Source organism: Parasteatoda tepidariorum, chromosome 5 (genome assembly GCF_982258835.1).
Source record: "Parasteatoda tepidariorum strain Cologne lab strain chromosome 5, Ptep-v5.0, whole genome shotgun sequence".
Classification (NCBI taxonomy): Eukaryota; Metazoa; Arthropoda; class Arachnida; order Araneae; family Theridiidae; genus Parasteatoda; species Parasteatoda tepidariorum.
Genome location: NC_141759.1, coordinates 106,637,534 through 106,709,622, shown reverse-complemented (window position 1 = coordinate 106,709,622; position 72,089 = coordinate 106,637,534). Strand labels below are relative to the sequence as shown.

The window sequence follows — 72,089 nt, the reverse complement described above, 5'->3', positions numbered from 1 at the left end:
TTAAACAAATAAAAGTTTATACTTTCAGATTTAATGAAGCCTTCAGATTTTATGAATATATTCAAATATATTTATAAAATCAAAAAACAAAAACATTTGACGAGTATTTTAAAGTTTTACAAAAATGAAAATTAGTAAAATTCAACAAAATTTTTCTGCTGAATCTTATCAATAAGTTAAAAATAAATATTTGAACTTTCAAAACTTGAAACTTTTTTGGGGGAAAAACGATAACTTCCACTTTTAAAAGGTTAAGTACTCAAAATTTTTAAGACAAAACTCAATTATAAAAGTTGAAACTTTCCTAACAGTTGAACTAGTATATTTACTTTAACTAGCCATTTAGATGCATTTCACCAGTTAACTAAAAATCTGATTAGCTAACAATAAATGTTGAAAAATTAAACTGATTCAAAGATCAATCATTTCATAAATTTATTTTTGGTATAAAAATATTTTATTCTAATATTTACTTGAATTATCGGTCAGATAGTAGCATATCTTAGTTTTTTTTTTTTATCAAATCAGCATCTTATTCTGAATAGAGTTGGGCAAAACAAATCATCTAAGTAATTCGAATCTGTTCACCTTGGGGATCATTAATAAAAAATCAAAAGAGCAGCTGTTTTGTTCTATCTGCGACATCTTAAACTTAGAAACTTAAAATTTTGAAAATTGTGTAGAAAAGCTATTTGCTGGAATAAAAAAACTACTTTGATAGTTAAAAAAACAAAAGGGGTACATATATAAAACATTAAAACCTACAGTTTATTCTTTTGTGCTGAGAACATATTTAAAAATGAAAAATGTTTTTAAAAAAAAGAAGCTCAAATTAAAGATAGAATGTACTCACGTATAGAACTATAAACGAATAGTTTTTCAAATATTATAATAAATATATAATATTTTAAAATCTAATAATATCTAAAGATATAATAATTAATAATAATTTATAAAAGATCTAATAATTAATAATTTATAATAATTTGTAAAATCTAAATCGCTTTATTTTAAACTAATTAGTCGCATTCGATAATCGAATAGAACGATTTCAATTTTGCAAATTGTGAAAGCAATAAAAGGGTTGCCAGATTAAGTTCGAAAGACGCCAAATCTCAAAACACATCGCGCCAAATCACAAGTTATGTTTGTACATTTATACCAGCGAAATCTGAAGAACAAAAAATGCTTTTTACAAAACTTTTGAGATACTAAATTAAGGACAAACATTTCAAATTTCTTTTAAAAAATGCATTCTTTCAACTGATTTTGTATAGTGTTGTGGTGAAAAACTTTTTAGAAGGGGAGCCTTAAAAATTCGAAACTTTCATCCAGACTTTTTTCTTTCTTTTTTTTTAAAAGTGTTTTAGAAACTTACCTTATTATTTGCATTTGGGTGAAACTGTTTACCAAATTACAACCGTTTTAAAGTAAGCTTCTTTTTCAACTTAATCTAAATACTATTTTAAAGTTAAATAAAAAAATAAAAAAATAAATTATTACAAAATGCAAGCCTCTTATACGTTGTAAAAATGATAAAACATATTTAAAATAATTATCGGAACTAATATATTTTTTTTTCTTTTTTAATTTTGTGTTTTATGGCTCAGATAGTTGTATCGAAGAGGGAAAAAAAAAGTCGTTATCAAACTTAATTTGAAATTATGGTTTAAGTGTTTCGTGTCAAATATCCAATTTTTGACTAATAGCATTACGTCTGAGGGCTTTTCATTTAGGACGCGTTTAAGAAAGCTCGTTTAAGAAAAAAACAAAAAACGCGTGTAAAAAACGCGTTTAAGAAAGCGGCCAAAAAAAAAAAAGCTTTTTCAAGTAAACGAGTAATTCCGTATTTATACTTTTTTATTGATTGATTTGTTCATTTACGTCGCACTAGAGCTGCACAATGGGCTATTGGAGACGGTCTGGGAAACATCCCGGAGGATTAAGATCCGGAGATCACAATTTTGATCCTCTGCGGAGGGGATGGCACCCCCGCTTCGGTAGCCCGACGACCTGCGCGCGAAGTCGAGCACTTTACGGTAGCACAGTTTAACGAGGACCAATACCGCGCACCCTCGGTGCCTACGCAGACTGATCCAAGTGGTCACCCACCCACTTTCTGACCGCAGCCAGTGATGCTTGACTTCGGTGATCTGCTGGGAACAGTGTCTTAACGATCAGTCCACTGCGGGACTATACTTGTCAGTGTGCGGATGCGTGACCACTTGGATCAGTCTGCGTAGGGACCGAGGGTGCGCGTTATCGTATCTCATTAAACTGTTCTACCGTAAAGTGCTCGACTTCGCACGCAAGTCGTTGGCCTACCAAAGCAGAGGAGACATTCCCTCTACATAGGATCAAAATTGGCATGACATGACTTCGGATCACCCTCAGGCAGGTCCGTAGCCAAGGGGGGGGGGCGTCGGGACAAATCCCCCCCCGAAGTTACGACTATCAACTCCGCAGTCTTATAATTTTGAACCCAACTACGAAGACACGGCATCAAGTATTGGGCGAGACTAGCCTTCGTGGAAGACTAAGTTGGAACTAAGCCGCATTTTCATTACATGGAGTGGGAAACCACGAAAACATACTACGGTTAGCAAGACGGCAAGGGGATTCTAACCCAATATATTCTCAATTAATAATTTCTATCATAGTCTAATTAACTATATAAATTAAAATATTTGATTATCCTTATTTACTTTCTCCAAATATAACAAAACTACTAGTACTCTAAACATGATGTATATGGATGTAGTTTAGTAGAAACATGATGTATATTTTATGGTAACTAAAACCCATTACCAAAAATATGAATTTCTTAAAGTGAATGGCAGGTAAAAATAACTAGAGCAGATTATAATTGGAGAATCTAGTATAAGCACATGATAAGCGAGCATGAAAATCAAGTTTAAAATGTATAGAAACACGAAGAAACCATTTTTTTTCTTCAAATAAATTTTAAAGAATATCATCTCATTCTACTTCCATAAGTTACTATACAATTTAATTTGGGTCAAAAAAATCCTAAATATTTTACGTAGGCTCATTGCCAATCTAAGCTGTGCAATCCGCAAAAAAAAAAAAAAAAAACGAATCACCCTGAATAACGTCGTTCTAATGATTGGATTTTCACAAACTAAGTGTCTATCTTAATGGTTCCAGGGGGTGACCTCAAATATGCTAATTATCTAGTGCTAACTATTAATTAAGTTACGAAATCAGACACAAAAACGTACTTTCTCTGAACAAACATGTATTTTTTCGTACATAATTGGAATCCTGACAATTAAAATATAGGGAGTAGCCGCAATCTGGGAAATATGGTCCCCATAGTTTGGTCAGGAGAGCGATCCAGAGTTCGTACCCCTTAATGTTAATTTAACTTTTTACGTTTTTAGTCATATTTTTAAAACTAATAAAGCAATTCAAAGAAAATTTCACCCAGTCATAAAACTCATTTACCCAAAGATAATTTCATGAAAAAAATAATTTTTAATAATTGTTAATTATTTTTTATTATTTAATTAAATTGAGGATGAAAAAATTTTGAATTATAAGGTATGAATTTTTTTATACCATATTAATCTACATATTTTTCAATTGAAAAATCTAAAGTTTCAACTGTTTTCATTTATTAGAAGCTGAGAAAAATTAAAATTAATTATTTTTAAAAAAATTATTTGGCAACAATAAATGATCAAATGGGGCGATTAATATTAAAATGTGATAAACTTGCGAGGTACTTGACTTCCCGCGCGTAGAAAAAAATTTCATTCGTATTTCGCTAATAATCGTTTGCTAATCTTTTTACTTTTTATTTCCTTCTAACAATAAAATACGACGTTTCTTTTTTAGTACTCTAATAATTAATTTGAAATTTAGAACAGAAATTTGAATAAAACATTCTGAACAAAAAACACTTTATTGAACGGATGTCTAGTTTTATAAAAGCGTGCTTCTGATAGAATATGATTATACACCAGATTATGCTTATTTAATGTGATTGTTTTTTGATTTTGTTTTTCAATAACTGATACAATTTCAATAATATACATACGTATCCTAGATTTGGAATAATATATTTATCAATTTCCTGAACATATATTTTATAAATATTAATAAAAATACGAAGTCAGCATTTTTAATGATCTTAAAACTTTTTTACATCTTATTATATCGTCTTAATCTTAAAATAAATTTGTAAATTATATGTCTCCGCTTGTTTCGCAGAATTATTTTTCTAACTTTTTAATTAAATTTTAACGCAAAATCTTATTTTTTATGCAACTATCTACATTATTTTCTAATAATATACTAATCAATCGTTTTAGTACTTTAATTTATGTTTTCCTTTAAAATAAAATTACTTTTTAAATGATTGAAAAGTTCTTATTGAAAGAAAACTTAGAATTATTGTCAGCTATCTGAGAATTAAATCTTGTTACGGAATTAAAAGTATGCTACTGATCACATACAATATCATTCGATGCAGAACAGCTGACTGCTTACTAAGAGTACTATTGTTTACGAAAAGTGAAGAAAAATTAGTAATTTTCCTTTTTTTATTGTTTCTTATTTATTCGAGTAAAGAAAAGTAAATGCGTATGTGTGCTCAGCGAAAAAATACAACATATTGTTTTGTTTTTTAAATGAACAAAAAAGTATGGACATACAATTTTATTTTAACATTAACAGTTATTCTTGTGCGCTAACTTAAAGAAAGTTACTCGTTTGTTTTAAAAAGTTGAAAATATTTGCTTAAAAAGGTTTTTATATGACTTCTCAACTTTTGCACAGTTCAAAAAAATATTGCTATGTCAGGAAAATGTTCGATATGCCTTGTTTTGTTAAACAACACAACTACTAAAATGAAAAAGTGTAAAAAGATTCGAAAAACGTGTTATTTTTAGAATCATCTCAAAAATTGATCTTTTCCTCCATTTGACTTTTTTCTACTTAATTAACTTATAATAATAGTTTTAACACACGTTTTGATGAAATTATGAATACAAATTTCTCCTAATATTTCGTAATAAATATTAATGATTCATTTATAATTGTTTCATTGATCCGGAGTAGTTAATTGTTTTCGAAATAATCGGCCTTGCAACTATTTAACTTAGATTCTTTGGACTAGGGGTCACTTCATACATGCTTTTCGACATTGAAATTTCAAATATAAAAATTACAAGAATGCGTAAGCTTGTTTTAACTAACAAAAAAAGGGACAAAATGGTTGACAAAAGAAGTTATCTCATGAAAAGATTGTCAGAGTTAAAAAAGTATTGTAAAAACTGTAACAATTGTTACTCTTGTTTAATTATGGGTAATATAAACCTAATTTTCATTTAATTTTTTTTAAATTATATTTTTTAAAGAACTAACGAAAGGTGTGTGTAAATAACATCAACTCTTTTTACTGCAAACTAAGTTTACTTAATATCATTTGCAAATCTTATGAAGTGCAAATTCTTGACCTGCTCCTTAAAATAAAGTTTTATTTTGATCGTAGTTGAAGAAGTACGGATACGTAGTTAAAGGAGGTATGTGACATTCGGAAATAAAAGTCGTGTGATAGAGATAGTTTTAAACAGAACGAATTAGTTCTTTTGGTTGAAATGCTGTCAATATTATTGCAGCACCTTGGTTAACAAGTGTCACGAAAGAAGGTTCTGAATTTAAATATGCATTTTAATATATTTTCCTATTTACATACCTCCTTGATCTCCGCACCGTTTTAATATTCTGCAAAGCATAAAATGAAATAATGTTGAATAAGATAAGAGATTTCGAATGAAATATTTTATTTTCCTTAATACAAGGTAGGGTATCTGCTACATTTTAGATTTTCAAATTCATGCGACTTTTCATGTCTAATTCCAAGAACTTTTCATGACTTAACGAAGTTACTATTTTCTCCAACAAAAACAGAATAATAAATTTAAAAAGCATTAAAACAGCTTAAAAAGCATTAAAGCATTATGCAAATGACGTTAAAACAGCTTTAAAATAATAAATAATGTCAGATAGAAAGTTCAACGTCAAGATTCTAAAATCTTGGAGAATCAAAAATAATTTATTAATTGATTTAAATTTCCTTTTCAAAGGAGATTAAAAAAAAAAAACAATAACAATCTGTTTCCTTTAACCAGAAAGCAACTCGAATTTTTTTTTTTGGTTGTTTAGCAACGAGAAGCACTATGTTTTCCCGTCTTGTCGTTCATTCAGTTTCTTTATGGTTGTTAATAGTTATTTCCCCTTCTATGGCGAGGTAATTTGGCATATTTTTAAACTTTCGCCATATATATAAATCTTTATTGCCATCCAATTTACGACCCAACTTTTTCGAAATTCTGTCTGCACCCCCCCCCCTATTTTAAGTGTTAGGATTCCAAATATGTAAAAAAATATATATATATCTATATGTTTATTCAGAGAAAGTACGTTTTTGTGTCTGATTTCGCAACTTAACTAATAGTTAGCACTAATTAATTAGCATATTTGAGGTCACCCCTCTGAACCATTAAGATTGACACTTAGTTCGTGAAAATCCGATCATTAGAACGAAAGTTATTCAGAGTGACTGTACATGATTTTATAACTGTATGAGCTTAAAACTAGAAATTTCATTGTTTTGAAAATATTGCTTAACCTACTTTTTTCATTGAACTAAAAATGTGAACTGTCACGCTGTCAGACTTAGCATTTTGGTATAAAATACTTAGCACTTCAGCTCTTTTACAGTTCAGAATTTTAAAAAATATTTACAGACAAATACTTGAGTCACATTCATCTTAAAATGATTTTAATTTTGCTATGTTCAAGCAAAAAGTATCATAAACGTCAATTATTTATGAAGGAATAAAAGGTTCAGAGTTTTCATTTTGTTCTCTATTTGAAGATTGTTCAGAATTCAAATTTAATAAAGGCACGGAAGTTATTTGCACATTATTTTTCGTCGCTTGAAGACATGTCAGGTTCTGTAACTGATAAAGGCTTTTAGATTTTCTTGTATAGGTTTTATTCGATTTCATGTCTTTAGATTTCCCAGAATCTAACAAAAGCACAGAAATATTATGTGGATTATTTGATATTCTGCGGATTCATCTTCTATTGGTTTGTCGGATTCAATGAAGGCAATGCAAAACTGAGACGCGAATAGGACCAATTGCACTTTTTTAACAGTTTAATGGATTCATTCATATTTAAATGTATTTCCTGCAAAACCTAATGAATATTGAAAAGTATTAATGATACAAAAATATATATGATTTAAAAATTTTTTCAAAATTTACGAGACCAATTATACGCATTCACAAATATAATTTTCTTCCAATGCGAACTGTTTACTTTTTTCATTCATAATCATTATTATTTTGTAATTACAAATAGTATAGGGCAAAAATAAGTAATTTAAGCAAAGAGTTAATCATTTTTAGAAAACTAATGACTCTTACACTAACCTGTTATTTAAAAGGTGAAAAAATTTCAGACCCGATATAACTTGAATATCACTAGCAACCAAGAAAAAAATATGTGCTGTTGCAAAAGTGGCAGGCTACTGTTTTAAATAAAAAATTAAAATTTCCAAATCATAATTTTTCTTCTTTAATTAATCACTGAGTGAAGATGAATGTTTTTGAACAATTAATTTTTGAAATAAAATTCCCTGACATCTAGTCATTGCAATTTTCCATCAAAAAAGGCCATTTTCTTTTCCTTTTCTTAAAATTTAATAATTCAAATATAATATTTTTAAGAGGAATAAAATTATTGAATGGAGATACATATGGGGCAATCCATACAAAATTTATACCTATTATACAAAAATGATATAATTTATTTTTTTCATTGTTCTTTATTGAAAATAAATCAACACGTATTTTTGCGTTTTTGTTTAAATTGTATATTTTTGACTATACTAATTTTTGAAAATTTCGCTTTTTCGAGCACGCGACTTGGCAAGTTATTTTCTAACGTATTGCCATCCAACAACAAAAGTATTTAAATACACTTTCTTGAAGTGATTTTTCTCAAACTTTAAGAAAATCAGCATTAAAATATAAAATTTTTTGTTTTTGACATAAAAAAATTCATTTTTTAAAAAAAACAACTTATTTTTGCAATTTGGACATCTTTGATTTTTTTTATATTTCGACAGTGTGAAGTATAATCAATAATGATATTAATTCCAAATTTTTGGAATGGTAAGACACTTTGTTCGAAAGATATAAGCGAAACAGTGACGGTGCGCACGCCGCGCTCTAGTTTAGTAGGTAGCGGATGAGTTCGAGAACAGTTGAGCCATATTCTACATACATACGCGGAGTGCGCACCGTCACTGTTTCGCTTATATCTTTCGAACAAAGTGTCTTACCATTCCAAAAATTTGGAATTAATATCATTATTGATTATACTTCACACTGTCGAAATATAAAAAAAATCAAAGATGTCCAAATTGCAAAAATAAGTTTTTTTTTTTAAAAAATGAATTTTTTTATGTCAAAAACAAAAAATTTTATATTTTAATGTTGATTTTCTTAAAGTTTGAGAAAAATCACTTCAAGAAAGTGTATTTAAATACTTTTGTTGTTGGATGGCAATACGTTAGAAAATAACTTGCCAAGTCGTGTGCTCGAAAAAGCGAAATTTTCAAAAATTCGTATAGTTAAAAATATGCAATTTAAGCAAAAACGCAAAAATACGTGTCGATTTATTTTCAATAAAGAACAATGAAAAAAATAAATTATATCATTTTTGTATCATAGGTGTAAATTTTGTATGGATTGCCCCATATATTATTAGCTAGATAGTTATTTTTTTTTTGTGCAAAAGCCAAAGGTTATACCTCGTTTAACATCTGGTCAAAAGTAAAAATCTGTTTAAAAGTTTTGGAAGAATGCAGAGTCTTTAAGATATTCAACAAGGTTTTCATGTGGATTGTCTCCAATTAAAGTCGATAATTCAGGATATTCACTGTTAAAATATCGTTTTCTCTTCATTTTAGAATTGGAACACTGATTCAAGATGTGCTTTAAGGTTCTCTACAACTGATGCAAATAGGTACGTTAAGTAAAAGGTGTGTTAATTTAGTGTGGCCAAGACATACATGGTTTACTGCTTATTCTTACTTATCTTAATAACTAGTTAACCATTCCATGATATGTTATTCTCGACGGAATTTAAGTCTCCATTTAATAAAAAGAAAAACATTTTCCTTGAATTTAAGTGGTGCCGAAATCAAATGTATCCAGACTTACCGGACTCATTGAAGAACAATATTAAAGTTTAGAGACGGTTGCGTATCGATAGGCTTCAATAGTATGATTATTTCCTCGAGAAATGCATCTGGCAATCCAAAAAAGTTCTGTAGTGTAGGGAATGGAGAATTAAAGCTAGTTTTTTAACTCTTATAACTCTGTTTTAAATGTATTTTTTGCATAACTGAACTTTAATCTCGCAAGTGAAAAGTCTGTGATTTAAGATAATATCTGAGACTTTCATTAGAAAACTGTACTATTAGTACTATTAAGCTACTCCTGAACATATACTTCAATGCCTAAATATCTCTAAAGTGGACCTCTTTTCAGATCCACTTTTTGTTACAGACTTGCTCAGAGTCTCTGGAGTCATGGACTTGGTTTAGCTCCGGTAACCGTGTGGGCCAGCAACAACAACAACACTATTAATACAATAATTCGAAATAAGCCTACTTCGAAATTTCGCCTGGATATAACTAAGGAAAACAATGATGCAAGTAACTTGTTAGCTTTGAAAAAAAGCGGGTATACATCATGTATTTATTACTGCTTCTAATCAATTTGCGAAGTTACTAGAAAATTGAAAGTAAGGAAATCCACACTGCTAATAATAAAACAGTTATTTCGACTAGGTTGCTCGACTTGGATTTTCAAATAAGTTTTGTTCAACTTAGATTCTTAAATAAGTTTGTTAACAGTATAATTATTTCCTTTGAAACGACAGTATAGTATGTTATAATACAATATCTGGCCTAGTTTGAAAATTTTAGGTCAATATTAAGGAAGATATGGGGCCATTCATATATATATACAGTATATCAGTGACAGTTTAGGGCTTTAACATTTTCTTTATATTACATACTTATAAAAGTAAAAAATAATTAGTTTAGTAAAGGAATATTTTATTTACGTTACAGTATTGTTAAATAAATAAAAAAAATTTTTTAAATATTATTTTTAAATATTGACTAACTTTCGAGGTTCGAACCTTGGAGCCTCGGGACTAGCAATTTGTTGCTTTCTAGCACTTTAACCATTTGGACACACAAAGTATCAGACCTATAACAAACTTTTTTATGTAAAAGAACGTATAACTTATGGTAGAGTTTTAGATTAGCTTCAAAAATATGCGACTGAAAAAAGAAATACTTCTTTAGGAGCACATCTTTTAGTTTAATCAGTCATGTTTAAATCTTAAATAACGATTAAAACTTATTGGATTTCGAAGGACAGTTCATTTAAAAGTATGTGATGTGTAGCGAACAAAATAGAAAAGTTAACACACTGAAAATTTTTTGACTTAATGATAAGATTTTCACGTACTAGAACTCAATCTTAATGGTACTTAGTAGCTTAACATTAAAAGCACTATTTGATATGCGTAAACGATATAGATTTACGTATTATTTTCTGATACAGTAAGGAAGTAACGAATGCAAATCTTAAAAATTCAATTGAGGCTTACGACCCTATTTGGAGAAATTTCTCATAAAAAACCATTAATAAACTTTTATTTCATTATTATGGAACTTTATTGTCTCTATCTTGTATTTTTTTTATAAGATACAAAAGTTTACTTTTTAAGAAGAAACAATTTTTTTTCTCATTTTTGTGATTTTTGATCTGCAAAATATATTTCCAAGACTATCCTTTCTTAATCAACTTTCAGAGTTTTAAATTTTTTTTTCATACTTCAAAACCTTCTTATAGAATATAGCAATCAGCTGTTTTTCTTTATTTATTTTTTACGTTTTAGTTAAGGAAGTTTGAAAAAGTTCTTTTTAATTTACTTATTAGGCAAATAAAAATCTAAAAATAGCATAGATACTATGTGAAAGACGCGAAAATTTTTTTTATTATAAAAGATTAACGAATAAAATATATAGTTGTTGCTGCAAATATACATTCACTTAATTTTGAGCGTGACTGCAAAATTCTGTCTTTGGATTCAAATTATCGTTCATACCTTTTCTCCACTGAACTTTCCTGTAAATAAGTTTTCCAGATAGGAGTGTCAATATGCAGAGAAACCTCATTACTTTCTAATGATGATGACGGTTAAAATTTGCGATAAAAATGTTTTACAATCATGATATATTATGTATGTTATCGGCAAAGTATGAAATCCGGCATTGTATAGAATGCCTAAAATTAGCTGGCAAAGTATGAAATGATTTATATTTCACACATTGCCTAGGCATTCTATAGAATGCCAAATGAGAAACCGGCAAAGTATAAAATACAACTCCGATTCGTCAAAATGTTAATCAAAAATGACAAATTCAAAATGTCATCTGATTTGATATGAATTTATTCGTGGATATAATTACATTTATTCGATATTTTAATACTTACTGACGATAGATTAGAAGAAACATCAGTGTTTGCAGTATCCTTGACCTTAAAAAAATATCAGTGTAGGGTAAACAGGGCAAATGTATACCGGGCAATGGCACTAGACCTAGTATATATTTCGGACATTTACCAAAGGTCCAGTCATACTAGGTCTAGTTAAGTGCCACTGCCCGGTATACATTTGCCCGGTATATCCTACACAGATGATTTTTTTAAAGTCAAGTGCCTCTGCCCGGTATACCCTACACCAGGGGAGGCGAACTTTTATGCACCAACGTGCCATTTTTTCTAAAACAATTTTTAATGAGGTCATAGACGTGCCGACAAATAGTTCTGACTTCGTGATTATAGGGTAAATAATAATACTAAATACTATCAACTCAAAATTCTTTATTTACTACAAAAAAAAAAACATAAAACATTTCGCAATGTCTCAGTTATACGCGTAATTCAACTTAAAGTAATATCAGTGTGACTTCTGTTGTTGCAGATTAGATGACAAATAACTTATATTAGGGTTATAAGACGTTAGTTTAAGCAGAACTGTTATTTTTTTTTTGCTAGTTATTTATTATTAGCTTGTTTTTTTGTGGTTATTAATTGCTTTTTTGGCATTCATTGTTAATTTTTTTGTTAATTTTTAGTGCATTTTAATTTAATTGTTAATATGCTTCATAGTGAACTTTGTGATCTGTGGCGTGCCCAAAATATTGTGTCGAGTGCCATAAATGGCACGCGTGCCATTGGTTCGCCATCCCTGCCCTACACTGATGTTCCTTCTACTCTATCGTCAGTTAGTATTAAAATATCGAATAAATGTAATTATATTCACGAAATTAATATCAAATCGGATGTAATAAATATTTCGGACATTCACCAAAGCGACTATGTGATTGTCAACATTCACCGGTGAAAGTCAACAACCACCGATTTCAGTCATTCACAGTAACATGCACATCATTTACATAATAACCTCATCAGGACATTTATTTGATACTTTGCCTAAAAAGCATTTGGCATTCTATAGAATGCCTAGGCATTTTATACAATGCCTAGGGAAAGTATGTAATACTTCTCACCTTTCATACTTTGCCTAAAAACATCCGGCATTCTATACAATGCCGGCGCTTCATACTTTGCCGGTAACATGTATATCATATCCAACGAAGGTTTTCAGCATTCGATAATAATCAGTTACTATAATGATCTGCATCGCTATAAATTGAAGATCACGTCTAATTCACTCTGTAAGCAGCACATAAAGAATATCTTTTCTTCGTCCACAACCTGTTTAAGGATATTGGCGAGTAATTTATAATTAGCATATAGCTCATTCACTTGAGGGTGATTAATTTATGTGTTAGAGCGATTATATTCGTGCGAAAACAACCATTGCAGGGTGTTAAGAATTGTCAAATTAAGCCATATCAAGTCAATATCAGTTGCTATTCAGAATTCAGTTGCCATTCAACCCTGTCACTTTAAAATGATCTTGTCAATTATTATATCAATAATTCTGTAAATAAATTATTATGTGTGTTACAGTCCACTGATCAATAAATACATCACGAACACTAAACACAGGGGAAGAAGAAAAATATTGCCTCAACAATACTTGATTGTTAGTTCTACAACTTTCCACGCTCGTGTTATGAATAAAATGTTGGATTTTTTAATTTTTTTTTTTACAGTTTGTTTTATGTATGTGGACGAAATATTGATGAAATTATTAAAATCAGTATTTCTAAATGGACATTTTCAAAAAAAAAATTAGTCCCGTCGAATGTGCAGTGGAATGATCGTAAAGACACAGTTCGTAGCGGAACACCGAAATCAAGATAACTGCTGTGAGTAAGTGGATGGGTGACCACTCTGATCAGCCTGCGTAGACACCAAGGGTGCTCGTTATCGGTCCTCATTAAACAATTTTATCATAAAGTGTTCGTCTTCGCACAGATTATCGGGCTATCAAATCAGGGGAGGGGGGCCAGACCCTCTGCAGAGGATCAAAATTGTGATGGCATGTCTCTGGGATCAACCTCAAGGATATTTTCCAGACCATGGCAAATAGTCCATTGTATAGATCTAGTGCGACGTAAATGAAGTACCTACCAATGTAGAATAAATTCCAAATACAATATCTAGGTGTTACGAAACTAATAACTTTCAAATTGACAAACGAATTGTTACCTTTAGAAACATTTATTGGGACGTAACACAAACATATACATATTAACACAGACACTCAAGACATAATGCGTTTCATATAGCAATTACATAGGGGCGCTGCTCGAGCACTTCTGGATACGAATATTCTTCACACACCCCACCTGTACTCTGTTAAGAGTACATTTACTAAGCTATTAAATGCAAATACAAATTAAATTATATTAAATCATATGCAAATACAAAACAACGAAAAGAAAGCATTGTAATGACACAAGCATAAAATTGGCAATGATACATGTAACTACTTAATCTGCTAGAATGATCGTCGTTTCTTCAAAGCTAAGAAAAGATTTACCGAGAATTTTTCTTAAAGGTTCTTTACTCTTCATGAGTCTTTCATAAAATCCTCCCACCAAGGAACATGAGGGGGGATAAACTGTTATGTCATGCAAAGCCACAAATTTTTTAACTCTGAATCATCTAAAATTTTAGAAAAACTTTTAAAAATGTTTTCTGCATTTTTAAAACTCTTAGCGTTATTCGAAATGATGACCTTACAATTTCCTCTTCTTCCCAAAAATCGTCTTAAAGACAAATAAAGTTTTTTGTTGTCATATCTGTGACTAACTCAATATGAACAACCCTTGTAACAGCAAGTGTAAACAAGGTTATATAAGATTTCGACGAGACTAGTAAAGACAGTGACTGGACAGTAAAATCAATTCCAGTAACAGCATAAGGGGGGTTTTCAAGAACTCTAGTCTTTGGTAATTGTGCAGTAATTTGTTCTGCAGGATTTCAAAGAGTACCTTTTACAACTGAGACAAGTTTTTAAAACTGTTTTCACTATTTGTCTACCCTGCTGATTCGGAATCCAAAATGCACTGCGAATTTTTGCGAGGGTAGCGGACACCCCACCGTGACAAACCCTTTTATGTTCTCTCGAAATTAGTAATTCAGCAAAATTCGACTTTTTAGGTAAAAGAATTGGATGAATCTCGCTATCTGAAAATTCAATTTCTTCTAACCTTCCCTTTACCTGCAAAACATTATTTTTATCTAAAAATGGGGCGAAATAATAAAGAGATTACTTTTTAGATACCTGTTTACCATTTTTAATGCATTCCAATTCAGAAGAGTAGACAAGACTTTGCTCATACCTTATCCAGTCCATCTCAGCTTCTGAGAGCTCAGTTGCTGTGTAAGATCCCAACTCAACTGGTAATTTTTTGAGCATGTTGACGAATCTTTTAACCAGTACTGTAATTTTTAACACTCTATCTAAGTTACTAATTTAAATCTAACACAAATTCTGAATCAAACACTGTACAATTACATTGGGAGATTATTTCACATTCTTTTCTTAATTTTAAATCTCCAATGGGTTTCTCATTTTTAATTTTACAAGGCCAAAACTCACTAGGTAGACTCAACCAAGGTGGTCCATACCACCACAACGAATTTTTGACAAAGTCCGAAACAGAAAATAGTAAAAAAATTGCATATTTCAATCTGACTCTGTTTACACTTAAAAATTTTTTTAAATAATTTAAAATGCTTCCATATAGCCTTAAAAAATTCTCAAATTAAGCTGTGTTTTAGACTTTTCATTGACCATAACCTTTAATTATTTGTGATCAATGACAAGCATATACAGTTTTTAAATGGTGAACATTCTGATAACGAAAAGAAAACGTTTTGATTATATCACATTAGCACAATCATTAGTTTGTATTTGAAATACAAACTAATGAATAAAAGGAAACTCAAATCAAAAATTATAAAAATATGGGAAAAATATTTTTGTGCTTTAACTACTATAAAGTTAATCTAACACATTATGAGATCAACTCAGATTTTATGTTACATAAAACAAAATTTAAAGATATATAATATGCCTTTAAATATAAAATCATATATGGCATTGAATTCTATTCATTTGAAGAAATTAATTGCATTCCTATTTATTGATTTTTAAAATACCATGAAAGTTTATTTCGGTTACAGGCAAAACAAAAGATAGGTTTTGAAAAAAAAAATTCATTTTGGGCTTCTTCAAAGCACGAAGGGTCTAATTTTTATATTTTTTAAGCTTCCTGTTATAACATTAATCAAAAAGGTACTTTATGTATTTTGATTTGTGAAATATTAATTTCCAGTAATGTACAGCATATAAATTTATAATTGTTTTATTAGAGTACCCATCTAATTTTATTCTTTCATTGTTAGTAATTACTAACTTATGGGCAATTCTATGATACAAAGGACAACATAATTAAAAGAAAAACATTTAACAGCAACCCTCCATTAACGAATTTCTTAGCTTTTATTTATTTAAGATATGAAATTAAAAACTTTTGTAGTAATAATAATCAAAATTATAATGTACTAATAATTTGACTTATAATAATAACTTATAATGAATTGACTTATAATAATCAAAATTATAATGTACATTATCTGTCAGTAACCTGTAACATTAGTCACAGAGCTTTTTCTCAATTTGCCACTTTACATTTTTATAAGTCAATTCAAGTAAACTTTCAATATTTCTAATTAATTTGAACTTCTTTTTTTAAATACATTTAAAAAATAATCTCATTATTGCTTATAGAAGGAGAATTAAGTGAGGAGAGAAGGAAACATCTCAGATAATTAAAAAAAAGTATTTATCAATGAAAAGAAAGTTTAAAAAATAAGAAAACCCAGCAAAAACCTAAATCAGTCACTATAAAACTAACCTATAATGAAAAGCTTTTTTTTTTTTGTTGCATTTTTAAAAAAATTTTAAGCAATTTTTTACGAAATTCTGATAAAACTTTAAGTAGCATTCCATTTGCGCCCTCAGTAGTGCCGGGATAAGGACAATTATTCCTGTCGTTTTTCTTGCCCCCAGATGCATTTAACCTTGGAAACAAATAATATCATGCTGATATTAAAGCACAAAATTTCATTTGTAATTAAAAAATGAAAGGCATCAGAATGAAAAATTTCTACTAAGTTATAATATCTATCTAATGGGGATTGTGTTGCTTAAATTCAAAGCAAAAGTTGTTGACTAGTTGAAAATATTTTGAAAGACCATAACCCAGTAAATTATAAGTCACACTTTTTCATCTTATTTTATGTATTAATATTAAATAACTATAAAATAATTTTAAAAATCATGTTTAAAAAAAATTATGAAATGTATCATATTTTTTAAACTCTAATAAAATTGTAAAAATAATAAAAAGTTTAAAATTTCAGGCGTAATACAATGTCTTAAAAAATAACTAAATTTAAAATCATATGAAATACAATACATAATTTGATACATAATTATACATAATTTGACATATACATAATTTGAATACCATATTTTAAGTTCAGGGTTCTAAAAGTTTTTATTATCCCTCCACTCTGGTTCAGAAAAGTCTAATTTTAAAATTAAGATCTTGGGTATACAAGTAAAAACATATAAAAGCTGTATTTTTAATTCCATTAAAAAATAACAGTCAATAAATGATCAAAATAGAAAATTTTGTTTACAGTTAAAATTGATATTATGCTCTAAACTGTTTAAATTGACATACATAAAATTGCGAAAGAACTCAAAACCTTGTTCTACATGCAATTCTAATGCTATATTGTAAATGTTTTATTTCATCAAAAAATTACAGACTTGAAGAATTTTTTTTATGTACTTTTACTTTAGACATGGAGTATAACAAGGGGCATAAATATAGCCCCTTGGTTCAAAAATGTTCAGTATTACTGAAATACACAAAAGCAATAAATAAAACCAGGTATGAACAAAAATTCAAAGTGACTGTCTTTATTTTTTACTGCCAACATATTTAAAAAATAAAATATTTTATAGAAAACTTTTGCATAAAGAGTTCAGAAGCTTCAAAAATAAGTATGACAGATAAAACGGAAATAAATAAATAAATAAAAATAAAACAATAATAATAATAATAATAAAACTTACAAACTATTATAATTCCATGCAATAGAATCAAGCTGCATTTAAATAAAAAATTAATATTTGGATTTCAACTATTAAATAAACAAACACATGAATTCACAATAACCAGACTAACAAAATTAAACATATTTTCAAAGAAAAAAAAAGTAAACTTTATTCTGTTATTTCAAACAATTTTTAACAGTGAAAACTTCATTGAAATTTCTATCAATATAACATTCAATATAACAGATCAATAACAAATCAATATAACATTGCAAGATTGTTTCCTGGGACCATAAAACTTATGTGTGCCTTCATTGCATGGACTAAGCATAAATCTTCTGTTACTATCAAAATGATACCTGAAAATTTCAAGAATAAGATACAAAACCGTGTTTCACTTTTTTAAATGACCTAAAAGTCTCTCCAGAGGTAATTATACATTTTTGTTCTAAAAATGAATACATTTTAAATGAAATTATACTCAATTGTATTTTAAAATAACGAGAGTAGTCCTTTAAGATTAAGATTCGAAAGACAATATTCGACTGAAAGACAGAAATTAAGATTCGAAAGATAGTATCTGTTGAAGGAGTTTCTTTGTTGAAATGGCAGCAGTATTTAATACATTATGTTTAATTTTTTTAACCGCCCTCTACCCAACCAAGAGACACAACTATGCCAAAGTTGCACAAATTATTTATCAACTAGCTCAGATGTTTTAATGAAGTGCCAAGTATAGCTATCACACTTTTTTGATATTCCACTTGATCAAGTTAGTGACTAAATTTTTGTTAATGACTATGAGGTAAATATTTGTTTAGTTTCTTTTTAGTAAACTTTAGCTCTCAATCAATGTGGCACATAAAATGTTACTCTAGCTACTCTACTTAAATATAAGGATTTAGGATAAAATTATTTTAATTTTGCTTTAGCTGGGTTTTAAATTTTAAGGAATATGGTGAATTTGTAACTAAAATGAAGAACAGCACATGAAGAGACATTTTTCAACAACAAATTATCCCTTTTGAGACAAGTTGACAATTAGTGCACTGAAGTGTCTTGCTATTGCGTCAGAAATCAATTTAAATGTGGAACGGAGGAAAAAAAATAGGTATGTGCAGTTTCTCAATTTTTACAAAAATATAAGTTGAAAATTAGTGTACAGTTTTATTATAGAGTTAGCGCAACAAAAAAAAAATACATTGTTAATTTTTTTATTGAAATATAAGGTGACAATTAATCAGGTTTATTGAATTTTTTTGCTAAGCTCAAAAACAGAAAGAAAGAAAAATTTACAAGATGTATACAGACTACAGCATACATAAAATCTTGTTAATTCTTTACTGCAAGTCTACTTATTTGTATTTATGATAAAAATTCTGCTATTATAATTCTTATTTTTCCTTCAATAAAAATTTTTATTATGATAAAAGCACTCCTGCAAAAGCCAGTATATTGGCCAAGGGATCTGGCAAGTTAAGGCTTAACAGTAGTACAATGATGTAAGTGTAACAGCTTTAAAATTGTTTCAGGTATTATGAAAGCTGTATATTCCACAAATATTTCATTTGTCTTGATAATATATTTTCATTTCTTTTTTTTATTACATAGAAATAAAAACCAAATAAAAAATGTTAATACATTCCTTTTATTGACTGTAGTTAATAAGGGTTAAAATGATTGCTAAAAACAGATAAGTATTCTTGATTTTTTCTTAAAAGAGAAAGGACGGTTTGGTCTTTAACATATTCAGTATCATAAACTGCCAAAAACTGTTTAAAATTGCTAAAAACTAATGATAGTTACAATACAAGTTTTAGTAATATATTTATAATATTTATTAAACTATAGTTATACACCAATGAATAAACATATGCTAATATATAATAATATAACTAAATATATTATGAATAATTACGCCAATGTAGAAAGTGTAGTTTAGAGCATAAACAAAATTTCAGCTCATCTTCACTTTCTTTTTATTATTTTATAAGAAAATTCTACTCTTCTAAAGAATATTTGAAATCTTTACGTTGAGTTATTATTATTTTAATCTTCATATTATTGAAATCAAAATGTTCTATTTCCTTTTCATAATTTGCAGCATTTTGTTTTATCAACTGCACAATATTAATAAAAGTGGAATGAATCCAAATTATAACATTGGATCAGTTTCAAAACAGAATTGACAAAATCAGAAAAAAAGCTGATAAAAGCATTAATTTTTTATATTTTGTAATTAGTAATTTAACTTTTAAACTTAAGAGCTTCAAATCACCTTATTTTATTCTATGTAAAGGAATGAAGATATAAATAATTGTTAGAATGTTTAAGGTACTTTTCAATAGTTAAAATGTCTTATTAAAAGTAACTTAACAATTACAGAGCTTTCAGCAAGCAGATCTTTTGTTAGCATATAGTGTTCATATATAAAGTACATTTGCGTATAAAAAGGATATTTTTTTTTCTGAGAAATTTACTTTTCAACATAAGTTTAATCTGTACAAGAAAAGTGGTAACTGAAGATTTAAATACATAAAATTACTTCAATGAGCTAATTTTAGGTGAAAATAACAAACTTATATTAATAAGGATATTTAGTTAATTAAGTTTAAAACAGTTTTTTGATGTGTCGGTTCTATCAATGGTAAAATTGTCAAAAACTTGATAAGAAGTGAAACGTAAATAAATCTACTCAATGTCTGAAGTAATTTTAGAGTTAAAAGTTAACAAAGTTAAAATAAATAATGATAATTACTCAGAACGCACTTCACCCCCGTCTTTATCTGTAAGTCGCGAAGTATTGTCTAAACTGCTAGCAAGAAGACAAGACCATCTTTTGTGAAGTTAACACAGTTGACTGAACCTAAAATATATGACAACATAATTTTAGATCATGTTAAAATTATTTAACGGAAATAATTAACAAAAAAGATCATAATATTTAATGGCCTGAGTAAAACATATGTAGTCATTAAAATTTCTTTTTTACAAACATAAATATATATATTTATTAGGTATTATTAAAAATAATAAAACAATTTTCACAGTCACAAAATTAATAAAAATGTTAAGTAAATGTAAGTAAAAAATGTAAGTGTTAATACAAGGGATAAAAAAACAAAAAATACACACTTAATGACTATTTGCTTTATATATCTAACTAGAAAATTATACAACACTTAAACTAATAGATTTTCTATGCCTTTCTGGAATAAAATGAAAATAATTAGTTCATTCTAACTCATGTGCATTCACACTTTGAAAAAACTGTGAAAATATTCATAGATAAAAAAAAAAGAAGTTCTGAAACTATTTATCATTAACTAGCTGAATACCCATTTTTTTGTACAGAGTGAAATAAAGTAAGCCATCACTTTATCAGTACTGAAACAGCCTATTGATTGAGTAAATATCAATTGACTAGTCATTATTTCAATTATTTTTTAAATAATGTTCTTATGAAGCTTTTTCAATGAAGCATTATGCAGCATTTTCAAGAAAAAAAAATTTCATACGATCTATGATTTTTATTAAATCAGGCATAGAGGCATACATATGTTATTAGTAGGTTTTAGGAATTATGGTTTCTGGTCGACCATGGCGATCAATAAATTTTGAGTGATTATATTTTTAGCTTTTCAATTACGATCAATCTCATTTTTAGTAAAAAATTATGTAAAAAAAAGTTTTTCAATTGAATTAAAACGTAATTTATTTATTTAATAATTTTTTTTGTTGCCATTCTTATATGTGTTTTCAACAATCACTAGGAGAAAAATCCAATTTATCCTTCTCTTTACACTAACGCGTATTCATCGAACTTGTAATTCTGAACTTCGTGTTAAAAAAAATACAGGGTATCTGCTAGATTTTAGATTTTCAAATTCATACTTTTCATGACTAATTCCATGAATTTTTCAAGACTTACCGATGTTACTATTTTCTCCGGCAAAAACACAACAATAAATTTAAAAAAGCATTATACCATTAATTGAAATGATAGGTATAACCAAAATTGCTATACTCTGCATCTTCATATTAATAGATTTTAAATTTAAAATCCAGAGTAAAGAAAGAGTTGAAGCAATAAAATAGCTAAAAAAAATACAGAAGCAAATAATGATTTTTTTCTTTTTTTCTGCAGAATTATATTTTAAAGATACTTTTCTTGTTCATCGGAAAGGAAAGAAACTCCTAGTTTTTCTGTTCTCATTTCCTATAAAAAAATTCGTCAATGACTGGCTTGCTTCAGCTAGAATTTGATATTGATAAAATAAAAAAAATAAACAATAACAAAAATTCTGAAATCACAGAAGTTTAAAAGATAATGCCCTCTAGAAGTGATGTTTTTTCATTCATTTTTTGAAAGAACACCATAATCTTTAAAGAACATGATAAAAACATTTTATATTTTAATAAAATATGACTGTGAGTGGGGATTTTATAACAAATTCAAATGTTCAGAACACAATGATAATTTTTTTTTGGGGGGGGGGGGGTTAAATTCCATTTTAAAAATTCGATTTTTCAGCAAATCCAAATCCATGCTTTTTTTAAAAACAAAAATAGTTAAAATCATGACAAATTTCGTTTAATACCGAAATTTATGGTTTTGCATGATTTCTTATGACTCTCCAGGTACACAGATACCCTGAAAATAGGAATTTGAGAAGTCATGTTGAAATCCATAAAAATAACTGCACAATTGCGATCAAAAAACCATATGGGTTTATAATTTCCCCATTTTTATTTATGTAATTAATTCAATTACATAAATAAAAATTCAATTTAAAATAATTTATTTTAAATTGAAATTATTAAAATAATTTAAATATATTTTTTAATTTAATATTAAAAAATCACAGAATGATAGAGACAAATGAAGAAAAACAGACTCCAAAAATATAAACTAAAATAAGTATGTATCTTTACAATCAATTTACAAAAGATTGTAAAGTATGTTTTAGTACAAACAGTTTGAAGAATGAAGAATAAAATAACTATTTTATTACTACTTAATTTAACATAATGGAGCTTTAAATTTAACAATATTCTTATTGACATATTGCAGCATTATATAAATAAGAAAAAAATATACTTTAGATTAGATTAAAAAATAATATTAAAAGTGTAATTTGAAAATTACAATAAGGAATATAAGCATACTGGATAAGTACAATACCGATTTATTTACACTGGTGATGGAAAACACCTAATCCCCATTGATACTTTCTACTGTAGCAAAAGTAGTGTGTTTAACAAGTAGATAAAAATAAACTTTGGGAAGCTTAAATTCTTTCAATAATTACATTATTTAAATAATTTTAAAAACTACAAGAACATGGAATGTCATTTTATTTTAAACATTTTTTAGAGACATTGACTTAATCTTAAATTTGTTCACTTTATTTTACATCAGGTATGGCAAATTTCGTCCATGGTGATGAAAAAAAAACACCTTTAAAGAAATAGATTTCTTTCATCCCAATTGGAAGAAACTCTTTCCCAGTCAGAAATATTAAATATTTAAAGAGTTTTTTTACTAAACAGTTTATAACTGCAATCTAGCATAATTAATAATATTAATTTTTGTGGTTTTAATAACCTATCATTTTATACATAGATAAAAAACAAATAACAGAAAAAATTCTGCAAGTTTTTATGACTTTCCAATGAAATTAAGGGTAGCTAGTTCATCATTACTATTTCATTTTAAAGAATATGTTAAACTCTAATTTTATAATTAAAGAACTATCAAAATAACATAATTGAATTTTATAATTACTACTAAATCAATAAATCACACACTGAACATAGATACAATTAAAAACCCATATTGAATTCTCAATTGCAAATAGTTTATTTTTATGATTAAATAATGTTGATTATGAATGCTCAAACCTAATGATAAACTTTCCGTAACAATAAATTTAATTTGTTTTAGTTATAATACATATTCTTGAGCAATAGTATTAGTCGTTTTTATTTTATTCCATTTTGTCCTGTTTTTTCCTGTCCTGTAAGAAATAAGTTTCTTCTGAAAAAAATGCCACCATTTAACATAGAGGATTTTGTGGCAAATCATTTCTATGTAAACATTTAAAAATTGTTGATTAATGTTTGTTTGAAATTGTACAAATTTCCATAAGCAATAAATCTCACAATTATAAAGTATGTAAGAAAATTTTTTTTATTTTTTTTATTATGTTACAATCAAACTGGAAGTATTTATACGAATAATAGAAAATTTTATTATAACACTTTCTTTAAAATTTTTATTTTCAAGAGAACAATTTTAGTTTGAAAGAATACGTTTTTTGCAAAATTATAATTCAATAATTAATTGAAATTTTAAAAAAATTAACTTTACAGTTTTGTCTTATCCCAATGGTATTAAGGAAAAAATTTTAATACATCCTCTTCTAGGAGCAGGGCTAAAATATTATGTTAGCTTTGTTACTTTACATTAATTTTTGTTAGCTCTGTTTCTTATTGTTCATGGCATTAATTTTTTTTAAGATTTGGATTTATTTTCTCGTTAATATAAAGTTATTACTAGTACACCCTTTGTCGAACAGCTTAATACAGCTGAAGTACTGTTTCTTCAAAGATTTTTATATTAATTGATTCACTCTAATAGCATTCCCTTCATCCTATAAGAACTAGTTTTACTTAAAATACCACAATCAACAGACCTGAGATTAACATTAAATTCAACTTAAACAATCTTTACTGAGTTCGTTTCCTCTATTACCCAGTATTAATGTTATATACATACACTAAGATTATGTAGAAAAGGTCAGATAATTAAAATTAAATAAGTAAATAATTGATTTAAAGAAAAGAAAGACTTTAGTCAATACCCCCCCCCCTAAAAAGTTATATTTAGGCAAAGTGGAAAACAGACTCTGAAAATTTTTAAAAACAAAACCAGTTTTTTTTTTCGGGGGTTAAAAACCCTGATACATACAAGAAAGTAAATGTTTTTGATCTTACTTTTTTTTAAAAAATACTATTTTTATATTATTAATTTTATTATTTATATCACTAAAATCTATCACCTATTGTAAGATTTTATTTTTTTAACAAGATTTATATGTCATCCCTATTTTTCTCCCAAAGAAAATTTTATAGATATTTTAGCAGTTTCTTAAAAACTCTAGTTTTTATTTCCCTAGTTTATGCTTCATTTATTTTGAAATAATGTAAGAAATAACTTGTAAAATAGCTATTAACTTGCATTACAATAAACTGAATTGCAATTATATTTTAATAATAAAATGAACTGCTTTAATATTGGATGATAATGCTTTTTTAAAGAGTATCTTATATTTCTTTCGCATAGTAGGGAGAGATCTAATTCTTCAAAGGCAGAATATTTAATTGTTTTTTCTACTGGGGAAGAAACTTGTCCTATTTATTTTTTAAGTGGCATTTTTGAGAATTTATATACAATTAACTTTACAAAATATGGTACAATAGGAAGCTCTTTACTAAACTTATTTTCTCATAAAATGACTTATTTAAAGAGGTCACAGAAAAAATTTAATTCAGTATACATATAGGGTTGCCATAGGCAACTAGAATGCAACTATTTTGGATCTGAGTCAACTTTTTCACCTGAAAAAGCTAAAAAAAGCAACTATTTTCAGGAAAAGGTGACTATTTGGAGACTTTTCTGTGCTCCTAGTGATGTTTTTAATTGCATAAATTGGGTTGACAACCTAGGGCCCACGGTAACTTCTTTATTCTACTAAGTTCTTTATTTATGATGCATTAGTAAACAATGATCATTTCATTATATTTTTCTGGAAAGTTTTTTCTTAAATTATTTATTATAACATTGTTTAGCAATTACTTTAATTTTTTAACAGCACATTATGTTTTTCTAGTTGCTGATCCTGTATTTTAATGCAGAAAACCCTTCATATTTACATAGGAAAATACAAAACTATTTGATGATTAAATGTATTTTATTTTCAGTTATGTTTATTATTTTGCAATGAAGCAATTTAGTTAAAGTGAATTGTATTTTTTTGAAATTTATGTAATAAAAAGTGATGTATTAATTTAGTTATTTCTTTGAATGTGATTTTGATACATAATGGTAGGAGTTATTAAAATTTGTTTTAAACAGAGCATTGCATCTAAACCTAACATCTGTTGTCAGTAAAAAGAAAAAAATTATTGCAAAAAAGGAGAAAAAAAAATAATAAAAGAAATTATATATAATTTAAATACATAATTTAATATATAATTATAATTTATAATTTAAAATAATATATAATTTAATTTTAATAATTTATTATAAATATTTCATATATTTTTAACAATTAATTACAAAAGTTTCATAGGATTGTTAAAACAAAAAGTATCTTGAATAAATTACTGATAATTACATAATTACAGACACATAAATGATTTTAAGACTCCAAGTTCTATTTTTTTTCTTTTGAAAATAAACCTATTCTTTCTTTGGGCACATATAAAAAGCTAATTACTTTTGGAAAAAAAAATTTCAAACTGAGCAGTCTTTTGTATATCAATAAAAAAAATTTTCATTAATACTTAGACTAATTGAAGTGGATGAACCAAGTTCTTGTAATCAAATTTTTTTTATAGTATTTCTTTTCAAATAAATTATAACTATATCTATAAATATGAGTAACAGGAAATGTATTGAATTATAAGATTAATGTAGTTCAAAAGTACTTCACAAGATAAAAAATTCTTTCTGTCTCAACAATTTACTTCAATTATTACTTATATGCCAAAATTAGGAATTTTTTAAAGGACCTTTCCCTGACAAAACAATAGAAATTTACAATAATAGAAATTACAAGTAAAAATATTCTGAGTCGTAAATTAACGTTTTACTGAGGAAAAATTAAGGACTATCAAAATTTGACAAACCATGATATAGGAAGATGGATGTAATAAACAAAACAGGTTCAATTGCAGGTTGAAAGCATTTCTAGAATCAAACCTGTCTTGTTTATTATATCAGTCTTAATGTATTGTGCTTTATGTATGGTGCTAGCACCAATGTACATGCTTTTTTTTATATTCATTTTTGATAAAGATTCTAAAATGTATATTTAGGGCGCTCTTAATAGAACACCCTGCAAATTGGTAAAACTTAGAATCTCTGATAAATGGTTTATAGTCATTAATTGACCCAATATAAACTTCCATTGCTCTTGTAATGGGTGGCCATCAGAAAAATTTGAATGTATCAGTAGACCTGAAAGGGGCTTATATAATTGTGGTCCGCATACAAGAGTACCGGTCCAATAGAAATATGCATACCTGCTAACATTAGGGAATAAAATAACAGAGATTTTACTAGCAACATTTTTTAGGTTGCGAGTTAAGTTTTGATACATCATGCATAATCAAGTAAGTCAAAAAGAGAAATTCAAAATCGGAAATAATATAAGCACTTACATTTAGCAAAGTAAAAAATAAGCATATAAATCTTAATCTAAGGATTTTTTGAAAGCATTACTTATAATTACTTTAACTATTAACAATCACGTTTATAATTACTTAAACTATCATCACAACAGATGGTGCTATTGCCAGTACTGCAGTACTGGCAATAACACCATTTGTTGAAGAATAAGAAAATTATTTTTGCCATCAGTCGATATCTTATTGCCAAAAATTCTTTTTTGGGGGCAAATTTAAGAATACGGGTGAATAGGGTATAGTTGTAAAATACAGGAGTCTTCGTTGAAAAAACAAAAGACTTGGCAGGTATGCATATTAGTTGGAGCGTATGAGAAAATATGGTAATAAATGGTATGGTAGTAAATCATTTAATGCATACCCTTTTTCTTGTACCACTAAAGCTCGTTTGAAAAATACCATTTTGTGGTATTCAAATCCTCATTATCTTCATCACCTTCTCCAGAAAATATTTGCTGTTCAGCATCAGATGAGAGTGAAGATGAGAACGGTTGAATGTTATAAGTATAACTATCTCGGAGATCTTACAGTTGAGGGAAAGGGAATAGGGCAAGAGTACACATAGTCTAGAAAAAAAATATTTTCAGTTCAGTATCAGATGAAACTAAAGAAGTGCATGGTTGTATATTATAACTATGCCTATTACAACTATAACTACTATATATGGTTGCATATTATAATGGTTGTATATGAGGTCCTGCAGTTGAGGCAAGAGCCACATAGTCTAGAAAAAATATTTCAAGAATAGAATGATCTGCAGTTTAGCATCAGATGAGAGTAAAGATGTGAATAATTGTATATTGTAAGTATAACTAACCCTAAGGTCCTGCAGTTGTAAGAATACAAGCATACAGTGATTTTTCCAAGTCTGATGTGGCAATGGTTTAAATCAAATGACAGGATAACATGGTTTTGATTGTTTGATTTCTTCATACAGGTTCAAAAGCTGGGTGGCAATGATTTAAACCAAACCATAAAATTAATAAATTAAATCATGATTTTAATTACTTGATATTTCTACAAGGTAGAAAAGTAAAAGAGCTAAAAGCAAGGGGTTAATAATTTAAATCAAATAATAAAATTAGAGACTTATAAATCTTGGACATTTTTCTTAATTTTTTTTTTTTACATGTTACATGGATCGATGATTTAAATCAAATCATAAAAGTAAGACAAAAAAATTATTAAGATAAGTTAACAAAAAATAAGGAATTGCTTGCATTAAAATTTTTCAAGCAAAAGTTATTACCTATAGTGATTACTAACATATGGACACAGTAATGCTGAAGTTATAGGATAAAATATTGAAAGTTAATTGATAAAAATATGTAGGTCTTTCGTAAATCATGTACAAGTTTGGTACATGATTTAGGAAACATATTCGTACATATAAATCAAAGCTTTGATAAAATATATTAATAATGCCTAATACCTTTTAAATACACATTGCAGGAGAAGAATTTATCATATTATAACTCAAATTACTTAGTTACAATACTTTAATAACAATACTTTAATAACAATATTATAAATAAAGTATAATATTGTAAAGTATTAAGTAAAATATTTCAAACTAAAATGGTTAAAATAATTATTACAAACTAATTGCAGAAAAAAAATCTTAGTTGTTCTTATTAAAGGTTAATACTTTTCTGAATTTGTCAAGATTAAGATTTGATTTGACTGTTATATATCGAAGAATAATAATTTAATTTAGACCGAGACACATAAATTTTTTTTTTTTTAATTACTCTTGGAAGAAAGTCTTTTTTCATTATTGATATACATAAACCACATGTCTTTATAAGTTTTAAATTTGTGTTTAAACAAATATAAAACTAAATGTATATAATTTAAATATCATTTTCACCACCATATAGAAAATTGAAAAATTTTACCACTAAAAATATTTTTTAACATACGTGAAGGAAAAAAAACTTACCTTAACAAACATATCTGCATCCATAAGACCAAACTCTAAAATCTCACGTGTGAGAACACCCATAATGCAATAAAATTCATCTGCACTCTCAACAGCCATGATTCTACTGCAGATTCAATATAAATAAAAATTAATATGATAAAATAAAACATGAAAAAATAAATTTCTTTGTTGGAAAACATTAATAATTAAAACAAAGATTTCAGTATTATGTGTAAGTATCAGTACATGGATAAAGAAAAAAGGCATATTATATTAAAGTTAAACTTCTTAAATTTTTTATAAGCTGATTATATTTTGGACAGAAAAGAATTAGGAGTAAAAGGATTAAAATCTTTAAAATTAAAGTAGCTGTATTAGAACAGTGCTCCCGAAAGAAAAGAAAAAATAGTTAAGCTGGTTGCAGTTGGCAGTTATTGTTGCTCGTTATTTCTAGAAAAGTAATATGAAAACATTTATTATTCTTAAATTTAAACTATACACCACTTTTTTACCTTTTTATATTAGAAACAGTCCTGTATAGATGTTTCAACTTTAAATCTTGGTGGAACTAACCCGCACTTAGTGTAAATAAAAACAATAACTGGAGAAGGAGATTTAACTTTAAACTGTACGAGATTTATAAACAGCCTGATATTATTAAATATGTGAAATAAATAGAATGAATTGGATGGCCCACGTGATTAGAAGGAGTGGTGACAATACAATTAGAAAGATATTACTTTTTAGATTCAATGGATCAAGAAAGCGGGGCTGATTTGGAGGAATCTGATTTTCTTGGAATTAATTAAAAGAATTGGAGATCAAAGATAAATCAGAAATCGTTATGGAGAAATCTTCAGAGAAAGGCATTGGCCTACATTGAGCTGTCTGACCAACTATGATGATGATGGAACTAGCCTGCATTAGCGTTACAAGGAGAGAAATCCAGGATAACCTCCCACGGCAAGGGAATTCAACACTGATGATATTTTGTATAAGAATAGTGGTTTGAGTATAGATGTGGGTTGAGTAAATATCCAGTGGTTAGTTTTTTTTTATTTAAAAAAAAAGGGTAATTATGCAGGTATTTACCATTGCCTCAGATAAATAACCACAAAAAAAAATATCTGGGTATTTACCACTTTTTGGTTTTTTTAAAGCATATAACCAGAATTTGTTTTGCTTATAATCCTGAAAATAATATACTAATTTTATCTTTATTTTCAAAAACAAACTTTTAACTATACATATCAGTTCCCAAAGAAATATTTAAAAAAAAAACTGTAAATAAAGAGGAACATGATAAATTGTTACAATAAAAAATTTATGTAAAAAGGTTCGCAATGTGTGGTGGAATAAAATGGATATCATATTAAACCATTTAAGTTCACATTTGCAGTTTTTTAAAAAAACACATAATTTTTTTCAATACAATGGGATAAACTGGATTAGATAGAAGAAATCCTGAATGAACAAAGAGAGTACGATTAAAGTTTTTGGAAAGGTTTTAATTTATACTGAGTTTGTAAATTTAATATTAGTTATAAAACTAAAACTACAAATTTCATATCTAAATTTGAAGAGAAATTTATCCAGAAAACAATTTAATTTAAACTAAATTTGTCTGGTTTAAAAAAAATAAAATAAATGTAATTAGTTTAAAATCATTTGATCTTTCGTTTAGTCTTTTCTGTATCTGTTGTTTAGGATTTTCAGAATCTGTATTGTTTGATTAAAAATAATTTTGTTTCTAAAAATTAGACATATTTGTGACATTTCAAAATTTAATCCTTATCAAAATAAATATTGAAGTATGCAAATTTTTTATATTAATGAGTTATTTTTCAAGCATAAAATACAAAACAATTTATACAAAAGAACAAAATGTAGCCTTATTTACTGTATTCTATAAGAAATATTCATTATTAATAAAGCTCCTGAATTTCGTTCTATGTCTTTAATTAAATTAACAATATTAAATTTTGATTAAATATTTCTTTAAATTAAAATATCTTGTGATTTGTATTAAAAATACATCGTGCGATTAGTAATATGAAACATTTTATAAGTTTTCAGTGATAAGTTTTGTCAATACAAAAACTAATTTAAGAATAAAAAGTGAACATGCACATCAACTGTTTTTATTACAGTTTAATAACTAAAATTTCAGTCATCTAATGTTTATTCACATTATAAAATTAAGAAAGATAAACTTTATAAATTCTAAATCCATGAAGTATTACTCTACACTTATACCTATCAGGAGTAAAAGATATTTAATGCCAATAAAATTTATAATAATTAATTATTATTTATTTGTAAACTTATGCTATGCATATTTTCACTTTTTATGTCCAAATCAGACTGATGCCTATAGCATTTAATTTATGAAAAAGAAATTTTTTTAATTGAAAACAATAAATGATGTGTATTTAATTAAAAAATATCAAATAAATACAGTTTTAATAAAGCAGGGTTTGTTTTTTTGCAAACTTTTAGAAGATTTTCTATCTCATTTGTTAATTCATTAGCAATAATGATGTAAAACTCAACAAATTTGACAGCTACATAAGACATAATTATTATTTAGAAAGATAGCATCACTTCATAACTAATTATGGATCAATCAAGAAATTATGCATTATTCATACTTAGGATAAGTATTGTATGATAAATTTATTAAAGTAAATTACTTAACATTTGAATAAATTTCCGTACTTCAAAAACATATTTGCGGCAAAACTTTCCTTTAGATGTTACTTTTAAAACCACAAATTTTGAGAATTAAGATTAGAAATGTGAATTTTATGAGTATTAAACCATAACTGCTCTCAAATAATGAAAACTAAAAAAAGTACAATTTTACTAATTAACATGTTAAATTGAATGAATTTTTCTTCATAAAAAAAGAATTAACTATTGAAAATGTAAGTAAATTTTAATTATGCTTTAAATATACATAATTTTGTAAAACTTTAAAGAAACAGATAACCATTAAATTTGCAATAAAATTGATAAATACCCATTTATTTATAAATTTTGGGTATTTAGCCTGAGTTAGAAAAACCCAGGTAATTTACATCTACAGGTTTGAATGAGCTGGGTGTAGAATTTGTAATATCCAGCCATTGCTGAAGTTTACAACTGGGTTACCTCATTGTGAGATGAGCATTCCACCCTCTGAGCCACCGTGACTTTTTATTAACTGTTTTAAATTTGTGTATAAGTGACATAATTTTTGGTCTTTTAACAATATTTTAGCTTTATTTGTATACAATACAAAATTAACATAGCCTTTATTTGTATTATCAGATTCAGTTTTACAAATTTTTACAGAGGCAATGCAATTTTTCTTATAATTTGTCAAACAAATAAATGAAACTTAACTTGGAACAGGCTCTTATGATGCTTAAAAGCAGAGATGTAGTATAAATATTTGGGTAAATAGCAGCCTATGAAAATTTTTTTTTAGACATGCCAAAACAATTAAAAGAATTCACCTTGATTAGGAAACATGGCACCTGAGAAACTTTAGTTTGAACATCTTAATACGAAGTCAGAACACACTGAGAAAGATTTGTTTAATGACATGACACTAGTTGACAGTTGAAAAATTTTGCAAGATAAACAATTTCTATGTATGAAAAAATTTGCTAGTAAAACATTTTTTATACTTGGATCTACATACATTTGCAAGCAAAGATTTACTGGCTTGAAGACAGTTTAACAAAAGTAAAATTAGACAGATATCAACAAGCAATCTCACTACTGATTTCAATAACACTATAAGAAAGTGTAATAGACTTCTCTTATTAAAATTATTCTAAAATTAAATGTGTTTGAAGCTATAAGTAACATAGTTACGGTATCTTAATTATATAAGTATATATATCTTAGTAATTGTAATTGGTTCATTAAATAGGTCACACGATACAGACTAATAGGCTCTGATACAGACAATGATGTCCTAGAATCTTTTGCTTCGTGTAAAATTTTAAATGTAAAATATTAGAAAAAAACGTAAGCAATTAAAAAATTTTACTCACTTAACTATACAATAAAAAGTAAATATACATTAAAATATAATGAGTAAATATTTTTACAGAAGAAAGATGCTTAAAAAAAAGTATTTCATTCTCTGATACAGACTGACAAATCATAGAATATTTTGCAACATGTCAAACCTAAAATTAAAAATTATACTAAATTAAACAAAACTTATTTCAAAATTTAAAATTTTTTAAACAAATTAAACTTTAATAATTTAAAAATTTAACAGTTTTACTCATTTCATTATAATATTAAAAGTAAATATACATCAAAATGTAATGAATAATTATTTTTACAAAAGATTTTTTTTAATAAAAAGCATTTCATGCTTTGAGAGTTTTAAATTAACATATTTCTGCTGAGATGTTGACAAAGATGTTATAAAATTTTTTGCATCACATGAAATTTAAAATTATACTCAATAATAACAACATTTATTTAAACAATGAAATTTTTGCTCATTTCATTATAAAATTCAAAGATTGATACAATAAAATGTAATTATTTTTACAACAGGAAGACGAATAAGATATTTCATATTCTAATACAAAGATGTCTTTTGTATGATGCATGCAAGACTTTATAACAGAAATTTAATGTTTAAAAAAAGAAACTTACATTATTTTAATGTGCTTCAAAAGAAACACCTAAAACTTTAAGATAAAATGCAGATTTTTTTTCGAAGGCCAAATACATATCAATGAATCTTTTATAATAAATTTTATATCGATTATATAAAACACATTTTACTTAGGCTTGGTGAATACCTAGTACAGAGTGTGTAGCACTCTGTACTAGGTATATAATACTAAGATACAAAACACTCTGTACTAGGTAAATAAAAAATAAGCACCTTTTAAGCATTCAATTTTAATCACTTATAAAAAAAAAATCATAATCAGGATACATGCAGATATAAAAATTGTTTCTTCCTATTGTTATAAGTTCTTCATTTATATAATCAACAAAATGCAAAGAGTTTACATAATCATGATAAAATAACAAGTTACTGCTAAGTTAAGCTTCTTTTTGCAATGTATGACGATGATTGACACAGCAATGAAAAAAATCTTTATTTGAAAGAAGGACAATTCAGCACTTTTTATAAACCCTCAGTAGAAAAAAAACCCCTTTAAATTCTTTTAAAAAATATAAATAATTTTATAAAAACTCTACACACTCTGTAGTATTCATAATATGGCCACAAAATTTTTTTTAATAAAAATGATTTTTATTAGGAATAAATTTAAAAAATTTCAAGTAACCTTGAATCTTATTTTGAAATAATTCCTTATGAGTAAAACTATACACAAATAGCCAAAAAAGGAGATGGTATAGACTAAAGCAAAATACAATGTGGATCAAGCACAAATGAAAATGTATTATCATATTTGTGCTTTATTTATTCACATGTTTTTTTCTTTTTTTTGCTTTGCTTTAATCATGACCATATAATTCATTTAAATTAACATACAAAGAAAATATGCTTGAAAATAAAATTTCTGTTAACTTTAAATTTCAAAGTACTTTCCTAGTGGTGGCTTCACATAAGTTCTGGTCTTTCAAGTTCTACCTTCTTCAGTACTGATTCAGTTCATTTAGATATATTTGTTTTATTCTCATTTAAATTTTAATTTGCAACCACTAAAACTTTTTTGAAAAAGGTTTAAAAAATATACACTAAAGGTGATCATTTTCAAATACTCTGTACATACATTTACATATATAAATATAGAAAATATTTCTTTTGAGCGAATTTTAAAATTAAACGGTTATAAAGTAACAAATTGCTTGCGATTTTTTGTTTCTAATAAAATTAATTTGATTGATTCAACAAAATTTTAAAAATATAATAAAGGAAAGGAAACTGAAAGCAAGATAAATAGCATTTAAATTCATTATTTTATTAATTTGTCCATTTAGAAATCAACAATAAAAATAGGATAAATCACCTGAACAGGCTCGCGAGACTTGCTAAGGCAATCCCAAGCACAAGCAGTATTATAAACTGAAGCAGATAGTAAAACTAGATTCTTCTTCATTGAATTTTATAGCATCGTCATAACCTAAACTGATGAATTATAGTAAGTGATGAAAAGTATAAATAACTGTCAATTAGATCAAATTCACATACATACTAAGAGAACTTTCAAAATGCTAATATTAGCCTAACTAATAAACAGTAAGGTTTGTTTTTCCAGGCATTATAATCTTTCTCTCTCTCTTTTTTAAGGAATGTTTCCTGAAATTACAAACTATAAGAATTACAAAAGTGTTTTTCTGCCTAAGATTTTACCTTAAAAATGACAAATTGAAATTATACTTTTTTTACACTGTTTTCTAAGGATTTAATTAACTTTACTTTAATAATTTAAAATAAAATATAAGCTACATTATTACATTTAAGATCATTTAAAGAACACATTTTGCTAAAAATTTATAAAACAAAAACATTACCTAATTGTACTTAATTCATTTACAGAAAATGGGGGGAAATAATTTAAAAGTGTAAGTAGAAATCAGACAGTAAAATGTAACTTCCAGATTATTAATATTTTTTTGACGAACAAAAATACATTTATGTATAATAATAAAACAAAGATTTTGTGTGTGTACATTTAACTCCAGAATTGTTTGTACTAGCGTCCTGTAATTCGAACAGCGATTTTTAGGAAAGGAGGCAAAATTGTCCTTTGCAGCAAAGAACAATTTTTGCCTCCTTTCCTAAAAATCATTAGGTATTTTCAATTAGCAGATGAAAAGTTGATGGCTTAGTTCATGTTATTTGAAAAGCGCTGACTTTTTATCTGCTTCCTTTTAAACATTTTATAAGAAATACTTACAACACATTTCAGGATATGAAATAAATATAATATTCTAAAAATTTACTTGAACTACAACTTGATTCTTATATGTTACATAAAATATTTATTTTTTACTTTTTTGCAAAAAAATATCAAAAATTTTTTTTTGTCATAAAATTCTTGTTTTTAAATAATTTTATCTCTAGTTATATCCTTCATTTTAGATAGGAAATGAAACATGCTAACAATGTTTAAATTTCTCTTTATTCCTATACCTATTCACTTCCGAATGAGCTGTGTTCCGGTGAAAAAATTTTTTAGTACTACAACACTGACACTTGTGCATGGTCATAAGACCACTGAAATTCACTGTAATGGCAACAAACAAGTGCCATGTACAAGTGAAACAAATTAAACTATAAACTAGACAAAATTGGAAAATTAAGAGAGAACTGTTAAAATAGATAAATAAAATATGCAATATACTTTTTTGTTGTTGTTACTCACTTATGTTTAATCCCTTTAGACAAGTTACACATGATTTGAAGCTATATTATAGTTTTAATAATAATAATCTAATAATAGTTTTTAATAATAATCTTATAATAATAATAATGTTAATATATTTCTATGGTCAACTTTATATATTTAATTGTCATTAATAGTAGGTCAAATTTAGTCTATAATTGGTGGTTTGGACTCACAAATGCTGAATTAAGATTTTATATCAGTTAATATTAATATCTGTTGTGAGTGAAGCATTTTTATTTTCATTTTTATAATATATTATAAATATTCAGCATTCATAAGACTCACTTTCTTTTTAAAGTTAAAAAACAATTAAGAAGAATTTATTTTTACATGTGTAATTTGTAGCTTAGCCTCAAATTTTTTAAACAAATTATTTCAAACATTGTTAAGGTGTTTTGAAATAGCTTTCAGTGGAAACACCTGTTTAATATGTAAAGAACATTGGAAATTAACTAACACTGCTAATTAACTAACACTGGAACACTATAAAAAGGTTTAAAATTAAAAAAAAAATTATTGTTTGAAATTTGTATCTATTGACACTGATAACTTAGAATTTGCACACTATGATTTAAATAGTCAACTAAGACCGTAATTGCCAACATTGAGAGGACGAGATGATTCCTACACCCTCCCAGTTCAGTACACCCGCCTTGGCCTTCTTCCCTTCATCTAATTAATATTAAAAAATAATCATCATCAAAACTCTTCTAAGAGTTTTATTAGAGAGAGAAGATATTTTTAGGCAAATTTAATCCCACAGTGGTTTTAAAACCAGTTTGACAGAATTTAATTATATAAATCAACTTTATTTTTTAATGATTAAATTTTTGGTTAGAGAAGTTTAGAAATACAATTGCTTCTCAAAATTGAGTATAGATTTAAATATTAGAACTTCCCAAAGTAATGGCTACTGCTTTGAGACTTGCAGGCAATGAAACAAGGGAAACTATTAAAAAAAGCACAAAAGAGGAGAAACTTAACGCTACCTCAGGCAAACCTCTACATATTATTACTTTTTTTAAAAAAAATTAGGAGGTTCGACTAGGGATTCTCCCATCGACCATTTTTGCCCTAATCAGACAGCTTCTGCACCAATAACTGCAAATTTTATGATTATTACTGTGTAATTCTAGACTACACAAGTTAATTTCCTTTAGCGTGATGAAATGCAATTTTTTTTTCTTCTTTTTTTACTCTGCTGCAAAATGATTGGAATTTGAGATTTGTCTAGCACCCAAGAGAGGGCAGTGGCATATTTTCAAGAGTAAGGAATTATTTATCCTAAAAAATTGTGCATGAATGGACATGATATGGCGTTAATGGGAACGTACATCAAAACTGATAAGCATGGTTAAAATCAAGAATAATTCAATGTGTAATTATAAAAAAACATAAATTTTTACTTTGTTTTGATTGTTTTTATTACATATTTTTACACATAAATTTTTTTGTTATTATTATTTGATAAATTTAATGGAATATTTATTTTGGAATTTGCTTTTTTCATTAAGGGATTTGTGCATTTTCTGCAGTGATGACAGGTAGATGGGATGATCCCAAATTACCCTCAAAAAGTAGCTGTCTCGAACAGGTAGTGATAAGGAAATATTACCTAATGTAATGCGAAAAAAATGCCATTCATTAAAACAATTAAGATCTCCAATAATTACATATGAAATCAACATTAAGAAAATTTTTCTCTCCCCCCCCCCAAAAAAAAAGAACATACCTGCATGACGTCGAAACTTTCTTATTATTTGAGCTGTTCTAACGTCCCATTAAAAAATGCTTTTTGTCCATTCCACCGGATACTATATGTGAGCTATTTGCTGAAGATTAAGCATCTAAGACTTTATATCCATGCCCCATATAAGTCTTCAAGATCGATGATTGCCGAGGAATCTAATATCCCCATAATTTCATTGATTTATCAGATCCACCGGTCATGCAATAGTTTCCATCAACTAAAAGTAAATAAAAGGGTTTAGCAACAAAAACAAAGAGCTTTACAATATAATTAGTTTACAAAACATACAATTAAAGCGGATTGTGCGAACAGCGCCTATTTTACAACATAATTGATATCTTAAAATATTAGGATGTCCCATTGCTAGAGAAATATATAAATGAATAAAAAGTTTTTAGCTTAGCTCTACCAACTTTCAAACTTCGGGAAGAGAATTGATTATAAATATATGATGGATTGATGGGTCTGCACCTCCACTTGCTCTGATCGAAAAAAAATACAACATTAAATTATAGCTTACATAGAACTACAGTTAAAGTCTTCCGCAACAGTAACTGCAATGTGTTAAAAAGCCATAAGCTCATAATTTTGCAGCATAAAGCTGAAAAACTGCTGAGTGTCTCGTATAAAGTAAACAGATACAAATGACTGCTGTGGAAGCCGTAATAAAATCTTTATACTTTACTATGGCTTTTAAGCCGTAATTACTCCACTTTATTATGGACTTCACAAAAGTCGAAACACAAAGATTTGTTTCAGTGCGGAAAAGATCATTTTGAACATGGGTCGAAGAATTTTCGCCGACAAATGTTGTAAGACAAAGCATTGTACAACTCGTCTGCTTCCTTTTCTCTGAAATTATAACTATTCATTTCTTTTTGTATGTCAATGTTATAAGTTGATTTATAACAGAGCAAATCTTGAACTCCTGTCTATTCTTGATCTGGAGTTTATTTTAGAATTTTTGAGCTTTATTCTTGTGAAAAATGAAATCTTGTAGTTAATTTTATGTTTAGTAATTTTTGATCCAAATGGAGTAATGTAAAATTTCTAAGAATTATATTGAAATATCAAATTTATTTTAATATCATTAGTACTTGAAACTATGGTTACAGCTTTCAGGGGTCTAACTAGGTTTTTCTGTAAGGTACCTATTTTGTGAAAATTTTTACAAAATTTATGAAAATTAAGAATTATTTAAAAAAATCAACACAAAAATGTGGTAAAAATATGGTTTATCGTTTCTTACGGGATGAAAAATAAAATTTTAAGAGAAAGTATTTTGTAAGACTACCGTTTCTCCTAAAATTGAATTTGTAAAGATACCGCTAAATGGTAGTAAATTTGACATAGACAGACCCCTGGCTTTATTTCACTCTGTTTGTTTCTTAGAGATCAGCCTTTTACCAATCCTTTGTTCGATTAGCTATATTTCAAGGTAGTAAAATTTACTTGATTTTTTTTCTTCTTTTACTGAGATATACTGTTTTAAATTTTAATAATTTTTTTTTCTTTCGTTTAAAAAGAATCTTGATTACGGGATGAAAAATAAAATTTTAAGAGAAAGTATTTTGTAAGACTACCGTTTCTCCTAAAATTGAATTTGTGAAGATACCGCTAAATGGTAGTAAATTTGACATAGACAGACCCCTGGCTTTATTTCACTCTGTTTGTTTCTTAGAGATCAGCCTTTTACCAATCCTTTGTTCGATTAGCTATATTTCAAGGTAGTAAAATTTACTTGATTTTTTTTCTTCTTTTACTGAGATATACTGTTTTAAATTTTAATAATTTTTTTTCTTTCATTTAAAAAGATTTTCCAGCAATTGCTCATATTATTCCTCAGTGTTGTGGTTTCTCATTATCCCTTTATTTGCATAAAAAAATCAATATCACTTAATTTGGTTATTGTATTGTAGTAAAAAATAATTAAATTTGATGTTTGGTGAACTATTTTTTTTTAAAGAAGAGCTTGCAATTCATAAAAAAAATAGTTTCTGAAGTACAAGTGGGGATTCAGAATGGAACTAATAAACAGAATAAATTTGCTCTCTTGTTGAGTAGATTTCCGTGCTGTAATCTGTGGCAGAATAATTGTCAAGTCTTGGGAACTTCCAGCAGTGGCCTGCGACAAACTTATGAAAACATCACAAAAAGGGATCAACTTGTAAAGTATGACTCGTAGCAATCCTTGTACAAGCATCTACATGTTTTTTTTTTTTTTTTTTAAATTGCTAGTTTTAAATCTATTTGTCACCTTGTCAATTGTTGCTAGCGCAACAGATCATGATACAGAAATATCCATCTCTTGTTTTTATTGAAAAGGCTTTTCCTTTCATTCAAATGCAGTAAAGCAAATTTTAAGTAGTGATATTTTTAATTAAATATATGTTGGGAAGAAAAGGGTAAGATCTGATAGTGGGGTTAGACCCAGTAGCTTGATTGTATTGAGATTCTGTTTTCTAATGAACAAACTCTGAGTTACACTTTATTAAGCAAGAAGAAGAACCTACCATTTTTTTGTGTTGTTGTTGATTAATTCAAGTCATCTTGGTAAATAAGTTTGTTTTATTTTGGACTTACATTATTAGAAGCTATTGAAAAATTTTATTTATTCAAATATATTTTCTGGTTTTTCATTCTCCGAAATTATTGTTAATTTTTTAGTGTACTAAGTCATGCACAGTAAATTATAAATAAACATCTCTGAGAGGCATAAGTAAGCAATTGCTTTTTCATCTGTTGCTAGAAAGAAAAAAAAATAAAAAGTCAAACTTTCGCCAGTTAAAATAGTTTCCTCAAAAAAATAGAGGAAGACTCTGCCTGACTAAGGATTTCATAATTAATGTTATGAAAATACTAAAATTTTCTTAGCTTAATCAAAAGCTTTCTTTTTATAATATTTATTTAATTTTTTGCATCAGAAATGGTGATAAATCAAATTAACTAGTAGGTGAAGGTCCTATCAATTGGTTGTTGTTTAAGAAAAAAGTTACATGTTTTTCACTTTATTTTTGTTTGCTATGTTGAATAGTTCTGATAATAGTAGTATGATAATAATAAAGAGCAATTATGATGCTACAGAAACAGAAATTCAAAAATAAAAACTGATTTTGTTTTATGTAAAAAAGTTTTATTAAATGTTGCTAAAAAATGATACATATTAAAAAGATTATTTCTTTTAGTTTAAGTTGTGATTTTTTTAAAAAGGAGATCCCAATGATTTAAATATGATTTTAGTAGCAATTTATATCAAGCTGATTCAAATTGGTTTATTATTGTAGCACATTGTTCAAAAATTGATGTACATTTTTGTTTAATATAGGAGTGTTTCCTTACTTTGATTGGCCCACCAGGTGTCGGAGAGACTGCAACGGTCAAAGCTTATGTAAATCTCCTGATATTAAGTTATTTGCTTGGTCAAATAAGCATCAAGAAAATGCTAAACACAAATAATGGTAAAATCTTTTTTCCTTTCCTGAGTTTTGTATTTAAAAATATTTCATGTGCATAAAATTGTTAAAATATTAGGTATGCAATTTGTTCTGTGTTTCTCATGTTTAACTTGACTTCTTTATTTTTAAAAATCCACTGTCAAAATAGATTTTAAAATAAGAAGATAAATGATAAAAAAAATCATTATTTGAAAGGCTTAATTTGATTTAAATTAGTTAATTTATTTTAAATTTACCAATTGAAGATGCAGTACAATTTATAAATATTTTTCAATAACAAAACTAAAACTTCTGAATATTATGGTTAATGTTATTATGCAACAGGGTTCCCACGATACTTGAAAAACCTTGAAAGTCCTTGAATTTGGTTGAAAAAAATCAAGGTCCTGAGAAGTTCTTGAATTCTGTCATTGGGTACTTGAAAAGTACTTAATTTTTTTGGAATTAGAATACTACTAATTTTTCTTTAAAAAAAAAGTTGTAAAACACAATAAATAAATTCTAATAAAAATTATAGAAATTCTGATTGATGGAATTTTTAATGCTTGAAGTGAAAAGGGGTTAAAAAAGATGGAAAACTTTTCTCTCCTAGATTTTTCAGACCAGATTGTTGCTCATCTCTCTGATGTTTTGAAAGCTGAAATTTCTAGCAAATTTTAGGTTTTGTAGTCTTAGTTTTCGAATGATATATAGTGTTTAATCGATTTAGAAATATGTTCAATGTGTTAACTTCAATATTACAACTGGTTAATATTGTTATCCTATTTGTTCTTTTAATTTTTGTACGAAGGATAATTAAATTTTTGCAGTTAGTTTTTACTGCTAATAAATAAAATTTAGTTCTACAGGTTTCATTGATTATGAATAAATATCGTGAATTGCGGTTACACTGAAAGTGATTAATGAATCACATATCGAATGTACTACTTTAAAGTCATTTGCAAATTACTCATCAGAATTCATATTAAGTATTTTATAAATCACACATAATGATTCACATTAAGTGATTTATCAATCACGCATCATGATTTCAATTAAGGTTATTTCTGAATCATATAATGGATATGTATTTAAGTAATTTCAGAATCATGCCTCACAATTCTCATTTTAGTACATAGTTTACAAATCATGCATTGTGATTCACATTAGAGAGATTTAAGAATTACCACCCACAATTCTCCTCAAAATGATTTAAGAATCACACATAGCTGTTCTATAGCACCTTTCGAATCACAATTTGCATCCTTGTGATCACTATTCACATGAAAACTATTAGCTAATCACGCAACAGAATTCACATTAAAGTGATTTATGTATCTCACATTATGATTTATGTCTTGCTAGTTCACACATTTTGTATAATTTGCTATTCATATAATTCTGATTTCAGAAATATACACCGCAATTCAATTTCAATTTACAAATTACACATTGTGATATGTGATTTACGTAATCTTTGAGACTTACTTCACCTTTCTTATAATTTTGATTTACATATTGTAGTATATCTAGATTTGTATAAATGCGATTTAAAAATTACGTTTAGTGAAGATTAGGCATATTCACAAAATTTGCATTTTATGGATATATTTTAAAGAAAATATAGCTCGGTACGTCTTAGTTAGTTATCTGTCAAATATTGTTCTACAATAGATTTTATTATGTTCAAGATACATTACTGATATTCTGAAGTAACGAGATAGAAAATATGGTATTAAAATTGAAACAGTTATGTTAAATGGATATATTTTGATAATTTATCTAATTCTATACATTTTCTGTAACCTAAAATTTGATCTAACATATTAAAAAGAAGAATTTATATTTTAATAACCGTGCAATTACACAAACTTTATCAATTATTTACTATGCTTGTTTAATGTAATATGCATTATACATTCATTCAGTTTCATTCATTCTACTTCAGTTCATTAAATTTTTCATGAAAAGTTTGGAGTTGTTGTTTTTTTTGTCAATTGGAGTTTTTCAAAGTGATTTGAAACAACAATGTATCAACCATTTGTATTGTTAGCTGATAAATTTAATAAATATTTATTTTTTTGTTGTCAAACAGGCATTGTGTTTTAAAAATATGCAATTTCTGCTTCTACCTAATTGTAAAATCTAGTTGATGTGTACTTTAGCATGTAACAATAATACCGAATAGGTCCTTGAAAAATTTGATTTTAGGTCCTTGAAAGATATTGAAAAGTCCTTGATTTTTTTTTAAAAATTGAGTGGGAACTCTGTACAATTATTAAAAACAAATCCCTAAATTAATAAAATTATAATTTTCTTTCAAGCTGAATAATATGTAGCTTAATGAAAATGTGAGCTTAATATAACATATTTTTATAATATTTTTAAATTTCAATGGTGTCCATTGAAGCATTTGTTAATAGTTGGCGAGATTCTCTAGTTCTGAATAATTAAGAATTTTAAGTTCAATAAAAAAGGTGTTAAAATGAATTATGAATTCCAGATATTACTTATTAAAATGATGCGTTATAAACACAAAATAATAAATTTGTTTTTAAATATTTTTTAACCATGTTAAACTTAATTTAAAAATTTATTTCAATTTAATTTCAAAGATTTATTTTCATGTTAAGTGAAAGAAATGTTGAATCAATCTTTTTATAGAATAATTTTCGGTTTTGAAAAAGTAGAAAAGCTTAAATTACTGACTTTATTTATTTATTCTAGCTTGAATTTAATGCAGGGAATTATCTTCCTCATAGCAGTAACCTTTTTAAAAACTTGTGATCTCAGTAAAACTTTTAATTCATTCTTTCAAAAAAAAAAAAAAGAAAAAGGTGAGAAGAAAAAAAAATGAAATTGATATATTGCTGTATATTTTATTTATTTTATTTTTATTGCGCTAATCTATGTCATAAGAGTATTGCAAATAAACATGTGCATTTATTCACATTACAAAAACAAGAATTAAATTTTATAAACACATATAGAAATAATTTTTCACTGCGCAAAATCACTCAAAGAATAAAAATATTGAGAAAACATGTCAACATTACTGTCTCTTTAATTGTTTAATAAATAATTAAAACAATTTCTTTTCATTTTGCAAAAGTTTTTTTAAAAATTCTTTAACTTAAGTGAAACTGTCTAGTTTGAACGTCTAGTTAGACGCTGAAATTATATGGCTAAATTAAATTACATTAAGGGAAAATGTAAGTATAAGCACATAGAACATGGAGATGATGATGAGGGGCAGATATATTTCAATTGACTAAATTCTTGAAAGTGTTGATTCGTTTTCAGCGATATCGAATGCTTAACCTGAGACTTTTCTTTCTATTTTAATTAATGAGTTTTTTTTCTTTAGAAATATATAATGAATTAATTTTATTATTTTAGAATTCTTCTTTGCATTTTATAAATACTATATAGGAGAAAAAGGAATTAGAAATTTAAAAATAATTTCTAACTATAGCAAAATTTCTATTTACTCAAAGAATAATATTGAGAATAAATATAAGTCTTAATGTATATGTAATATATAGAAAAAAAAGAAGAAAAAACACACTGCATTAGTAAATATTTACTTAAAGAAAATACTTCAACTCTAGTTCAGAAAAAAAGAGCTAAAATGTATTACATTACCTTTTAATTTTTGAACATTAGTGCATAGATTGTAACGATGGTCGATAGAAGTATTTTAATGAACTAGATTTATGAAAACACTGATTTTTTTCATGCAATACCGAATTATAAAATCATCCACACTATATCTAAATGTATACTACTTCTATCCAATCTGCAACTGATTTTAATTAAGTAATTAAGCTGCAATGGAGCATTATTTTAACTAAAAAAAATGAAATTAAATAATATTTTCTATGAATTTTAACGCCAATGATTTTAGCCAAGAAGAGATGTTGATTCTCTGTAAGGAGCTGCATAACCATTTCTTCAGATATTTTAGTAATAACAAACAGTTTGGAGTTTTAAAATCCTTCTTCCATTTCGCACACACTATCAACACCTTAAATTTAATTCTTAAAATTTTTACTAATACTAATATACAAAGAATGTTAAAACAATATAAGTCATATCAAAATTAAAAGAGCATTGAAATAGCCTTAGCGGATGGAGGGGGCACATTTCTATTCAGCAAATGTGACGTCATAACCAATCAAGAATTGTTTTTGATTGCATCATTTACGGAGGCCTTTTTGAGAAATTAATAATATTTAGTAGTTAAACAAATGAGCATTTGAGGAGAAAACAATTATATTTTCGGATTCAGGAGAGAATTTCCAATTAGTTAGAACTGAAAATAATATGCTGTAATTGTTCATTATGTACTTATTCAAACTAGGATTTTTACATAAAAATTTTATATATTTGCCTGTATATGACTTCGTTAACATCTTTTATACTTTTAAAAAATTTAATAGTATTTCTTTTCTACATTTTGTATAAATGTTAAATATATTTTAAAATCTCTCTTCTAGGCATGTTCTGCTTTGGAGATCAGATAACCTCTAGGGAAACTCAAGCTCGGTCCTTATGTCTATTTCTCTTACAATCATCGAAATATTTTTACATTCAAATGGTAAAAGAATGATACTTATTGAGGTGAGACTTTTTTATTTCAATTATTTAATTATCAAACAATGACATTTAAAAGAGTGGGAACTGGGAATTTTTTTTAAAATTGAATTTCTGTATTAGTTTTTTTTTTAAAATGCTTTTTAATATCTCAACCTTTTGTTTGGACTTTTTTTATTATAAGGAAATTAATTTTTCTATGGATTGCGGTCATTTCTTTCAAGATGCTTCATAGTGATCTGGTATACTTTTTAAAAAATTTATTTAGAGAATGATGAAGATAATTTAATTCATTTTCTGTTTTATGTAAAATGATAAAATATTGTTAAACGCAAATAAGAGTTAAATTTTTTAGTAAGTTAATTGCCCATTCAAAATATTTCCTTGAATACAGACTATTATTATTATTTTCAATTACCTCTTTTTTTTTTTACTTCTTATAATAAAAATAGTAACTAAATGTTAAATGTTTTGAAATAAATCTTTTTTTTTTCTTTCACACTTTTTGTCACTTTTTTTTCCTTTTAAAGCACAACTCTACAAAATGTAATACATTGAAGCAAGGAACACCACAAAGAACACAAATAATTGTTTGTGGATGCAAGAACAAGCATTTTTTTTTCACCTTCAAGTTTGACTTAAAACTGTTTTAAACTTTAATTATCAATGAGATTATAATAATTATTTAAAAATTGAAGGTGACCTCCCTTTTTCCTGAAGTTGCAATACATCATTAAAAGATTATCATTAGTGTCCACTGGAATGGTATGGAAGTTTCTAAAAGTTTAACGAAAGATTAAAAGAAAAAGTATGACTGACAAATCTAAAGAATTCACCTATGACTGGCTGACCAAAAGTGGCTTATAGCATTTTCAATTTAGCCCCTGAACTGTCTTAAATAAAATATACTAGGAAAATAAACATGCCAGAAAAAATATTTTCCAGCTGTATTCTGCATCATTTACTTATGTAATTTATCATTTTTCTCACATTATTGGATTGCAACAATTTTGTTTTCAAAGTCTGGTTTATTATGATAGATATGATTTCAAAAGTTGAAAAACAAATAAAAATAATTATAAGTGATAAATTTAAATAAAGTGAAAATATTTTTCTTTGAAATTTGATTTAGTTCTTCGAACAACTTTGTCTCCCCAACTCAGAATAATTTTGCCAATTTCTTTTCACTGCCAACTATTTTTAGCCCATTTTTACTGCTGCCACCTTTGTTACATAACGAAAACTTTAACAAATATTGGAACCCTACTAAACTCAAAATTAACTTATTATTGGGATACTAGGTTGATATGATTTAAATCACTTGATTTAAGTCATGTTTTAAATTAACTATATATATATATTTTTAATGAAAATCAGTGTTTTAAACTAAATGATTTTTTTAATAAGTTATTAAGTCAAAAATATTTTGTAATTATATTCTTTAAGGTGTGATTTTTTAGTCTGATTTTATTGATAATAAAGGTTTTATCCAAAAAATATAAATTATTATGTTTCTAAATAGACAAGTAAATAAATTAAACTAGAGACTAATTTTTCTTTTGCTGTATGTAAAACAATCAGCTAGGAATTTAACATATTTTAATAACATCCATTTAATTTAATGTTTATTTAAATACTTTAAGTGTTCTTAAAACAAATTAAATATATGTCATTAGCATTTAACAATATTGATGAAAGACAGCACATAAAAATTTTCAATAATTTTTTTTTCTTTAATGTGTTCTGATTTAAACTGTTTTACTCTTCACTGGGTATCTAACTGTTCAATTGCCTCCCTGTAATTAAATTGTTAGAAATATTAACAATTTTATCTATATTATTGAAAGTACAACTTTTAAGTCATATATTGTTAATGTATTTTATTAGATAATTTGGCTAGTATATATAAAAAAAATTGATTTATATAAAAAAAATTCAATTTAAATGAAAATTTGTTTTTAAAAAAAGTTTTGCCAGCTCCTTTGGGATTGTCATTTATTAACATCAAGTAATATACATTTACTTAATAAAAAATACGGAGGATATCTAAGATTTTTTTTCAACCCGGCAAACATTTTGTTACCACTTGGCCACAAGTTTTATAAAACTAAAGCATTGTATACAATTTAAAGAATTACAGCTCTGTATTTTTTTATTATTTTTTTTAATAACAGCAGGCACTGAACTTTCATTCTTCGGCTTAGAAGATGCTGGAAGTGTTGCTCATTTATCGTTACCCAGCGGGCACCTGTGAACCAAAGTCACAGAGGCGAGCAACATTACTCAAGCCACACTGCCACAAATACCCATTCATAGGGTAGGCCATGTTCATACATTCACACATCAGAAGACAACACAGATAGAGAGAAACATCCATGCCCAGAGCGGGATTCGAACCCGCAGCCATTGGCTTCACAGTCAGGCACGCTAACCACTCGGCCAGCTGGCCGGCGACAGCTCTGTATCAAATATTTTACCCAAGGTCCAGTTTTGTTCCTCTTATGCCCATAATTTCATAAAAATAAAAGAAATAAAAATCCCCTGAATATAAGTAAGTAAAAACTCAGCTAAAAATATGGTATCGAGGCTACATTTTACCATAGCATTTCCATATTAATTTCATTAATAAACAATCATTCTTTTACAAAATAGTAACTCTTCATAACTACTTTACTAACTCAGGCTGACAAACAACCCTCAACTACATTATTTAATATTAAAAACAACTTATATTCAAACTCTCTTTCTTAAATGTAATAATGCTAACAATAAGACTTTCTCCAATCAAAAAACATTACTCAAAACTCCATCTAAAAACCAAACTTTAATGATTAAATCGCTTCAGAACATGTTACAAGCAATACAAAACACCAATAAAACCTTAATTGCATAAATAATATTCTTATTACCACCTTCATTATTTTTTCCCTGTTGCTCAATCACAAATTTGTCAAATTTATCACCACAATGTCAAATATCCACTTCTAATGCAGCCTTGCCTCTCTGAATATCTTCTTCTTCTCACCTTATCCTTTATTTCTTTTTTTCAATCTTTTCAAAAAGCTTAAAATATCAGATCAGTCATCGTCAGATTTGGTAAGAATTAAAAATTTGTCAAAGAGAGCTGCAGAGCTAAAAAAAAGCTGTTTTGAGTTTATTTAATTTTTTATGATGTTTCTTTTTTTAATTCAATTCCAGATATTATTTTTAATCTTATTCTGGTTATCTTTTAACCAAAAATGGAATTGTTTCCTTAACATTTCTTTGAATATACTTTTATAAGTGGATAAATGAAAGGTTGTATGAATGGATTCACCTTATAAACAGGTGTGGCAGAAGTCGAATTCTTGGCCATAGATGGCCCACTGAAAAACAAGAACAATTGCATCACTGAGTGCCTTAATGGCACACAACAACATGGAATTTTTAACAAAATTTGGAATGAGAACTAATAAGAAGTCAATAATTCATTTGTTTTACCAGCATTAAATTTTTTTAATGCATATATGAGCCTTTAATTGCTCAAACTGTCAGTATTATATCATGGAAATGATTTGTCATCTCCCACTGTTGCATCTGATTTCCAATTGGTGCTAGTGTTACCATTTTCCCACGTAATGCCATCTTTTATGTCATACAATGCATTTGTTATGTGAGATTTGCTTAAGACAATGTATTATAGACTAATTGTAAGCTTTTCCCCACTTAACAAGTGCCCATTCTGATTTTTTGACTCACAAATTTTTGTGGCTTCAATTCTAAGCTGCTGCTTAGAGTAGAATACATAGGTACTTAACTATAAAATTAACACTCAAAATGGTGACCTGTCCTGCTTGGTCTAAATGAAATTGCACTTCTGAACAAGAAGTCGCTGCATCATAAATATATAGAATTGCAGCAAATATTTACTCATAAATGCAGAACTTATTTTGACAAAAATATTCTTCGTCTATCTACTGCATGCTAAGTTTTTAATTTAACTTGTAAGCATATGATATTATGCTGATTATAATATATTTCCATTACATAACATATGTTCAGAAAGCTCTTAAATCTGAGCAAAAATAAAGTCAGGAAGAATGCATGATTTATCTCCAAAATAAGTTATTTCTTACAACACTTTTTAAAAAGATTAAGTACAATTTTTAAACAAGAAAAATATGATTCATGAAAGAAATGTACTAATGTTATTAATGTATCGCACGCTGAAGACTTTGCATAAGAATGCGTTACACATTTTTAATTCTTAATAATGAAGAGTAACTGATATTCCACCATCCTTTTTACCATAGATTATGTCTAGGTTAAGAAATGATGGTTCTTTCATACTTTCATGTGGAATTCAAGATGCTCTATGTTCATTGAGCACTAACCTCAAAAGAATAGGTGGACGTCCATGAAACTTTTGCTATCCATTGAATTTTTACCTGTGAAAAAATGCTTGTTTTGAAAGAGCAAAAATGCTTAACTCCTGTTTTTGATATGATTTTCTTACATAAAATTAAACAAAAATTTCAAGTTATATTGGAATGAGCAATTCAATATTTATCAAAAGTAAGGTTAACTTTCATATTGAAAATATACCAAAATGTTGCATATATATGAAAACATCTGATATTTTTATTGTATTTGAAATATTATTCTTACTACTACTGAGCTCTTTCATTTTTTTCCTTATTTTTAAACCAAATGTTGAAAAAGCAAAAATTTTTAACACCTATATTTGATGTAATTTTCTTATAAAAAATTTATAAAAAATTTCATATTATATTGGAATCAACAGTTCAATTCAGATTTTCTAACACACGTTAAATTCAGGTCTAAAGAGAATAGAAAGGCAAGTTCACTCCGCTCTTAGAGCTGAAGCTACGATTTCCCTTCTCATGACGTCACTCTGTCCACAGATCTCGGAGATCGCAAACAAAGATATTATGATAACTTTGCATCTTTCTCTTTCTAAAAATAAGTTAGACATTTTCTGGTTATTAGCTTTCAAACTTTACGTAATTAACACTTTATTTCCTTTCATAAACATAGTTCAAAAAAACTTTCTTGGCCATTATATTGAAAAAATACCATTTTAAACTTATAAAAATATTTTACTAGTTGGCGAAAATAACACTATAAATACTTTATTTTTAAAAGTTCTGTTTTAACTTTAATTATTAAGAAAAATTAAAGCATATATTGACACTTTTTTATCTACATATTCTGTTATAACAATTAGTTGAGTTAAATTTAGAATCCCTAATTTTTAAATATGCCGTTAAAAGCAATTTGTTTATACTTAATCATTAGGAAACATCAACCTTATACGCTAATTACTGAAACAAAATAATAATTTAGGTTCATAATGACATTAAAAATTTTACAATTGTTTATAGATATTTAATTTTACGATGATATAATTTGTAAATATTTAAATTTAGGAGAATATAATTTTTAAAAAAATCATAAATATTTCGAATAACTACATTAAAAATATGTTATGAAATTAGGAGAATTTCAACTATATACTATATATTTTATTTATACTTTATATTTACATTTTAATTTTCTTTGACTTTATCTATTTTTTATTATTTTTCACCTGTCTTTCTTTTTGAAGTAACGAGGTGTTTTCTATTTTGATAATGAATTTTTATTAAAAGTTCTTAACGATTGAATAAACGTATTACTGTTTTATATTAACTGTGTCATTTCGGAATATCCATTCTTTACATAGTTGTTCATTTACTTTAGGAAACACGTTTTTCCTTTTGTTTTTTTATCAAAATTTTTACAAGTTGCAATCGCGCAAACTGGCATTTCGATAATAGTTTTAAATTTTTGTAAATTCACTGCAAAAACTGAGGAAAGTCATTATAGAAAATAGCAAATGTCTTAGAATATGTCACAAAAGAAATGCTCCAATATTAGAGCTAGCAACGCCGAACTCTCCGTTCTTGAAGTAAAAGTGCGAGCTTTGCGCCAAAGTGACGTCACTAGAGAAAATCGGAGGATTGGCGCGCCGAGAGTTTCTTCAAAGGAGTGAACCAGCCCTTCTATTCTCTTTAGCCCTGCGTTAAAGTAACATTGTGTCTATCAAATCGATGTATTTGTCGCAGTAATGACTGTATTTAATAACTTTTGCCCTAATTCAATTACTGGTGTTTTCTAATCTTGTGTTGTATTGTTTTAGGAGGTGTTTGATAAGACATCTATTTCTGCAGAATCTTTAATTTTTTTTGAAGGAGAATTTCTTCCCTTTATTGATGGCATTGAAGCTAACTTTGAATATGCACTTTGGTTGAGTGTCTATGGATTGTATGTATAACTTTCTTTTTTAAAACTGCTAATAATATAATTAAAAATTTTGAGAAATAGTGATCAAAGTTCTTTTTCTTATGTATCTTTCAGTTCACAAATTTTTGAGAGAGGGAACAATAACCCCCAAAATAATTCTCTTCTTAAAGCCAAACACTCTGTTTTTATAGTTACATTTGCTAAAATTTCAATCAAGTGCCCATTGGCTTTTCCAAACTTTATTCTACCAAATGTTACTCAATTAGAAAGTAATGCAAGAATTTCAATACCCAAAAGTTCTATGATCGAGGAGTTTTTTCAATGATGTATTTTCATTAAAGAAACCATTTCGCAAAAACTTTCTTGTCAAATTCTTGTTTCTTAATCAATTTGTTTCCTGTTAAAAAAAATTTGCGACTGAATGTCATGTGACATTTAATTTATTTGCAGTACTCCACTTCCTAATTTTAGAATCACTTGTTTCAGTCAAAAAAAAATTCTGTGCTATTTAATTTAGTTAAGAAAAATCTCTGAGCAGCATAATAAGGAGTTACTGAAGTCATGTATTCGTATGTCTGAAGATATGCATTACATTTTTCTTCCTTTTTAAAAAATTTCAAATTGGTCATTTAATTTAATTGTTATTTTCTAAAGAAAAACTTACCTTGATCCTAAAAAATCATGTCATATCACAATCAAAACATGAATCTAATCACATAAAAATTATAATTTCTTGCAGCCATGTACTCTTTTATCTAAAAACTAAATAATCTTTGCCTTTTTTTTAAAAAAAAATTGAAATATTTAAAGAACAACTAATCTCAATATTTACTTTATTTATTCATTTCTTTTTTTGGGGGAGGGGCAGTTTTCAATTAAACTCATTTATAAAATTTTGAAAAATTAGCAGAAAATTTCTTTTTTTTAATTTTCCGAATTTAAGATAGCTATACGGTCTACCTTCAATATGAATTTTCTTTAAATAGTTTAATCAGAAAACTAAATCATTTATATTTATTTAAATGTAGAGAGATTTTTAACTTATCAAATAAAACGATTTTTTTGTTCTGATCACCCATCAGAATAACATTGCCTTAGTCAAATGTCAGCTGATAACAGAAAGAAACTCATTTATTTCTACCAATCTATTTTCTTTGTAATTTCTCTATGTATTTAAAAATAACTCATCCGTTTACATAAGTTATTAATAACTAGAGTTAGTCTTATTCCTTCAATTTATGAATTATACAATGTGCTTTGCATTCACATTTTTTTGAAATTACCCATAATGATTTTTATTCAAGCAAATATAAGAATTCATTGTGATTTGTATTTACATTGTCCACATTGCATTTCATTTTGACTTGAATTGCAAATAGAACACATCATGTTTGAGAATTTATGAATCAGTGATAGCCTATAAATAAGTGTCAAAAAGTGTCAACGGGGGACAAACAAAGTATATTCATCCGTAGAATTTGAAAAACTTTTAATTATTGTGTTATATACTTAAATTTAATTTTAATTTGACCATCAAAACCCTGTTATAAAAATTAATTTATTTTACAGAGATAAAAAAAAACCAGGAATGTAACTTTTTTGCTTAATGTCTTTTAGAATTTTATATCTTTTAATGTTACTCATCTGTTTTATTCTTTCTAATATTAATCTTAATGCCAAGAAAAAATCATTTTGACCATAAATAAAAAAACTATTATTTTATGCTGATATATATGCATGTGGGTTAAATAAATAATTTCTTATTTCACAAGCTTAAGAACAAAGAAGAGAAATTAAATTTAAAAAGAGAAGAAAAAAAGTTGTAGTAAGAATTTACATTTTATTTGTCTCCGTTCACTGGAGCATTTTATTTGCTCCTATCCTTTAATGGAGCACATTTTAAAGAGACTTTATTAGCTACAATAAATATAGGCGTAACTAGATTGTGAAAGTTAAATTTTTGTTTAAAAAAGTTTCTGTTTCTTAAGTTTATTTTTATGTTTAAACTGTATTTTTATGTATCTGACGTTCATTGATTGCTTGAAAAAGTTTTAAATTTTTTAGCAGGCGAGCGGGTTTGATTCAGTTCATGGTTCGAATCCCAGCCCTTCATCTTCTCCATCTTCACCTGCCAGCAGTTCATCAAGTGGAAGATCTAGCAGTTCATCTTCTGCAGCTGCACCTCCAACACCTCCTCTTAGCCGTAAGATATTGATTTACTATTTTATTTTTAATACCTTTCCTTAAGACCTTTTTTTTAAGATAAATTTTCAAAAACAATTGGTTTGACAGATTTTATATATATATATATATATATATATCTCAGGGTGGCCATTCGCCTGGAAAACCTGGAATTATAAGGGAATTTTTTTTATGCTGGAAAAAATTTGGAAAAATCAGGGAAATTTTGATAAAAACCTAGAAAAATCAGGGAATTTTAAAGAAAAGCTGGACATTTTTTCTTCTATATTTTTCCAATTGCACTAATTTAAATTATTTACTAATTTCCTTAATTTAAATTATTTCATCCATTATATCCACATATTTTAGACTGAAATGTTTTTATCCATTATGACCACTTTTTTTAGACCAAACAGTTGAAATATCATCAACTTAACGATACTTTGCTTGTATCAAAATTTGCTCCATTATAACCCTGTTAAACTAGAATGCCACATAAAATTCTCCCATGGTTGCTACTGTAGAAACATTGACAACTGTAGAAACATTTGACCTCTATGGAGACTATGGGACTGCAATTTAGGAAATGCAAAGATTGTGGTGGAGGTGGATGAAGGGGTTAGGATATTTGCTTCTGTTTTTAATTTCTGTTCTTGGGCTGAATCCATTTATAGTTCAAGTTTGTTCCGATGCCTTAGTGGTAATTTTTTTCGATTTTGACAAAATGATTCAAAATGTTTTTGTATTTTTAACTTTATAAAATTCTCCAAAAAGTTTTGGTTATAACTTAATAATAATAGATTTTATGTCGCACTCTTTTTCTGAAAGCTTTTGTACTCCCATTCAAAGAAATCTGTAAATTATTTTTTCTCAGCAAACCAACCAATCATACATTTTTTTACAATCACTAACAGCAATGTTTGTAAACCAATTGTTGCATTAATACTATTTTTCTCTTTTTTATTTTACCTTTTATAACATATTTTAAATTTAAAAAAAGTTTTTTTAATGAACTAACTATTTATTAATTAATTTTACTGTTTTGTCGGTAAATATTTGATTTCTTAATTCAAAATTCGAATTGTATAGTTATCACAATATCGGAAGTTTGTAAATGTTGCTTGCATTCCAGAGATGATATTGCCAAAACTATTCCTATTACCCTAAAAAGCAGACAAAGACTAAGGAATGTATAGGAAACATATTACATGATGTATAAACATAAAATATTAATTTTTTTTATTCATGTGTGTTTAGTAGAAAGAAGGAAAACGAAATGTGGTGTTTTAGTTTTGCACTGTACGAGATTCTAGTTGTTAAAACAAAAACAATTAACCATGCTAACCCATACCCTCCAACTTATGAGGATTTTGAAAATAATTCTTTCTAGTGGTAGCGAACCAAAGTAGAAATCTTCAAAGCAAAGGGATCTCTCATAAAACTTTTATCAGAACTTAAGAATCAAGCCATATGGCCTGCACTTTTATAAGTAATAGTGGACAAGTTACGCTAAAATTATTTTTTTTTTAAATATCAAGACATTAATTTTGCTACCGTCAGAAAAGAAGATTTCTGAAACTACGGAAATTCCGTAGCAGTTGGAGGGTATGCTAACCTATAAACCCATGTGTTTAGTTAGGAATTCTTTAAATATTTTAATTTCAAATAAGAAAAAAACAAAAAACGAATAGGTATAAAATTTAAAGAATTTTATCTATTTTTTTCCCTTTAGAGTATACAACAAAAAATTAGACAATTTTGCATTTGTGACATTTATTTTTGTATACTGAATCTCCTAAAATAAAAATGCTAATTCAAAATACCATTATTTAAAAATTTGACTTGAGATATTGGTTTAAAGAAAATATGATATTAATGAATATTTCAGAAAGGATATTTAATAATTAAAATATATTCGGATGGAATATGGATTATTTTAAAAACAGAGCAACAGTTTATTTTAAGGAAATCAATCATCAAAAAGTAACGAAAACTTTATCCCACAAAAGTCATTGTACACTTTCAAAAAATCTCCGCTTATTAGAAAATATTCTAATTTTCGTTATATTAACATTTAATAGAGTTTCCTTTCACATCTGCAATAGCTTTCATAAGTTTGTAAATAAATGTAACTAGTTTTTTTTTTTGCTTGGCAAAATTCGAGCAGAATATTTTTTATTAAATTTTTCAGAAACTTTTACAACACTCAATTGTGAATTTATGAATTTTTCCACAAATTTTGTAATTTTAATCTTTGATATGAAGTCCTTCTTTTGAGCATTTTATCCCATATTTCACAGTGCAATAGCACACAATAAACTAATTTAACAATATTCATTACTGATTTATCTCTTATGATGGCAAATAATCAACTTTCAAATTTGGTTTATTGTTTTACTACGGCCACGAGCCGTTTTTAAATGATAAAATAAAATCTTATGGAATTAGCAAACAAAAGTTAAAATATAATTTTGCTATCATAAGTTTGGTACAAAATTACAAATAAATAAATGATAAGTAATTAAGTAAAAAAATTAAAGCAATTGACGATAATTTTAATTCTAAAATCGGAAAACATTTAAGTGTACGATGACTTTTGTGGGGTAAAATTTTTGTTACAATTTGATTATTAATATCTTAACAATGAACTTTTGCTTTGATTTGCTAAGTATTGAACTAATATATTACATGCAGTTTTGCTAAGAATAGATTAAGCATCTTATTATCAAATACCCATTTTTAAATATTCATTTTAATTAATGAATTTTTATTTCCTATTTCAATAAAAGTTATAAAAAGTGAATGAACACTTTTGGGAGCCACTGTAACTATAAAAATTTACTGATATATAATCATCTGGAACGTTTTTCCTTTGCTTAAGGAAAATATATTAAACAATACTTGTCCAAGGTTTTATTGGTTATTCTGTTTTTGCCATTTGATAGATACACTTTGAGCAAAAACTGCTTTAAATAACACATTTAAAATATTTTTATTCATTAAAAGCAATATAATCTACAAGCTAAACCTATTATTTTCTCCCCATGTCTTAATTTTTTGAAAATTAATGTTGTACCAAAACATTAAAAAATAAAATAAAAAAAATGAATTGTATTTGAATTATATGAATTATATTTGAACAAAATGAATTATATTTACAAGATAATATGTTAAAAAAGTAACATTTTGAATAAAATATTTTATAATATCGATACTTTTCTAGTACACATCCCACACTTTATAAGAAAGAAAGAAAAATACAGACCTGGAAATGTTAAGATTTTTACCTGGAAATATCAGGGAAATTTGAAATCTGATTTGAGTGGCCACCATGATATATATATATATATATATATATATATATATATATATATATATATATATATATATATATATATATATAAAGAATAATAGGAATAACTCAATTTAAATTATTATTTTTTATTTATTATTATTATATTCTTACTTTTATTTGTTAATTTTTGGATTTTCTTAAAATTAATTTAGAACTTTTTTGTTACCTCTTGACTAACCTTAAATAGCTTTTTGTTTCAATAATCTGATTTTTCTGATCTAGGTGCTAATCTTAAAGATTCAAAAATTATGATTTCAAAAATGTTGATTAAGTAGCACTAACTATTGCTCAAGTTACTAAAAAAGTATTTTCTCTTAACTAGCAGACCTTACTTTTATTGATTTAGAGTTCTTGACCATCAAAATATGAACAAAAATTATAGAATTTGTTTCTTTAAATAAAAATTCAATGTATACAATTAATGTTCCTTATTCATTTTTAATAAGGTTTGAAAAAAAATAAAATTGTAAGCTATACAAATTTTCACAGCATTTTATAAACTATGTATTTAAACTGTTCAAAATTTGAGCGAAAATGGTTAATTAATTTGAGTTATGACACTTGAGAAAAAACCATATTTTTAGAAATCTATTATTTAAGAACTATTTGATCAATTTCGTTCAAATTTCGTATTGTGTCATTTAAAATTTGATAGTTTAAAATAATGCATTTTTTTTACCATAAAATTTTTAAAAAATTGACACGCAATTAATAAAATAACAAAAAGTTATTAAAAATAATTTTTTTACATAGAATTTGTTGAATAAAATAAATTTTAATTTATGTTCAGAAAGTTTTATATTTTTTTCTTAAAAGATTTCTGCTCACCTGGCTGAACTGTCAGGACCATAATTTCTGAATTGTGGCTACTCCCATGTTTTGATAAAATCATAAATTTTAATTTATGTTCAGAAAGTTTTATATTTTTTTCTTAAAAGAATTCTGCTCACCTGGCTGAACTGTCAGGACCATAATTTCTGAATTGTGGTTACTCCCATGTTTTGATGTACAAAATCCTAAATTTAAAAAGAAAAAGAAGAAAAAACAGAATACTTTATATAGAACAGAGTTTTATTTTTTTTCTTCCTATTTCAGGAATGAATTATGTTTAATGTATTTGCTAGAAACTCTAATAAGAAATAAATCTTTTTACAGGGCCTAGGAGCACACAATTAGCCATGCTAGTAGATTTCTCCTTCTCAGCTCAAATGTCTCCAGGTCAAAAGGACGATGCACGTCCAGTGTCTTCGAGACTGCTGGCTCGCAATCCCTCTGTGTCTTACTGAGAACCAAGACTGCGCCCGCTCCTCCGCTGGAACAGGTAAGTCTTTCATATTTATCTATTTTCCTATTTTAAATCTCCAAATAATGAAAGTAATTTTTTTGAATGTTTAATGAATAACGACTGGCAGTTAAGCATAAAAGCATAAAAATTTTCCAATATATTTTTACAAAACAATATATAATAGGATTATTTTATAATAAAAAATAACACTTTCAGTTTTAAACTGTTAATTTGTGATAAAAATAAAATATCAAATCGTAATAATACTAGAGAATAATAGAGGATGGTAAAGAAATATTACTAGTAAATATCTATAAATGGTTAAACAATAAGTAACTTATCTGTATTTGCTAATTAACGAACCTTATGAATTTTCTGGCCATAAGAATGTGTTGATACCTTTGAAAAATTGTTTTAGACTCTTTTGTTTATATGTTTCACCTAGAATTGATAAAAAACATATTGGTTTGAAAATTATAAATCTTCTCAAAGATAATTGTATTTTTATTCCATAAAAATTTTCATAAAAATATTTTTTGAATGAGAAAAAAAAAGTGGAGTGATTTAAGGTGCTTAGTATGGCCTGTTTTTATTTCAAATAGGACTTAATATAACATGACACTGTTAAGAAAACTATTCTCATGCATAACGGTAATTCAACTTTTTAGTATTAACTCTTTTAATATATGTATAACACTTATAAATTATATATTTTATTAATAAAAAAGAATTTTTTGGGCTTAACTGAATGTGTGATGCAGGTCTAGTAGCAAAATAAAAGGCTTGTAATAATTTTTTTTATGTTTTTACCAACTTTCTTTATTTACTCTTTTATATGTATATATATATATATATATATATATATATATATATATATATATAAAGCAGTCACATCTAATCACTTTATTATGAAATATGAATTATGTGATGTATTAGTATGAATTATGTTATTTAGACTATGTGAAAGTTACTAATTATTACACGATTTAGACTATTAATTTGCCATGTGTAAGTAAGCTGCATTTTGTTTCAAATATATTTCATAAAATCATTAAAATATGCTTTAGAATGTTTGCAAATTATGTTAAGGATAGATAAGAATGTTTAAAGCATTTAATCTTTTTTTCCTTTTCTGGTTAAAATAATGCTGCTGTTTCAATTGTTACATTTTAACGTGTATTTAAACACTAGATTACTTTTTCTTAAATTCATTTTCGCAAGTAAAATATAACTTATCAAGTGTTGCATTATAGTGCATATTAATGAAACTAAAAAGCCTTTCATTTTTAAAATTTATTCTTATATTTTTTCCTTTCCGGTGACTTTGTGTTAGTAGATTCAGCAGAGCATGTTTTAAATGGTTCCTCTTGTAAAACTAAGGATTAACAGTATTCTGAATTATTTAGCATGAGGCTGTTGCCCAAGATCAACTCATAATAGTCAAAATTTACCACACACAATTTTCTCTAATACTGTTCCATTTAACAAGACTGTTAAAAACCTTTTTTTACAGTATCTGTATTAAAGCTTCCTAAAATTTGGAGCGGATTTTAGCTTTGGAGGCTAAAGTTGCCCTTATAGCCACTTTTCAAATTTCAGAATGATACATTCAATGATTCTTGAGTTATGAGAGAGACAAACACTCAGATAAGCAGACAGACAAACTCTTCATTTTATTATAGATAGTGCAAAGTATAGCCCTTTTAAAAGAACTGTCTTTAAGACATTCTTAACATATAAATATATTTCTTAAATTCTAACATGTGTACCTATTCCTTAACATGCAAATTTATTATTTAAATATATTTTTTATATGAAGTGTTTTCTTTTTAAAGGGTGCAGAATGTGAGCAGTGGAGAAGTAGATCTATGTCATCCCTCACCGTTTTCCCCATTTTGGAGATGATTTCCTTTCTTGTGGATAATTAGTGCAGCATTTATTGGTTACTATCATCCAATTTTTGACTGGAGTGTTTTCAAATTGCAATTTTGTCTCAATCAAGGAAAGTTCCAATCAATTTTATTTCCCATCTAAAAGAAATCTATATTTCACATTTAAACTAATAAATAGCATTAAGAGTGTTCAAAAGATATTCCAAAATAATTGGCGATTCCAGTTCGAAAGGTTTTTTTTCTTCTTTTAACTATGCAAGTTGACCACTTTGGTACAACAATTTGATGGTCCAAATGGCCTATTTATAAAAGGAGAATTTAATTTTTGACTTTTCTTTAAATAAATTTTAGCTTAAACTGGAAATTTGTGCATGTTAATATAAGTATCAATTTAACTTCCTATCATTTCTTTAAATCATCTGAATATTTTTTTTTGTATGACGTTAGAAAAGATATAAATTCATTAATCGCCGATTATCACTATCATTCTCATTGTTTAACAAATCTTTTAACATTGCTTGCCTTTATTCGTTAAAATTAACTGAAATTTATTTATTTTAGTGTTTGAGAAGTTATTGCTTAAATTAAAATTTGGTTATATATGATTGTTTGTTACGTTTTTACTTCGAAAAATCTCATATGTGTTTATGGAGAACAGTTGCTCTATGCAGTTATTAAAATGTTATTTATATTATACAGTTATTAATTGGTGAATAACATCCCGGTATTTTATTCAAATTCATGTTTCAATATTTTATAAGCAGTACAGACAGGTAAATTGCAATTTATTTTGGAATATCTTTTTATGTGTTTTACTCTAGTCATGTCTTTTTATAGAATCTCATTTTATTTTTTAATAAAAATTCTATTTTAGTAGATTGAAATAGGATTTTAGTAACTATTTTGATTTTGTTTATTCTCTGAATTCAACTTGTTTATGTATCGTTGTATTTACATATTTTTGTTAACCATTTTTAGAATGTGTTATATTTCCCGTTAGTATTTATTTTTAGTCTTATTCAGATTTATTATAGTAGACTAGTCAAATACTAGTCATGAAAAAGTCATTGAAGTTGTATGTGTTATAATTAGGGTTGCAAATTTATCAGGGAGTGAATTTTCATGCTCATTTCCATGTTTTATTGTTCTTAAATCCAGAAATATTTTGAAGTGCTGTGATTTGTGTAAAAATTGTTTCAACGGAGAAGTTTTTTCACCTTGGTATTCTAATTCAACACTAATTCTAACAACAATTAGTACTTCTCTGCAACTTTAAAATTGATAATTTTTTATTGATTAAATGTTTAGGAAAATAGATCAATAGCAATTTCACATGAAAATAGTTCAGAGATAGTAAGATCACCTTACTTAATAAGATTTGGACTATCTTTTCAATTATAAATTAATAAGAGCAACGTGCCTTCCAAATAGTGCAATAAGCTCTTACTTTACCAGAAATGAATTGAAATGACAATTAACTGAGTGAGGGGTTAATACTGGCTATATGTCCAGGACTGTAAAATTTATAAAAACTTTGCATTAAAAAACGTATAGAAATGTTAGATATAGTTAGTAATGTTAGAACAAATATTTGATCAAAGGAAAAACATATTTATAAAAAACATATATATAAGGAAAAACATACATAAGGAATAATTTGAAATGTTTCTTTGAAATTCTGTTTATATGAATAAATTTAATGTTACATAAAATTAAATTAAATCAAACAATTTTTTTCTGCTCGTTTACATGCTTATATTTGTATTCCTCGGAAATTTCTAAATTTTATGTGAAATTTGACGATGAACTTGCAACCCTAATTATGATCATTTTAAAAACACATGTAATTTTAATTGTTAATTCATTGTTAAATGATCAAAAGAAATTCTTGGTCTTTAAGAATTCGTGAATTAATTTTTCAGCAAACTGGTTTTTAGTATTTGTGTTTTGCATGTCATGTTGTTCTATTTGTTTATTATTTAATTAAAAGTTTAAAACTCATTATAAATTATTGACAAAAATATTTCATTTATATGTAAACTACAGCAGAACCTTAATTATTCAACGCCTCATCTATTAAGGTATCCGACGCCTCTTTCAACGCTTGTTAAACTGTATTGCATTCTAGCTGATGCATTGTTCCTTTTTAGTCATTAAATTATATCAAATTACTACTGTGATGATAATTCTGAAAAACTCCTAGGAAATGACCTTTTTTTCATTATATTGTGTCATAAGATTCTATTATTTATGTCAGAGAAATGAAACACAGGTAAGACAGGCATAAAGCTTCTAAGCTTTAGAAGAAGAAAAATGCTATATTAAAATGGTTTTTTTTTTAAAATAATATTTCTACAATGTTTTGCTATTTTATTCTAATATAATTTTATTCTCCTTAATCAATCATGATTTATTTAAAAAAAACTTTTGTTAGACTCTCAAATTGTAGAAGAAGTAAAGGAAAAAAAAAACTTTAAGCAAGTATCTAAATAATTAAAATATTTGCTTTTTGGGAAAAATAGTTTCACATGCCTTTTTATTGTTTTTTTTTTTCAGTATTTGAATTGATAGGTATTTTCAAACTTTTTGTTTTTTTCCTACTCCCATGCCTGATAAGGGATTCTATTAAACTTTATTATCATTGCTAATTGCTTTCTATAATTTTACTCACACTTATAAAATTGACATAAAAAGGTCAAAAAAGGATTTCAATTTTCCAACACACCCTTAGTCCCCTGGGTGTTGTATAATTAGGGTTCTACTCTAATATTATTTTTCATTGCATTTTGAAGTGTCTTCCCATTGTATTTCAATGTTTTTGCCAAAAATATGTGAAAATAATTTTATTTCTTGGTTAAGTTTTATTAAAATAATTACTCTTCTTAATCTGATCCTAATTTATTAGTGAAATTTTGGAGTTGAATAGTTTAAATAAAGTAAAAATTGTTTTAAAAATTATTCTATTAAAACTATCATGGTGATCAGTGTTTATAACATACCTAATTTTTAAAATTTTCCAATTAGTTAATATAAAATGTACCTTTTAAAGTGATCCTTTAGTAAGTAAAGAAAATTTACTTCAACTTTCTTTTTTTATATTACATTAAAATGAATGAAAGAGTATATGTCAATTCCAATTGAAATCTTATCAATTACTAGCCTTAATACAGTCGTAAGGCTTTTTATTTAAACATTTACAATGAATGTGTGGCGAAAAATTGTGTACTTAATTTTTAAAGATAATGATTGTCAGAGTCTGTAGAAATTTGATTACAGTTGCTAAAAATTTGTTATGTGTTTTGTTCTAATGCAAATATTGCATGCTTAATTTTTTAAAAAAATTTTATAACAATTATTTTTGACAGTTACATAAAAAGTGCAGGTCTTAGTATTTATTTTTAATTGACAAAGTATACATTATTTTTATTTATTTTTGGTGTCATTGTGCATTAGTTAAACTAAATACAAACACTATTTTCCCATGAAACATTTATTAAGGTTAATTATTTTATGTGCAAAATGCATTCAATGTATTTAAGCAACTGTGAGGTATTTTTGGAGATAAATTTTATTACTAAGGTACGCTTAATTTTTAATAACATTTACTGTCAAGGAAAGAAGTTTTTTTTATTTTCAGTAAAAGTTATTTTATTTCAGTTGTGGGATCTTATGTTTTTTATTATTTTGCATATTTATTAATGCTTTTATTTAAGTTGTGGTTTACTTATATTATAATTTGTGTCTAAATAATTAGTAAAAAAAAAGAATTATGCTCTATTTTTCTAGAATTTTAATTTAAATATACTTTAATATTGAAGATAAAATATAACGATCTGAAAATATTACTAGCATCTTTAAAGCTTTTTAAATCTTGTAGTTAATGTAACATATTTCTGAAAATAAGCTCATAAGCTTGATAAAGCTTATTTTGTACATTAAAGGTTAATTTTCAAAAAAATACCCAATTAGAAGTTTACATTTTAACAGTTTTCATTTGTTTTTAGTTAGTGTTTAGTTAGTGTTTCATGCTAGAATGTTTATTTGTACGTAGATTTCATGTTTGTAATGTTTTTAACCAGTTACTTAAAAAAAAAAAGAAAAAAAGAATGAAGTTTTATCATCTTTGTTAATGTGAAACTGTAGTGTTGTTGTAGCAATACTTCACAAATAGGGATAAATTATAATTGGTTATTGTGGATTGTTTCTGTAAAGGTGCAGATGACTTACTTGACACAACAGAATTTAAGGAAAATTAAAATATTTTTTAAACAATCGATTTTATGTATAAATATACCTAGTGATCTTTTATATTGCGTGAAGTGTAAAAAGGTTTTACTTTCGATATTAATTTTGAGTTTTATAAAAATTTCAAAATATGTCTTTATTTCATTTGATTCCAAAAAAAAACTTAACCATGTTAACTCTTTTATTAAAAATAATCATTCATTATATCATTCATTCAATCATTCATTCAAATAATCATTCATTCATATAATCATTTATATTATGTTATATAATAGTTATCATTTATATAAGAATTATCATTTATATAAGAATTATCATTTAGAAAATAATATAATATGATTAATAATAATGATTACTATATAATGATTATTATTTAGTAATCTTTATTATTATTAATCATATTGTTATTACAAAAGTAATATATTTCTCATAATATTTTTCAGTTTGTTTTAGTTTAACATTTCTGTTTATTTTCTCTTACTAATCTTTAATTAAATTACATATAAAATGTTCAATATTGAATTTCTGAATGTTTAAAGGCACTGAAGCATAACACAAAGAATTTAATTTTACATGCCTGATTTTTGCAATGTACTGCCCATTATGAATCTACACATTTTCGAGGAGTACGTTTAAATTAAATCTGACTTATTTGCAATTTCAGTCTTGTGTATTTTTGTTGTACTCATTTTTGTTGATTTGTTTTGTCATAAATTTGATTTTCCTGTGTTTTGTGTTTAAATCTTTTTTTTTTCTCTACAAATTTCTTTCAACTTTTGTAAATAACAGAATGGGGAAAAAACTGAAATGTTGCTATTTGATTGAAATATATTTTTTAACTTATATATAAAATTTATTAAAGAATTGTATCCGGAAATAATAATCTGACCTCATGAGCAATTTGCTCATTTAAATTAATGCTTTTTTCTTTCATTTAAAAAAAAAAGTATAATTTTGCTTTACTTTATAAAGAGGAGGTTTTTTATTAATCTCTTTTTTTTATTGAGTGCTTCTTTAATATATTACAGGATTCATGAAGTCTTGGTTAAAGACATGTTTCAAGTGACCTTTTTATTATGAAGTCTTTTTAAGAAAATAATTTTTTGCAAAATGCAGTTAAACTTGTCATTGATAAAAATTATTTATCTACAGTCAATTTGTAATAACTCAAGTCTAAAATGACCAAGAAAAATAAATTGGTCTTTCAGAAGGTTTGGCCTTTCAAACATTAATTTTTCATTTTTATTTATTTTTCTTCACAGAGAATTGATTCTTCAGAGACGAAAAAAAATTTTCAAAGCAGGAAGAAAAAAAATTTTGGTTTGAAATTACCCTTAATATTATCTTCTTTTTTTTTAAGTAACTATGGCTTTTTCAAAATATTTTTGGGAAGTAAAGTTTATATATTGTTAAAATTTTTTTTTTAATAATTTGAATTTTTACAATTCATGTATAAATATAACAGCTTATGTTCTAAAAAATAATCAAAATTTATTGATACAGTTATAATTTATAAAACTAAATTTCAGTTGCATTTTATAAACTTAGGAAATCCTAAGTAATTATCAAATTGACTTATAAAGTTATTTATTATATTTAACACAACAGAAAATGTTATTGTTGATTTTTTTACAGGGAACTTTAACTAAATATTGAATTGCGATTAAAAATTTTTTATTTTTTTTATAAACTTGTATTAAAATGAGACCTTTTAAAGATGTCGCAATTCAATAGTTTTACGCAATGTCTTCATTTAGTTGCGTTTTTCTCCGTTCTCAAAATCCGTTAAAAACATCAAATAATAATAAAAAAAAATTCTGACGACATATTATCATATATAGATAAAATGTAGTCCAGAATTGTAGAAAAGTCTAAGAATTTTATTTTTGAAATTTCATGAACTCGATGATTAAAAAAAGTTTGAAAAAACAAAGGTTTAAAAAATCATTTGCTCTAAAGATTACGCCTTCACTGATATCTAAAAAAAAAAAAAAAAAATTTTTTTTAACATGTTTTGCATATTGGCTTATAAAATATTTTTACTCGAGCGGTTTATTAACAATGTAAGATATAAAAGCTGAATTATTCATATTTCTTATTGAAAATGCATATTAACTAAATCCTCAAGGATTTGTGCATTATCAAGACTTCATGTATCTGACAGAGCAATCAGATTGTTAAATGAAATCATTGATACGAACAAAAGGTTCCATTTTCTACAAGTTTTATCCCCATCATTTCTCTGGTGTTTCTAGTTTAAGAAGATGTAAAATTTATGAAAAGTTCCATTTATCTCTTTTGTTGTTGTGTCGTAATATATGTACCGTAGTTGATAATAAATTCTATTTCCCTTTAATGTAAGAATTCAGTTCATTGTTCCTGTACAGAAAGGTGCAATAAAAGTTGTTATTGTAAATACTTGCCTCATTGTTTTTCTTTGCTAGTTGCGCTCACTCTGATCGGCCTCTAACGCAGCAATGTGAAAGTTCAATCTGTTGTGTGTTAAGGTGATTGTGGGTCCTCTCAGAGAAATTCCATCCAGCAGGTGATGTCATAACAATAGATTCATCAAAGGGGGAATCAAGTGCAGACTCCGTAATTTAAAGTAATGTCCATCACCAAACATTTGGGGACTAAAAAAGTGTGAGGAGCATATACATATATAGATATAAATTATTAAAAAAAAATTTAATGCATTTTGCATGACAAATTTCGTCAAATTCAATCTTTCTTTTTAACTCAAATTAAAGGTCACGTGATTTATTTTTCCGGAATATAAACGGCTACAAATAATTGGAGTTAGAGATTTTTTTTAACTCGCCGGGCATTTTTGTATATATATATATATCTTTGAGATTTCACAAGTCTACGAATTGAAATGTGATTATTTCAATACAATTCAACAAACTAATATATATATACATACATAGTAACTTATAGCGCCACATTGTGGGCCCCCTATTAAGCCTATAATTATTTTCTTTTGTAGGGTACGCTAGTACCCAGTAATAGAATACGTGGTCCAATTTAAATATTATGGAGAGATATAGGGCCATGTTGTAATACAAAATATGGGCTTCGAATTTCATCATTTTAACGCTATTTAACTCACTCTTATTTATATATATACTTACGTAGTAACCTATGGGGCAACATTGTGTACTATAATAAGCGTATAATTATTTCCCCTGGTAGGGTACACTATTACCGTAATTTTGAACCCAAGGGAACTCCTGTATCACGTATTTGGAGAAATTTATCTTCGTAGAGGATTTTTTGATGCAACTAACCCTCATTGGTGTATCATGAAGAAGAAAAGTTCCCACGGTTAGCCTGACAAATAGGGGGCCAATGATCCGTCTACCGCTGAGGACATTTTACGTCAGCACTGTAATCGGTGCGAGCCAAGTGCGGAATTTGTATCGACTAGTCACAGTTGGAATTCGAACCAGGTTCAAAATATTGGAAGGCAAACGCTTTATACCCTGAAAATGTGCACGTGCATTATCAAAAAACGCGTTTATGTTTTGGAGATTTCACGAATTTGTGCTTGCCTCGATGGCTCAGGTGATAGAGCGTTCGCTTTCCAATGAGGCGAACCAGGTTCGAATTCCAGTCGATACGAATCCCGCATCCGGCTTGCACCGACCACAATGCCGACGTGAAATATCTTCAGCAGTAGGCGGATCATGGGTTAGAGTCCCTTTGCCATCTGGCTAACAGTGGGAGGTTCTCGTGATCTTCCTCTCCGTGTAACGCAAATGCAGGGTAGCTCCATCCTTAAGGCAAATTTCTCCCCATACTCGATCCAGGAGTTCTCTTGTCTCCTGGATCGGGCTAAAAATTACAAGGCTACGGAGTTGAACATTAGTAGTTGTAAATCCATAAAATTGGGTTGGCTGTTCAACGACGGTTATAAAATAAAGTTTAAGCTTAAACAAGAAAAAGAATGAACTCCGTCTCTGAACCATAGCCACCGCAAAATAAGGCCGTTGAGATCTCCAAGGTCTTTAATCGAAGTCACAAACAGTAGTTCTTAACTGATTAACCGAGAATTTTAAATATTTGTTATTGAACAATAGCTTCGTTTGTCCGTCGGTTATGCTATATCATTGTATAAATAATATTGTATTTATACATGTACAGTACCGAAATGTAAAAGTTATTGGGCCTAATGTTTTAGATTACAAATTCCCCGTGAATAAGGAGTTAATACAAAAATGGAACCATTCATTTATCTCTCTCTCTCGTATGCCTGTTAAGGCAGAGGCGCGCGATTGTTCTTGTTTTCCAAAAGCGCCATCTATGGCCAAGAATTCGACCTCTGCCACACCATACGTCACACCCGTTCATAAGGCGGACCCATTCATACATGCAGTCATTCATCCACAGATCGTAATTTTGACCTAAAGCAAAGAACGATCCTTCGCCAGTTCTGTACCCTCAGAGGTATAATTTGTTATGAGAACAAGGAGGACTTTGTGACCCGGCAGTGAACGTGCATCAATCACCATTTACTACACGGGGAGTCTTCGGCCAGCGGAGTTCAAACCCACGAACTCTCGGACATGCGCCCTACCGACCAGGCTCCCCCGGCCTAATGAAGAGTGCTTAAGCCAAGTTCTTTATGAAAATTGACAGCAGATAATATCCCCATTTTAAACATTTCAAAAAAGGAAAGGCGTGACCTTAATTACCAACTCAGTATCTTTTTGGTTAATAAAAAAAATGCTGATTAGAAATTTGGAAACTTTCACGCATTCTTCTATTCAATGCTTAAATTTAAAAAGTCGGAATAGCTTAATTCTGAAGGGAAAAAAACTGCATGAAGTCTTTTTATCCAGCGATTTCAGACTCGCTAAAATGTATTAAGTCCTAACAATATGAATTAAACTCACATTTTTTAAAAGAGTTTCAGCGCTACATATTTCTAAGTAAAAATCGCCTTTTTTTCGTCATTTAAAGTTCTGATCCCTGGAGTATTCAGTCATAAGATCTTCATATAAATTGAAAAGATTTTCTGTTACAGTTTTCTAAATTTTTTTTTATAGTTTTAATTAAGGAAATAAGAATTCCAATGAAGGATTTAGTACTTTTACAAGGATTTGCGTTTGTGGAATAATCAAAAGCTTTGAAAGCTGTAAAATCTTCAGCGCAATGGAAACTATTTGCTGTTTTAATAGAATTGTATTTCGAGGATATAAAGCAGCTCAGAAAACTTCATTGTTAGTGTGTACACTTTTGTCATTGAGATTGCTTAGCATAATGGGGAACTTATATAACTGGAATATAACGTTCGCGTAATAATGGAAGATTAAGATTTAATAATGGTTTTGACAAGGTTCCATTCCTTCAGCATTTGGAAAACTAGAATTCTGAAGAAACTAAGTGAACCATTTGAACAGTTTATTTTGTTCAGTAAATTTTGTTCTATTGAATTTACTCTCAAAATGTTACTAAACATTTTTTTTTAAAGTTTTAAAAATGCTCTAAAAAGCTTTATATGTCTAATTTTTAAATACAAAAACTGTTTAAATTTGGTAACCAGGTGCATAAAGAGCTTTCAATGAATAAGAAGAATTACATAAAATAAAAAAAATTAGTTTAACATACTAGTACACAATGAGATAAATTCTTTAACCGACGCAGATCGGACGCCAGTATTTCTTATATATTTTTTCAAGCTCTCCAATTACAAGTAAAAATATATTTTGAATTCTAAAAAGAGTTCAATACTTACTGAAAAATCGTTACTTTATACTGAAATATAAAATCCAAATACGAAATGTTTAGTCATATTTCCAAAATTTGATTTTTTAAATTACCTGTAATATCGGAAAACTAGGATTGATATTTAATAATGGTTTTCAAAAGCTCTTTGCCCTTACCTCAGCATTTGGAAAATTCTGAAGCAACTAAGAGCCATTTGAGCAGTTAATTTAATTCTTTAAATTTTGTTCTATTGAACCTAGTCACAAAACTTAAATCAAAATTTTTTTGAAAGTTTTTAAATTATATTTTAGCTTAATTAGTCTAATCTTTAAATAAAAAAAAACTTTTTTAAATTTGGAAACAACGTGTAAAAGAGCTTTCAATGAATAAAGAGAATTAGTACATAAAATAACGGAACTTAGTTTGTTAACCTACCAATACACAATTCCTCAACCTTTGACGCAGATGAGCCAGTTTCCCTTTCATATACTTTTGACACCTTAATTGCAAGTAAAAATATATTTCGGTATAATAAATCATAAAATAAGTCTGATATTTACTAAAAAATCTTAAATAATCCGAAATCTATACTTAAATATATAATCCAAAAAGTAATTTCAATTCATGGTCAAAAATTTAATAATTGATTTTGTTAATTAAGGAAACTTCAATGATGAATTACTATTTCCTAGATGTAAATTTTTAATAAGTGTAAATTTGTAAATTTAGAAGTGAGCCGCGTTACAAGAATTTTACCTTTATAGCAAAAAAAAAAAAAAAAAAAAAAAAAAAAACATTGACATTTTCTATTTCATAACTATGAATG

General features: G+C 26.9%; 1 protein-coding gene and 1 non-coding gene across 6 annotated transcripts; one reads left to right on the top strand and one right to left on the bottom strand.

Moving 5' to 3' along the window:
- Window positions 1-13,807: 13,807 nt before the first annotated feature.
- LOC122273437 (uncharacterized) lies at window positions 13,808-38,794 on the bottom strand. 4 transcript variants are annotated; one of them, XR_015433913.1, is made up of 7 exons: window positions 38,567-38,794; window positions 38,261-38,495; window positions 35,146-35,264; window positions 29,162-29,267; window positions 27,581-27,785; window positions 20,504-20,611; window positions 13,808-15,050 (listed from the first exon to the last, which is right to left on the bottom strand). It is a non-coding gene; the product is annotated as an uncharacterized LOC122273437 (transcript). The 4 variants fall into 4 exon arrangements; XR_015433911.1 differs by having other exon boundaries at window positions 13,808-20,611; window positions 35,146-35,259; XR_015433910.1 differs by having other exon boundaries at window positions 13,808-20,611; window positions 38,567-38,792.
- Window positions 38,795-38,882: 88 nt separating this feature from the next.
- LOC147809949 (uncharacterized) lies at window positions 38,883-67,967 on the top strand. 2 transcript variants are annotated; one of them, XM_087164709.1, is made up of 7 exons: window positions 38,883-39,090; window positions 41,604-41,736; window positions 46,212-46,335; window positions 52,490-52,614; window positions 54,658-54,796; window positions 59,285-59,450; window positions 61,250-67,967. In XM_087164709.1, exons 3-6 carry the CDS (start codon window positions 46,267-46,269, stop codon window positions 59,303-59,305), a joined length of 354 nt encoding a protein of 117 aa, XP_087020835.1. In that variant the 5' UTR covers window positions 38,883-39,090; window positions 41,604-41,736; window positions 46,212-46,266; the 3' UTR covers window positions 59,306-59,450; window positions 61,250-67,967. The 2 variants fall into 2 exon arrangements, with proteins under 2 accessions (XP_087020835.1, XP_087020834.1); XM_087164708.1 differs by lacking the exon at window positions 38,883-39,090 and adding an exon at window positions 40,226-40,450.
- Window positions 67,968-72,089: the final 4,122 nt, after the last annotated feature.

Coding starts and splice junctions, on each gene's coding strand:
- LOC147809949 (XM_087164709.1), top strand. CDS start 46,267: ATGTCTATTTCTCTTACAATCATCGAAATATTTTTACATTCAAATGGT. Junction 46,336..52,489: donor AAAGAATGATACTTATTGAG/GTGAGACTTTTT, acceptor GTATTGTTTTAG/GAGGTGTTTGATAAGACATC. Junction 54,797..59,284: donor TCCAACACCTCCTCTTAGCC/GTAAGATATTGA, acceptor ATCTTTTTACAG/GGCCTAGGAGCACACAATTA.